We start from the raw sequence: 72089 nt of genomic DNA on the forward strand, positions 1-72089 counted from the left end.
CAGGGACTGAACCAAGCAAACCCACATCTCCTGTGTCTTCTCATTTCAGGCAGATTCTTTACCTGCTGAGCCATTGGGAAGTCCCCCATTCCCGCTAGAACCTTGCTTAATCGCAAAAGACTTTTAACGAACAATTACATTCAAAAGAACATTCTCTGAATATGTTCATATATCTACTCTTTTTTGGATTTATTTCCCATCAAGGTCATTGCAGAATGTTTAGTAGAGTTCCTTTGCTACACAGTAGGTCTTTACTCGTTATCTATTTTATATACATGTTAGTTGCTCAGTAGCGTCTGACTCTTTGTGGACCCCATGGATTATAGCCCTCCAGGCTCCTCTGACCATGGAATTCTCCAGGCAAGAATACTGGAGTGAAAGTGAGTAGCCATTCCCTTCTCCAAAGGACCTTCCTGACCCAGAAGTCGAGCCCCAGGCTCCCGCATTACCATCAGAGCCACCAGCGAAACCCACGGTAAGTATTTGTCAATCTCAGTCTCCCAGTTTATCTCTCCTTCCCATCCCACTTTCCCCCAGATAACAATAAAAAAGCATAGGTTCTTGATACACATTTGTTAAGTAGATGAGTGAAGTGGTGTAAAGCACTTTACGCAGGTAGTCCCGCACTAAGCTCCGTATTACTCGCTTCTTTGCTGTCGTCTGCCCTCCTAATTTGTTCTAACCGTCTACGATCAGACCACATCACTCAGCTGGGGGGGCGGGGGGGGGGGAAGCAACGTTTATTCATAAACCTCTTCAGTGTTAGACTGTTAACCCAATGAATATTTTTAAGTACAGGAAAGTCTTCCCTGGTGGCTCAGACAGTAGAATGTCTGCAATGAGACCCGGGTTTGGCCCGTGGGTCAGGAAGATCCCCTGGAGAAGGGAACTGGCTACCTACTCCAGTATTCTTGCCTAAACCTTTTTCCTTAAGTGTTAAAATATTTTAAAGATCATCATTTCATTTTGCCAGTAATACCTGCTGAGATAGAAACTTTTGAAATCAGGCACTATCTCCTTCACTTAGAGACTTGAAATTGCAATGATGACTGATTCGTACAGCACCCAAAGTGAATATATAATTGAAAAGTGAATATACAACTCTCAAAGTTCTTCCAACCTAAGGTTCAGCACTCCTTTGATATTCTTGAACCAGATTCACAATTTGACATTCTTCAAAGTCAAATACAGCCCTCAGTTGAGAAAATCAATACAAATATATACAACATTGGAATCAAGACCAGTACATGTGCTCAAAGAAGGCAGGAATGCTGCTGCTGCTGCTGCTAAGTCGCTTCAGTCGTGTCCGACTCTGTGTGACCCCATAGATGGCAGCCCACCAGGCTCCCCTGTCCCTGGGATTCTCCAGGCAAGAACACTGGAGTGGGTTGCCATCTCCTTCTCCAATGCATGAAAGTGAAAAGTGAAAGTGAAGGCACTCAGTCGTGTCCGACTCTTAGCTACCCCATGGACTGCAGCCCACCAGGCTCCTCCATCCATGGGATTTTCCAGGCAAGAGTACTGGAGTGGGGTGCCATTGCCTTCTCCAGAAGGCATGAATAAATACATATAAAATAAAGGTTAGCAAAAAGTGCTTCAACAACAACTTTATTGTCTTTTAGCATAGGATATGTATTATATATTCCTAGAAATACCTTCAAATGGGGAGTGGAGATTATAGACATTGTACAATTAAAACAGAGATGGTCAAAAAAAAAAAAAAATAGAGATGGTCATACTAAGTGAGTCAAGCCAAATAGGGAAAGACAAATATCATATGATGTCACATGTGTAGAATCTTAACAAAATACAAATGAACTTATTTACAAAACATAAATAGACTCACGGACATAGAGAACAAGCTTATAGTTACCAAAGAGGAGCAGGGGGAGGGAAAATTAGGAATTGGGGATTAAAATATACACGTTACTATATATAAAATACATAATCAACAAGGACCTACTGTAAAGCACAGGGACCAATACTCAGCATCTTGTAATAACCTATGACGTATACATATCGATGTATCAGTGTATGTATGTATAACCAAATCACATTGCTGTATACCTAAAATTCACATAACATTGTAAATCAACTATATTTCAATAGAAACTTTCAAAAATAGCTCTGCAACTTTAGAATTCTCTAGATATCTCGGGGCCATTCTAGATGTACTTCTTGCAATCTTAAGATTTCAGTGTTCTGTCTATAGAGGGAAAGCAAATAAACATTCATGGATGCCATCACACACCTCAGCAGGAACAATGAACTTCCCAGCTATCTCCCTCCTCCCCCTAAAAAGCAATTTAATGCACCACTGGAGGTTGCCTATTAATTGGACTAGAAATAAAGTAGCCTGTGAGGGTTGGCCGGGGAAAACAGTTCTGTGTATGTGTGTGTGTACACATATATAAGTGTTTATGTATATAATATTTCACCCACAAAGTAAACAAGCCGCACTCGTCATTTTCTAATTACGGGGCTGTTTCATAAACTGTAAATGCTAACATGGGAGAGGTAAATCATAGCAATTTAATTAATAAAACAGCTTAGACACTTAAACCCGCATGTGCACCCCTGGGGGGCACCACATCAATAACAGAAGCTTGCAGGCATATTTCAGAAATTTTATGCAATCATTGCAGATCTTGTAGTCAATAATTGTTACAAACTGCATTAACTCTTTTCTCGCTGTAGCCTAGGAGAGATTTCTCAGTCGTTCAGTGTTCTTTGCTCTATGGAGGGTCTCTTAGGGTCGCTAGGAGTGGAGGAGCCCAGGGTTTCTTTCCCTGAACCTACAGCGCTGAATGGGCTCAGAAAACCGTTTTTCCAGCCAAACAGCAAAATGTGAGAAAAGAGACTCCAGAGAAGGCAAGGCACACTCAGTCCATCAACTTTCCTTCCATTTTACAGGACTGAAGATTATACATGCCAGGAAATGGAATTTCAACCTTGAAATTTATATATTGGTAGATCTTCTTTCTCTTATAACCTTTTAAAATTAAGTCTACAAGACTCCCATATATTTTTGGTGGGAATGCAAAATGGTGAAATCACTTTGGAAAGCAGTTTAGCAACTTCTTAAACAGTTAATATCAATTCATCATCAACCAGCAGTTTCACTCCTAGGAATTTCTTATTTCCTAAGAGAAATGGAAACATGTCCACCGAAAAGCTTGATCATGAGTGTTCTCTGGGTTATTAGCATCTCACATGTTTTTATTTTCTCACATACACTGAATCTTCCCTTTCTCCCTCAGTCATCTCCAGACCCTTAGTCCCGTGGAATTCCACATCCATCAATCCATCCTTCCATCCATCCATCAATGTACTATCCATCCATCAGTCCATCTTGTCTGTCCATTCTGTCCTAACCTCATTTGGTTCCCTTTATACTGTGGCCCACAGAATTAGCCATGTTAGAGTATCTTTGCCAGTACCCTAAGATACCCATCCCATCCCATCATCTTTCTGCTATGCCCTGCACAATTGAGGCACTCAATAAATATTGTTGACTGACTTCCCATCTTGCCACTACCTGCTGCTGAAGAAAATAATGCAACTATCTTGATTGAATCCATTAAAACCTGCTGAAATTTAACATAAGCTAAGCTTGCTTCAAAATCTTCCAATTCAACTCCAGATGAGCTATACTAACTGTCCAACAACAGCGTGACACTTTCACATTCAATCCTTCCTGCCTTTTAAAGATACTAGGCTCCATTCCAGGCCAATTATTTGACCAGAATATCTTGAGGTCAGGACCAAGGAATCTGCATGTGTTAAATCTCCCTGGGGGATTTTTGTGTGCAGCCAGAGTCCAGAAGCTTCCCCCGCTTCCCATCTTCCCCACCTGAGTTATGAGAGGAGCAGGATAAGGTCCTCCCATGTTGCTGAGATGATGGGAGACATCTGGTATATGTTCCTTCAATTTCCCCTTTCAATCTCCTAGAATATCTTTTCAAAGCAAAAGTAAGCAAACTTTTTCTGTCAAGGGCCAGATAGCAAACATTTTAGGCTTTCAGCGCAAGAGGCAATGTCCTCAACTCATCAAGCAGCCATGGAGAAAGTGAAAGTCGTCCAATCATATCCGACTCTTTGAGACCCCATGGACTACACAGTCCATGGAATTCTCCAGGCCAGAATACTGGGTGGGTAACTGTTTCCTTCTCCAGGGGATCTTCCCAACCCAGGGATCGAACCCAGGTCTCCCACATGGCAGGCAGATTCTTTACCAGCTGAGCCACCAGGGAAGCCCAAGCAGCCATGATCACAGTTAAATATTTTATATCTAGGATTTCCCTGCTGGTCCAGTGGTTAACAGGAGGTATGGGTTCAATCCCTGGTCCGAGAAGATTCCACATGCTTTGCGGCAGCTAAGCCCATGTGTTACAACTCCTGAAGCCCACACCCCCTAGAGGCCGTGCGGCAAGAGAAGCCGCCACAATGAGAAGCCCGAGCATCACCATTGGAGAAGAGCCTTTGCTTGTTGCAATTAGAGAAAGCTCACATGCACAGCAACAGAGACCCATTACAGCCAAAATAAACAACATGTGTAAAATATATTTTATATCTAAAAATGAAAAAAACACACTGCTGGCTTGTGGGTCATACAAAGACAAATGGTGGCCATAGCTGGCCAGCCCGTTTTAGAGTCCCTGATGATCTCCTCATCGACAAATACAAGGGATGCGTTTTTAAATGTCTTCATAAACCTTGATCTTTGTGTAGCCCTTGATGCCATCGACCACCTCCCCTCTTCAAGGCTTGGCTTTCCTGTTGTCCTTTGTGGTCATTGTTGTTTAGTTGCTTAGATACAGCCGACTCTCTGCGACCCCGCTGCATTTAGCCTGCAAGGCTCCTCCGTCCGTGGGCCCAGGCTAGAATACTGGAGAGGGCAGCCATGCCCTTCTCAAGGGGATCTTCCCAGCCCAGGGGTTGGACCCTACTCGCCTGGGTCTCCTGCAGCGGCAGGTGGATTCCACTGAGCCACCAGGAAGTCCCTTATTTATCCTGCCTCCATCCTGTTTCTCTCTGGCCCTTGCACCAGCTCCTGTGTTATCCTGTGTGCTTCTGTGTGTCCCAAGTTGCTTTTGTGGCCGTATTGTGAGTCACCTGGAAAGGAACTTTTTTTAATCAAGTTGTGCACTAGCCCCTGGAGCTTGACACAGGCCCGCCAACTGCTGCTCATGTAGACAGTGCCCCTCAAACTGTGTTACAGCAGAGTAGGAAGAACAGCTCTGTCCCCCGCTGCAGCGGGCACTTGCCTGACCCAGGGTTCACCCTCCACCTAATTGAAACCCAGGGCCGTGGCTGTACAACCCTGATTGGTGAGCACAGCAATGGCATCTCATGTTTCCATAGCACCGCTTGCTGCCAGGGTTCATATTTTATCAAGGTCAGTCGGATGAACAGAACTTATTTCCTAAGGAGGGAAAACCGATGTCTAACACGTCCTGAGAGTATCTGTCAGCTGCCCAGTATATTCGAATCTATATGCACTTGCCATCTTGCCTGAAACAGTTAGGAGCCTGGCCAGCTGTGCCGGGGGAGGTACTCTTCCAGCTGGAACTGAGCCTAGGAAAGAACTCTGGCCTCATTTTGCACGTACTAAGCATTCTAATGAATCTGACTTGATTTCCATTTTAACAATACCGCACAAATGTACTACATGGCACTTTTCCAATAACCACTTCCACATCGTTCATTTTGACACCTCCCATTGTTAGGGAAAGCAGAGTGAATGAAGCAGCATTCCGTGGTAGGGTACCTGGGGGGGAGACCTGAACTTCATTTCATTTTCAAATTAGATCGCCCGGGCACGCCCTTTTGTGAGAGGGAGGTTTCTCCAGACTGAAACTCCATGACGCACCTTCCCCCATCCTCATAAACCCGGGTACTAGCTCTTCCTGCCCATCTGTCGTCCAGGACAGCTGTACAATAATTAACACTCGGTATCTGACTTACCCTGGGAAATCCCACGGACAGAGGAGCCTGGCAGGCAACAGTCTATGGAGTCGTAAAGAGTAGGACACAGCTTGGCACCCAAACAGCAACAACAGTCTGATCTCGACATTCTGGAAGCCAAGTGGAACATGCTTCTGCTAGCCCAGCAGCAGGCAGTCTCAGTAAAAGGGATGATTTCAGGATATTTAGCTTTCCTCTCCTAAACTAACCTGGTCAAGACACTTCTTGGTTCCACATCCTGATCAGAAGATGAAAAACTGATTCTGCTTCCCTATTGGCAACACCCACAGTATTTAAATATGGTCCCTAGAGGGTCTGATTTTTTTTGGTGGGGGGGGGGTGCTGTGCAGACGCTTTTAAGTTTTATGTTGTATCATTGTTCATTTTTTATTTTATTGTTTGTGCTTTAGGTGTCATGTCCAAAAAATTATTGCCAAGGACCATGTCAGGGAGATTTTTCTCATGTTTTCTTCTAAGAGTTTTATGGTTTCAGGTCTTACATTTAAATCCTGAATCCATTTTATGCTACTTTTTGTGAGTGGTGGAACAGAGGGGCCTCATGGCATTTTTTTTTTTACCGCACATGCTCTGGTCAACTTTGGAGATCTTGGCTCTGCTCCATTGCTCTATGTGCCTGCTCTTACACCAGCACCATGGCTTTAATCACTATCTCTTTGTAGTAGAGCTTAAAATCAAGGACTGTGATGCTTCCAGCTTTATCCTTCTTTCTTAAGTTGCATTGGTTATCCAGGGCCTTTTGGGATTACATATAGATTTTTAGGTTTCTTTTTTGTACTTTTGTAAAAAATATCATTGGAATCCTCATAGGGATTGCCTCGAATGTATAGATAGCTTTTGCTGGTGTTGACATCTTCGCAATAGAGGACTGTCTTCCGATTCTCCCTTAGGCTCATCTTTTCCTTCACAGAGCTGGACGATTAATGTCTATGCAATGACCCCTTGCTGGTGGCTGGAACTTTATCCCAGCATTAAAGGGACCAAGAGTAGGTCACCTGGTCAGTCCTCATGTAGTACATGAGTCTTCTCTACGTTATCATTAGTTAGTGGTTGTTCAACTTTTGCTTTTGGTACCTCCCGTAATGAGAAAGTTATTGCCATGTTGAACATGCAGAGGAGCTCTGTGCAGAAAGAATTCAGAGAGAGGCAAAGTGATACATAAGAAGTGATTTTCTAGGACTTCCCTGATGGCCCACTGGTTAAAACTCTGCCCTTCCACTGCAGGGGTGTCGGGTTTGACCCCTGGTTGGGGAACTAAGATCCTGCATGCCACATGGAACAGCATAAAAAAAAAAGTGGTTTAATAGAATAGGACGCTTGTGAGGCTTACAAGTGGGTGGGCAAGGGAATATCATGCTGAGAATTGAGTGGGCCACAGCTTTATGCTGCTGCTGCTGCTGCTGCTGCTGCTAAGTCGCTTCAGTCGTGTCCGACTCTGTGCGACCCCATAGATGGCAGCCCACCAGTCTCCGCCGTCCCTGTGATTCTCCAGGCAAGAACACTGGCCGTGGGTTGCCATTTCCTTCTCCAATGCATGAAAGTGAAAAGTGAAAGTGAAGTCACTGAGTGGTGTCCAACTCTCAGCAACCCCATGGACTGTAGCCCACCAGGCTCCTCCATCCATGGGATTTTCCAGGCAAGAGTACAGCTTTATAATCAAAGGAAAAGTAGGAAGGGGGAGACGACCATCTTCTTCCTCCTTCTTGAGCAGACGTTACAATTCCATGATCCGTTCCTCCTCCACGTTGGGAGGGGGAGTTTTCTTGGTCCCACACGGTCAAACTGAAACTGTCATGGAACAATGGAAATGAGCAAAAAGGAGGTAACATATACTAAAATAGGTCAATCATGTCAGGCTTCAGTATAACATCACCTTCTCCTTGTATTTTCTTTTTAGAGTGCATAGAGGAACATGTCCTAGGAATCATTAACTTACTGAGCTCACTGGGCAGGATGTGGGCATCAGTCCCTGATAGTTCGATTGTTTGGGGACAGCTCTCATGCTTCTGTTAAATGGTTTTGTTGCTAAGCAAGCCTGCCTGGTTCTGTGGTTAAGAAAACCTACTTTCTTAAGTAATCATTAACTTACAGGGGCCTCTCACACTTCCACCTTTACAACATCGTTAATCAACTGTACTCCAATATAAAACAAAAATTATTTTTAAAGTGTCCAGAATTATTCATTGCTTTTTAACTCAATCTTATAAGGTAGGAACACGCATGACCATGTGTAACTTTTTGATTTAGTTTTATAATTTCACTTTAAAAATGTATCTGAAATATGCACTAAGCTGTTCAATAAAGCTCATTTTTGATGATATTCAAGAGATTTTCCTTTGGTTCCCCAGTCGGCGTCAGTGCTCCTCAATGAGGAAGGAAAAATCAATTCAATTATCAAAGTGCGGTTAATTGCTTTCAAGATTAGGGTGATTTAAAGAGCAGCAAGGTATTTTTTCTGTGCTCAGCAGTTTTAGTAAAGGATATTCTCCCAAGCACACTAAGGAAGAGAAGTCTAAAATTCTGTCCGTTCACATATTACATTCTTCCCGACTTTGCCCCATGTTTGCCGTTAACAGAGCTAATGGCAGGCGTCCCGGCACTTCAGAACTACAGCACAGGGTAGTATCTCCAACCAACATCATCTCTTCATCTCTCAAGAGACTGATATTTTTAGGCCTTGGTGCTTGGCACTCAAGTTCTTTGAATAACCGAAACAGTTTCTTGAACACACAGAGAATAGAGAACGTCCTTTATGGATTCTCCCAGCTCATCTATACACAGATGGCTAACACTCTTTTAGATCATCTCTGTCTGTTACCAAGGCAGACCATTCAATATCACAGTAACCCAAGTCTATGCTCCGACCAACAATGCTAAAGAAGCTGAAGCTGGACGGTCTGTAAAGACCTACAGGACCTTTTAGAACTAACACCCAAAAAAGATGTCTTGATTCCCTGGTGGCTCAGATGATAAACTGTCTGCCCACAATGCGTAAGACCCGGGTTCAATCCCTGGGTCAGGAAGATTGCCTGGAGAAGGAAATGGCAATGCACTCCAGTACTCTGGCCTGGAAAATCCCATGGATGAAGGAGCCTGGTGGGCTACAGTCCACGGGGTCACAAAAGTCGGATACGACTGAGCCACTTCACTTCACTTTCATTATAGGGGACTGGAATGCAAAAGGAGGAAGTCAAGAAACACCTGGAGTAACAGGCAAATTTGGCCTTGGAGTACAGAATGAAGCAGGGCAGAGGCTAATAGAGTTTTGCCAAGAGAATGCACTGGTCATAGCAAACACCCTCTTCCAACAACACAAGAGAAGACTCTACACATGGACATCACCAGATGGCCAATACCAAAATCAGATTGATTATATTCTTTGCAGCCAAAGATGGAGAAGCTCTATATAGTCAGCAAAAACAAGACCAGGAGCTGACTGTAGCTCAGATCATGAACTTCTTATTGCCAAATTCAGACTTAAATTGAAGAAAGTAGGGAAAACCACCAGGCCATTCAGGTATGACCTAAATCAAATCCAGTGGAAGTGAGAAACAGATTTAAGGGACTAAATCTGATAGACAGAGTGCCAGATGAACTATGGATGGAGGTTCGTGACATTGTACTTGTACAGGAGACAGGGATCACAATCATCCCCAAGAAAAAGAAATGCAAAAAAGAAAAATGGCTGTCTAAGGAGGCCTTACAAATGACTATGAAAAGAAGAGAAGCCAAAGAAAAGGAGAAAAGGAAAGATACACCCATCTGAATGCAGAGTTCCAAAGAATAGCAAGGAGAGATAAGAAAGCCTTCCTCAGTGATCAGTGCAAAAAAAATAGAGGAAAACAACAGAATGGGAAAGACTAGTGATTTCTTCATGAAAATTAGAAATACCAAGGGAATATTTCATGCAAAGATGGGCACAATAAAGGACAGAAATGTTATGGACCTAACAGAAGCAGAAGATATTAAGAAGTGACAAGAACACACGGAAGAACTATACAAAAAAAATCTTCAGGACCCAATGGTGTGATCACTCACCTAGAGCCAGACATCCTGGAATGTGAAGTCAAGTGGGCCTTAGAAAGCATCACTACGAACAAAGCTAGTGGAGGTGATGGAATTCCAGTAGAGCTATTTCATATCCTGAAAGATTATGCTGTGAAAGTGCTGCACTCAATATGCCAGCAAGTTTGGAAAACTCATCAGTGGCCACAGGACTGGAAAAGGTCAGTTTTTATTCCAATCCCAAACAATTGCACTCACCTCACACACTAGTAAAATAATGCTCAAAATTCTCCAAGCCACCCTTCAGCAATATGTGAACCATAAACTTCCAGATGTTCAAGCTGGTTTTTGAAAAGGCAGAGGAACCAGAGATCAAATTGCCAACATCTGCTGGATCATCAAAAAAGCAAGAGTTCCAGAAAAACATCTATTTCTGCCTTATTGACTATGCCAAAGCCTTTGACTGTGTGGATCACAATAAACTGCGTAAAATTCTGAAAGAGATGGGAATACCAGACCACCTGACCTGCCTCTTAAGAAACCTATATGCAGGTCAGGCAGCAACAGTTAGAACTGGACATGGAACAACAGACTGGTTCCAAATAGGAAAAAGAATACCTTGAGGCTGTATATTGTCACCCTGCTTATTTAACTTATATGCAGAGTACATCATGAGAAACTCTGGGCAGGAGGAAGCACGAGCTGGAATCAAGATTGCCAGGAGAAATATCAATAACCTCAGATATGCAGACGACACCATCCTTATGGAAGAAAGCAAAGAAGAACTAAAGAGCCTCTTGATGAAAGTGAAAGAGGAGAGTGAAAAAGTTGGCTTAAAGCTCAACATTCAGAAAACGAAGATCACGGCATCTGGTCCCATCACTTCATGGCAAATAGATGGAGCAACAGTGGAAATAGTGGCTGACTTTATTTTGGGGGGCTCCAAAATCACTGCAGATGGTGATTGCAGCCATGAAATTAAAAGACATTTACTCCTTGGAAGGAAAGTTATGACCAACATAGACAGCTTATTAAAAAGAAGAGACATTGTTTTGTCAAAAAAAGGCTGTCTAGTTAAGGCTATGGTGTTTCCAGTAGTCATGTATGGATGTGAGAGTTGGACTATAAAGAAAGCTGAGTGCCAAAGAATTGATGCTTTTGAACTGTGGTGTTGGAGAAGACTCTTGAGAGTCCCTTGGACTGCAAGGAGATCCAACCAGTCCATCCTAAAGGATATCAGTCCTGGGTGTTCATTGGAAGGACTGATGTTGAAGCTGAAACTCCAGTACTTTGGCCACCTGATGCGAAGAGCCTATTCATTTGAAAAGACCCTGATGCTGGGAAAGATCGCGGGGAGGAGGAGAAGGGGACGACAGAGGATGAGATGGTTGGATGGCATCACCGACTCAATGGATATGAGTTTGGGTGAACTCCGGGAGTTGGTGATGGACAGGGAGGCCTGGTGTGCTGTGGTTCATGGGGTCACAAAGAGTCAGACACGACTGAGTGACTCACTGAAATGAAAACTCTTTTACCAGGGTCACTGGAGTTTAGTTTCATTTTGCAGCTTGAATCATGTTTGAAGAGCATTCTGGAAGCTATTAATACGAAGATGAGTAGATATGCATCTGATCTTGGGGACCTTATAGACTTTAGGAGGATCAAGACTGTAATACCAATTGCTTTATTTCCCAGGGGTGAAATGCAGCTGGGCCCAGGGAAGCTGCCCCGGTGAGGCTCCTGAGAGCTGCTGCCTGATCAGACGGGTGGAAGAAGATGGAAATAGCTAGGGGAAGGGAACCGATATCCTGGGTTGAAGTCATATGAACAGAGAGACATGGACACGCCTGTGAGACATGATTAAGACATGAACTACAAGTCAGAGAGGGACAGGGCATCAAGAGTCGATTCTACAGGCATTGAAGGACCACTAGAAGGTTCCAAATGGGGATATGCCACAGGATATGTATGCAGGACTTGTTCTCAATTTTTATGTCATTTTATGATGAAAAACATTATATATGCATCATAGAAAACTTGGAAATTACAAGAAATTATAGAAATCTTTTTCTATATAATCTTTATAATTTTTATAATAATGTATAAACTTGCCTTCCGGAGACAAGTACTAATATTGTGCTGCTTTCCCTAACACTCTTCCGTGTATATACAGATACATTCTGTGTGTGCATACTAAGTCACTCAGTCATGTCCGACTCTTTGCAACCCTATAGACGGTCCCCCAGAGGCTCCTCTGTCCATGGGGTTCTCCAGGCAAGAATACTGGAGTGGGTTGCCATGCCGTCCTCCAGGAGATCTTCCCGACCTAGAGATCGAACCCGAGTCTCCTGTGTCTCCTGCATTGGCAGGTGGGTTCTTTACCACTAGCGCCACCTGGGAAGCCCATATTCTATGTGTGCAGCTAAGTCAATTCAGTCATGTCTGACTCTATGCGACCCCACAGACAGCCGGCCACCAGGATCCCCCGTCCCTGGGATTGTCCAGGCAAGAACACTGGAGTGGGTTGCCATTTCCTTCTCCAGTGCGTGAAAGTGAAAAGTGAAGTGAGGTCGCTTAGTCGTGTCCAACCCTTAGTGATCCCATGGACTGCAGCCCACCAAGCTCCTCCATCCATGGGATTTTCCAGGCAAGAGTACTGGAGTGGGGTGCCATTGCCTTCTCCAATTCTATGTGTATGTATATGTAAATCAGTGATGTGAGACATATATATTCTTAACAGGTGATCTATGGAAGATAGCAGCCTTCTGGAGAAGATGTTTTGGCAAACCCACTGAATGGTCTAAAGTGCATCTTGTGCATTCCCCACTATGGACGAAGGAAGGGGAGATTTACTGAAATATATATTGGACTTACTGGAAAGGAGAAATAGGAAGAAACCACCAGGATATTTAACCAGTATTTATTGTTTGCTATGTGATGTAATTCCTCTCCCCTTCTCATTTACATTTCTTCAATATATTCTTTATTATTCATTCATTCATGCTTTTGTGCCAGTGAAGTTTTGGGAACATTGTTTTTTTTAAAAAAAAAAGAGCAAGGTACAATTAGACATCTGAAGAATATATCTGTATATAAGAAGAAATACATATTTATTTATCCCATTTGTAGAAGGAATACGCTTTGAGTAGGGAAGGAATGTATCTCTCATTTATGGATGGGGAATATTTTTCTAAAATTAATGGATCCATTAATTTCTAATTATTGTCAAATATGTAAGATGAGAAATTTAAAGTCATTTTGGTTCTCCTTCACCACCACTTCAGGAACCTCCAATTTCTGTTGATGTGATCTGGAATTTAGACCTACATAACTGTTTTTCCTAAATTTTAATTTTTTTTCCTTTTCTCTATAAAAAAAAATCAAGGCAAAAATCTTTGATATCTTTTGATTTATAATGCAACTAAGACCTACATAATTTTTAATAGAAAAGATTATCTATTTTGTATTTTAAGAATTATTTTTATATTGAAATTAAATTTCTAAGCTTAAAAGCATTATACCTAATCATGTTTTCTTAGTTTTGTCATTTATAACTGGTTTTCATGTATAAAATAGAAAATACATATGTACACATACATGTATTTAGCTTCCCATCTAGAATTCCTTATTTTGATTGTATCTCTATTGAATAGATGATCATATATGTCTTCAAGTAAACTTTTTCCAGAAAGAGTAAATGAATAATAACTAATATTTATTTAACATATACTATGTGCCAGATGCAGAGGCTTCCCAGGTGGCAAAGGAATTCTCCTGCCAAGCAGAAGATGCAAATTTGGTCCCTGAGTCAGGAAGATCACCTAGAGAAGGAAATAGAAGCCCACTCCAGTATTCTTGCCCGGGAAACCCCATGGACAGAGGAGCCTGGCGGGCTACAGTCCATGGGGTCTCAAAGAGGCAGACACGGCCGAGCAAACACACACTGAAACAAACACAACTATACTCCAATAAAAATTAACTTACAATAAAAAAGATTCAGGAAACCGAGACAGAGGGTGTTGTTTTTCAGTCTCTCAGTCGTATCCAACTCTTTGCGACCCCATGGACCGCAGCATGTCAGGCTTCCCTGTCCATCACCATCTCCTGGAGCTTGCTCAAACTCATATCCATTGAGTCAGTGATGCCATCCAACCATCTCATCCTCTGTGGCCTCCTTCTTCTCCTGCCCTCAATAGGGAGTTTAAAATAAACATATCCATGTGCACAGCTATTAACGAGTAAAAAAGTGAACCATGGACTTATTATTCCCCATGTACCTGAAGGACCCCAAAGATCAAAACTCCTGAATTCTGCATAAATTACAGCCTCCCAGATCTATCAGAGGAAATTGTGTCAGGAAACAGCTGAAAGCAACGTAACGTGATGTGCCACAATAGGGAGCCTCCCTAGTCCTTTCTAACAAGAGCTTCAGACTGAAATCACATCCATGTGATTAAGTCCAACATGATAACAGGTTTTTATGGACTTGTTTACACAGTACTACACAGGCGTGTGTTCCGAGACGCTATCTGACCTGTCCTCAGAAGACCTTCCTAGCCTTGGTAGATTCTAGCCATCTGTTCACCACTGTGTTTTAGCCAAAGCGCTGGGGAGTATCACCAGCTAAGGGTCCGATTTAAGAGGACAAACCAATGTCATACTGAAACTGCTTTTTGCTCTCTCATTTGGGTTATTTGGCCAGTTAAATATTATTTAACTAAGGAAAGAATGGCTTCCCTGATGGCTCAGATGGTAAAGAAACTGCCTGCAATGTGGGAGAACTGATCAGTTCCTGGGTTGGGAAGATCCCCTGGAGAAGGGAATGGCAACCCACTCCAGTATTCTTGCCTGCAGAATCCCATGGACAGAGGAGCTAAAGAGTTGAACACAACTGAGCAACTAACACACACACACACACAAGGAAAGATACCCTAAAGCTCAAAACCATTCCATACACATTATTAAGTAGAAGTGATCACGTGCAATTAACCTGATGAATACATTACTGTTTTCTCCTGCATTTGCCAATTAGATTTTTATGGGTTATTATCTGTGGCAAAAGGTTTTGAGGCAAAGCTTATTCAGCGATGGGCTTCCCAGGTGGCTCAGTGGTAAAGAATCTGCCTGCCAAGCAGGAGATGTAGGTTTGATCCCTGGCTCAGGAAGATCCCCTGGGGAAGGAAATGGCAACCCACTCCAGTATTCTTGCCTGGAAAAGTCCATGGACAGAAGGGCTTGGTGGGCTACAGTCCATGGGGTTGCAAAGAGTTGAACATAACCGAGTGACTAAACAACAATGATTCAGTGATAGGCAAATACTAATAAGAAAAACTTCCTGTATAGCTCATTCATTAATTCACTCATTCAACAAATGCTTGTTGTGGGCGCTGGGCTGGAGCTGAGGATGCAGTTGTGAGCAAAGCAGGCATAACTCCTATGCTTGCAGAGTTTACGGACCAACAGTGAAAAGAAAACACTCATAATCACACAGGTCATGCCTATAGATAAGGGCAAATTCTACAAAGAAAAAATTAAGTTCCTATTAGGAATATGCATGGAAAGTCTACTTTCCATTGAATAATCAAAGAAAGTGTTTCTCAGTAAATGGGAGATAATGATCGTGATGGTAGGGATGAAGATACGGATTCAAGATACATTACAGGAGATAGAATCCTCAGAACTTCAAACAAACTGAAGGAGAAAGGATGATGGTCAGCATCTGGCACAAGAAACTGGGTAAATGGTGGGGTCATTAGCTGAGCTGTGATCACTAGAGTAGCAATAAGTCCTGAAGGAACAATCCAGCATTACAGCTGTGAAATTTGAGATGCCATGTGACAGTCAAGTCAAGATGAATATCAAGTTAAGGATGGCTTGAGTCACACAAGCCGTAAGATATATAGGTCTGAGCATAAAAGACTCTGGAATGAAGAGATCAATTTGAGTGTCGTCATTCATCGTCATTAATGGAAGTTAGGGACAAGGGTGACATTGCAGAAGGACATGCAGAATGCAATGAGGCAGGGACTCAGGACTGAGCCCAGGGGGTTCCAGCTGGAGCCCTGAAGAAAGGAGGGAAAATTCAAGAAGGGATTTAGAGCGCCAAAGACACGTGTGGGCAGAAGACTGCGGAATACGCAAGATGAGGAAATGAGGGATACCGGAAAAGCTGCATATACAAAATGAAACTTTGGAGGAGAGGGGTGACACCCATCTTGAAACTAGCTGGATCCTACCCAGGAAAGGCTGGTGAGAGGTGCATTCTAAGACAATTATTTCTTTCCAGCCTTCCTGGATAGAAAACAATGCCACTAAACTATAAACATACAATAACCCATTTTTCAGAACGTGTCCATGGCATTATAAATCGTGGAAAACCAGAGGATGAGGTGATGCCTCTGGATGAGAATGGATCAGAACTGTCTCCTAATTCTTTTAATTACATGGTTATGGAAAACTTGGGAGGCAACTGGCAAAATTACAGAATTTTTGTAAAAAGCTCTCCCTACGTTGGGCTTGAACAATGCCCCTTTCTCACCTTTTTGGGGTGAATTATGTTTCTCTTAATGGTGCCATTGCTCTCAAAAGGCCATCGCTCCTAGAAAAAGGGGTGATGGCTTCCATTATTCATGGTGTGGGCATCACAGCAGAGATGAAACTGGAGATGGAGTGGAGAGATGGCTGGTTAGTTCTGGGAGATGAAAGAAGAGCAAGCAAGATGACCAACGTGGGCTTACTAGGAGCTTTTGTATTTTCAGCACAGACAGTCCTGCTCTTGTGTAATCTCTCACTCCTGGGCAAGCCAGGATGGCTGGTCACCTGCAGGAGGCAGAGACGGCCCTACGACTTCAATTCTGGGTAGCTCACAGAATTACTGTGTCTTTAATAAAAATAGGATGCCTTAGGAAGAACGAGGGCTGGAGAAGAAAGAGGACCATTAGGGTCCAGTGGGTGATGAATGTGAGTCTCCTGTGAGGTAGCAGCCTTGGGATTCGGGCTCATAATACAATCGATCAAAGCTAGAGATGCAGGTGGGGAGTCAGTCACCTGGACACGAGCCGCAAGTTCTGTGTCAGGTAAAAGTGCCCAGGGAGAGAGTTTAGGGAGAATGGTAACATGGAAAACAGCAGGTTCTTAAATGGCCCTGTTTAGGAGATGAGGGGAGGAAGGGATAGGAACCGGAGAGGGAGACCCAGGAGAGGGCAGTGGAGCAGGGGCTAGGGCAGGGGGAGAGGAGAAGAAAGACGGATTGCGCCGCGGCTTCGCTCAGTGTGCCCGAGTTAGACATAGAATTCAGGCAGCGCCAATGAGGTGGGGAAACTGGAGCCTGTGATACAGAGTGAAGCAAGCCAGAAAGAGAACACCCATACAGTATACTAGCGCACATATATGGGACTGGGAAAGATGGTAACGATGACCCCATACGCGAGAAAGCAACAGAGACAGCAACAGAGACAGCAAAAGAGACCCCATATGCGAGACAGCAAGAGATGCAAAGAACAGACTTTTGGACTCTGTGGGAGAAGGCGAGGGTGGGGTGATTTGAGAGAATAGCACTGAGACATGTATATTCTCGTATGTGAAACACATCGCCAGTCCAGGTTCGATGCATGAGACAGGGCGCTCAGGGCCGGTGCACTGGGATGACCCTGAGGGATGGGATGGGGAGGGAGGTGGGAGTGGGGTTCAGGATGGGGGACACATGTACACCCATGGCTGAATCATGTCCATGTACGGCAAAAGCCACCACAATATTGTAAACTAATTAGCCTCCAATTAAAATAAATGAATTAATTTAAAGAAATAGAATTCAAGGAGCAGACTACAAAATAATAAACAGCCTTTGTATTTAGTGACTACATTTTCATTTTTGTTTCTGGCTGTGCTGGGTCTTCCTTGCTGCAGGGCTATCCTCTAGCTGTGGTGAGGGAGGCTCCGGTCTAGTTGCGGTGCGGGCTTCTCGTTTCGGAGGCTTCCCTCGCGGAGCACAGGCTCTAGGGGGAGGGGGCTCAGTAGCTGTGGCCCCCAGGCTCTAGGGCACAGGCTGTATAGTTGTGGCGCACGGGCTTAAGTTGCTCCAAGGCGTGTGGGATCTCCCCAAATCAGGGATGGAAATCACGTCTCCTGCATTGACGGGCGAATTCTTTACCGCTGAGCCACCAGGGAAGTCCCAACTAAGGTGTTAGCAATGGCTCTGGCAGGGAAATCTTACTGACTTACTGTAACAGGGAAGAACAAACCTGACTCCATGTTGGATCTCTTTCCTTTACTTTAACTTTCTTTTCCTGTTGCTTCCATTTCAAGTGCATCACTGAAGGATATAGCTTCAGTTATCCACAGTGGCCTGTCACAGGGGACCCTGCCTCCCCTGCCTAGAATACCTTTGTTCAGGTGGCAGGAAGCATTGTGACTCAGCTCACCTGTGAATGGTTGCAAGAAAGAAGAAATTAGCATATCCCCTCCAAAGTCTGACTGAAACCAGGAAATATTTGTAACAACTTCTGGCCTTTTGGGGGTTTTCCTGGTGGCTCAGGTGGTAAAGAATCTGTCTGCAGTGCAGGAGACCCTGATTCATCCTCTGGGTCCAGAAGATGCCCTGGAGAAGGGAATGGTTACCCACTCCAGTATTCTTGCCATGTGAATCCCATGGACAGAAGAGCCTGGCAGGCTATAGTCCATGGAGTCACAAAGAGTCTGACAGGACTGAGTGAAAAATATGACCTGTTTCGTTTACCACCTCATCTCCCTGCTCTGTTCTATAAAAGAAACTGGCATCCAGACCCCAAGAAGATGGTTCTTGGGGAGACTGGTTCACCATCTTCTCAGTCAGCTGGCTTTCCACATAAAGTTGTTTATCCTTGCCCCTAAATTCTCTCTCGATTTATTGACCTGTCCGGGAGTGAGCAGTAGGAGATTGAACTTGGTGGCATTACTCTATTGTTTAGTCAATAAGTCATGTCTGACTCTTTGCAACCCCAAGGACTTGTAGCCTGCCAGGCTTCTCTGTCCATGGGATTTCCCAGGTAAGAATACTGGAGCAGGTTGCCATTTCCTCCTCCAGGGGATCTTCCTGACCCAGGGATCGAACCCATGTCTCCTGCATTTCAGGCAAGTTCTTTACCGCTAAGCCACTAGGGAAGCCCTCACGTTACTCTGGGCTGAAGCTATATGTCGGGAGATGCCAGCGTACAGGAGCGGGAGAGAGAAGGAAGCTTGAAGACAGATTCTCACGGAGCTTGGTGATGAAGAAAAACAGGACGATAAGCTAGGAATTTACTATGTTAACATTGCGTTAATTTTCAAACACTAGCACACAACTTATTACAAGCCACACTGTGAGGAAAAGCACATTTTAAAAATGCACACTGTGAGAGCTGTGAGCTGAGTTCTGTTTGGGGCAAAATGAGGATCATAGTCCAGGCGGCAGCACCTGAAATAGCTCTGAGAAGCTGCTGCAAAGAGGCAGCAGGGAAGGTCAGGATATACATGATTTTGACTTGAAGGGGCGAATACACGCAAACATGCACATATTTTTCTGCAAAAGGTTTCTGCTGGTCACAAGGAGCAGTTGTCGGCATGAAGGATGTTAGCTCTTTTCTAGATCTGAGGAGATGCAAGAATCGGGCTCATAAAATCGGCTCCTAAAGACACCTAACTATCTGAAGGCCTGTTCTGCCGATTCTCCCCCGAGCTCAGAAAGCCTCGTTGCTGAACCCCTTTCAGGGCGTGTTGAAACTCAGCAGTTGCAGCAGCACGAGAGTTAATCCTTGCCAGATAGATGGCAAGCGCCCCTGGCAAGCGCCCCTGGCAAGCGCCAGGTTGTAGCTGACAAACCGTCAGGAGGCTTTGATGAGTCACCAGCCGCCCCCCCGCCCCAAGCCCTTCAGTCTGTAAAACCACATGGCCCACCTCAGACGATTTCTGCAGTTTCCTCCAGCCCCGCTGGACTTCTTTTCCAGAGTTCAAGGCTATGGATCACATAACCACTCTTCCTTTTTTTTCTTTTTTTGGAACTCCAGATGGCTTTTTCCAGTTACCTAAAGCAGCATTGTCCAACAGAACTTAACTACAATGATGGGAATGTTCGATCTCAGTGCTGCCCAAAACAGTAACCGCTACCCACACGTGGCTACTGAGCATTTGAAATGTGTCTGTTATGACTGCTGAAATGAGTTTTAAATTAACATACGGAGTCACCTATGACTAGAGGCCACTGTACCGAATGGTGCAGCTCTCAAGGATTGTAATAAAATTCTCAAAACTCTCAAACTCTAATTATTTTAGAACCATATCCCATGTGCTGTATTTTGTTGGTAGTTTGTTGCTATTGTTTTTCAGTTGCTAAGTCGTGTCCAGCTCTTTGCAACCCCATGGAATGCAGCACACCAGGCTTCCCTACCCTTCACTGTCTCCCAGAGTCTGCTCAAATTCACGTCTTTGAGTCAGTGATGCCGTCCAACCATCTCATTCTCTGCAGTCCTCCTTTCCTTTTCCCATCAGTCTTTCCCAGCATCAGGGTCTTTTCCAATGAATCAACTCCTGGCATCAGATGGCCAAAGTATTGGAGCTTCAGCTTCAGCATCAGTCCTTCCAATGAATATTCAGGGTGGATTTCCTTTAGGATGGACTGGTTTGATCTCCTTGCTGTCCAAGGGACTCTCAAGAGTCTTCTCCAGCACCACAGTTCAGAAACATCAATTCTTTGGCACTCAACCTTCCTCATGATCCAACTCTCACATTTGTACATGACTACTGGAAAAACCATAGCTTTGACTATGCAGACCTTTGTTGGGACTATGACCCGAAATAGACCAGCCCTGGAGTGCATTCACACCAAAAGGTTTTACCAAATGAATATAGGATGAAAGAAAGTAGTGTTGGCTGCTGCTGCCCCTGTCCTGGAAGAGAATGAAAAGGTGAGTCTCACTTTTCTAGTCCTGCCAAGAGTAGCTCTAAATGTGTTAGAAGACCCTGATAGGGTGGGAGAGGGGCTTAGAAAGATGCCATTAAGAGACCACTACATACAATATCTCATAAGAGGACTCCACAAGGAAATTAACAGAGTAGATGAGAAAAGATAACAGAGCAGATGAGACCAAGTCCCCACGAGCAGCACACAGACAGTGGAAGAAGTAAACGAGGGAAACGGGGAAAGAGTGTCAAGGCACCAAGAGGATTCAATGTTTGCCTCAATACAATCTATCTGAAGAAAATTTTCAGCATGAGGCTGACTAGTTTTTCAATGTGTGGACTTTCTGCCCCGACTACAGCTTGTGCTAAACACTTTACCATGAACACGGATACAGTACATGTACTTGAAAATGTCTTCTGTCTTTTGAATAGTAAACTAAAGGCTCTTCCTAAATTAAGCCAACATGTTCATTCTTACATAAAGATCAATTTGTACAGTTTTCAAGTAGACGTTAAAATTCAGAGATACATTTAATCCCTGTTCTAATTGCACATCTTTTAGATTCATACATCCCCTGAAGTTACTTTATTTTATTTTATATTGGAGTCTCTTTGATTAACAATGGTGTGTTAGTTACAGGTGTACAGCAAAGTGATTCAGTTCAGTTCAGTTCAGTTGCTCAGTCATGTCCGACTCTTTGTGACCCCATGAATCGCAGCACGCCAGGCCTCCCTGTCCATCACCAACTCCCGGAGTCCACCCAAACCCATATCCATCGAGTTGGTGATGCCATCCAACCATCTCATCCTCTGTCGTCCCCTTCTCCTCCTCCCCACAATCTTTCCCAGCATCAGGGTCTTTTCAAATAAGTCAGGTCTTCACATCAGGTGGCCAAAGTATTGGAGTTTCAGCTTCAACATCAGTCCTTCCAGTGAACACCCAGGACTGATCTCCTTCAGAATGGACTGGTTGGATCTCCTTGCAGTCCAAGGGACTCTCAAGAGTCTTCTCCAACACCACAGTTTTAAAGCATCAATTCTCCGGCGCTCAGCTTTCTTCACAGTCCAACTCTCACATCCATACATGACCGCTGGAAAAACCAGAGCCTTGACTAGACAGACCTTTGTTGACAAAGTGATTCACTTGTATCCGTATAAGTATTCATTCTGTTTCAAATCCTTTTCCCATTTAGGTTATTGCAGAATGTTGAGCAGAGTTCCTTGTGATACACAGTAGGACCTTGTTGGTTATCTATTTTATATACAGTAGTGTGTATATGTGTACATGTCCCCCCCAAACTCCCAGTGTATCCCTCCCACCCTCATCCCTTCCCCTGGTAACCATAAGTTTATTCTCTAAGTCTGCGAGTATTTCTGCTTGTAAATAAATTCATTTGTATCATTTTTTTCGCTTCCACACATAAGCAACATCATATGATACTCGTCTGTCTCTAACTTGGCCTGACATTAGTTTCGGCGCTTTGAGAAAGTTGTTTCACATCCTGAGCCCCATGTACTTGCCATCTAGCCACTCGGTCATGTCCAGCTCTTTTCTGACCCTTCGGACTGGAGTCCACCAGGTTCCCCTGTCCGTGAGATTTCCCAGGCAAGAGTAGGTTGCCATTTCCTTCTCCAGGAGATCTTTCCGATCCAGGGATCAAACCTGTTTCCCCTGCATGGCAGGTGGATTCTTTACCTCTGAGCCACCAGAGGCCCACGTAGACCTTTAGTGAGACTAAAAGTATCTGAGAGAGATGTGAATCCACTGTGTAATCTTATAGTTAAAATGCTTCTATGCAGCATTTGCAGTTGAAGGATATGCCATACATGATAAGCATTTAAAATACAGATTGGGTGGAAGATACGTTAGATTGAAAACCTTAATTTCAATATTCATACAAAAACCAGATTTGGTGAAAACCTTAGCAATCCTAGAGATAAACCATCAGTCAGGGAAGAGAGACATCTACTGGTGGATAAAATTTTTAAATTAAAATATTATGTATAGATAGGTATGTCTATAAATACAGATGTAAAATGCTGTAAATATACCCAAATACTACATATGAAATATTAGCATACAATATTGATAGTATATTTATGCTTGTATATATACTCACATCCATATACCCACACCCTAATCACATAAAACAAGTACTCGACCAAAAGCATTTTGTAGATATTAAAAAAAGATACACTTCAAATCTGCTTTCTTCACGCAGAGAGCATGACCTGAAATATTAGAACACAAAGGAAAGATACAGGCAAGCACAGTGACTAATGTGAAAGAAAAAAAAAAACAACTCAGACACTTCTGTGGATTGGTGAGGTAATTGTGCAGCTTGTTTCTCCATAAAATTGTCGATATTATTTCAATTTGGTAGATTTTTATTTTTATTATGCTTTCTTTTATTCCAAAAGAGTAACTACACTTGATTATTATTTTTTATTTCTATTTTTGGTCATTGATAAATTTCATTGTGGTCTCAATCTATTTAAAGATTATCCTGAATTTTGATTTATTTAGTTTGAAACTAACAATGTTCCGCATATTTTTTTTCTGGGGCTGTGTTAAAGGACATCACAGGGCCCATGTAGACCAGCATCATTATCCCCTGCCAGACGATCAGAGAAGCAGAAGATGGAATCTCCTCTCGATATACCAGCCCCATACCTTAATGCTCTTTCTCTTTTCTAAAATGAGAAGAAAAAAAAATCCTTTCCCCAATCAGTGCTAATCTCTCCAAAGGTCTTTTAATTTCAAAAGTCATAAGTGTTAATTAGCTATTATTAAGTGCCCTCTGTATAAATTAACATGATTGATGAAAAAATTAAGGCTAATGAAAAATGTAGCAATGCATGTATTTTTAAGTGACTATATTAAAAGATGGTGGTCCCTCTGGACGGACACTAAGGCCCTCTATTCTGTATGCTGACTTGATTATTATCTCTTGCTATCTTTCCTCCCACTACCTTTTTTTGGGCATTAGGGGAAAAATTGCTGAATCGTTAACTTTAATTCAGTCATTTCACAGTTTTATTGTTTAAACTTAAGACACCAAATGGCATACCTTATTTAATGAAGTCCCAAGAGGTAAAAAATGTCCCGAGTTTTCACCCTTCCACGTGGGAGTGGGATGTCCTCTCTGCTTGAACAGAGTTACTCCATCTCTCCGGCCTGATTAAGAGGTGCCAGGTGAGCAGTCCTGCTGGGCGCCCGTGCGGAGCGGCTGGAGCTGGGCTTCCGGGCCCCTGTGTCACCAGTCTCCCTCCGTTCATTTCCTTAGCTCACTCTTTGGAGTATTTGGGACATAGTTCAAAATTAACAAAAGCTTTCCACAAAAATTAAAAAGGAACTTACAAACCTATATCGTCAATTGAGAGTTAAATAATGTAAATTCTACACTGAAGATTACTAGAGCTTTTTTTAAAGCTAAAAATATGTAGAATTGTCACAATAAAAGCCGTTCAATAATTGAATATTTGGAGACTCTGAAGCCCACACTGGGGTTTAATTCAAAGCCAATATGGGGAAGAATATTCAAGATAAAAGTGCTCAAGTCATAAAATTACTGCAAAACACAGAGATACACAACTGGTCATTTAAAACCATAAACAGATTTTTTCCAATTAGGCAAGAAATGAATTTTCATTTTCTTCTGTGGGTAACTGGAAAGCTAGTCATGGTGTGCACTCATGATTTTAAAAAATACACTTTCATCCAGAATAAATCTTACCCTGAAAAAATAGAAATTCCCATATTTTTGTCCTTAATAAAAATAGAAAGGGGACTGCTTCATCTTCATTTCATAAAAGATCACAGTCTTTTGCAAACTTGCCAATCTTTGTAAAGGCATGAAAATAAATTTTAGATTTGGACTTCTAAATTTCCTGAAATGTTTCTAAAATCTGAAATGTCTTCAGGATGATGGAACGTGATATACCATCTATGTAGGTCATAAGCGAGTTAGCTTGCTGTCTGCCTGTGTTAATGGTTTGGGCAGGCATGTTTTCCTCTTTTTTTTCCCTCAATCTCTCTCCCTGCCTCCCATATCAATCTCTCTTATGAATATTTAAGAATCTCGTGATGGTAAAGCCTTGCGGTGCTCCATACCACCTCCCATCTGATCTGCAGAGCACTGTTTACTCCGACAAGGCAAGGTTCAGAGTATGGTGACCCGCATCGTCTCAGCCTGCCCCCTGTGTTCACACGCTCTCCTGAAGTTCTGTGCTTTCTGTAAACGGTCATTTCTTGTTCACAGTGCCTGCGCGTGCATCAGGGGGACGGCAGCCCTCGCTGTTGGCGGGGCTGCGTTAATTAGCTCCCTGTCTTTTTCAGTGGGAGAATGTTCTACATCTGAGAAGAGCAGTGCATTTATGAGATGTATTAACATATCGCTTGTAGGGACAAAAGGCAGTGAGAAAACTGAGTCGAGTGGACAGAGATGAGTTGAAAATCACATTTACAATAATTTTTTTATTGGAGTACAGTTGCTTTACAATATTGCGTCCGTTTCTGCTGTACAAGGAGGTGGATCAGCTGTATGTATACACATCTCCGCTCCCTCCTGAACCTCCCTCCTGAATCTCATCCTCTGGCTCATTACAGAGCCAGTCACACCTGAGAAGGCACGGGACTGGCAGTGATAGAAGGTTTGGGTGGTTGATGCCAGCCTCTTCTGCCTCATCAGAAAGAAAGAGGGGCCCCTATTTGAATGAGGAAGCTGTACACAAACTTTCAGTTTAATGAGGAGACTTGGAAAAACAAAGTAATTTAAAGCACTCCTTCTGGTTGTATTTGATTTGTAATGTCTGTGGATGTACAGTTAGGTGTGATTATGAAAGCAAAGCATGGTTGATGTAGAAATGTCTTCTTCCCGCACAAGTCTCTTTTGCGAGTGGAAGCTCCAAAGATCTTTTACGGAAAGATTTAGTTAGGGGAGAGATTTAGTTAGGGGATCCTTTTTTAAAAAAACCAGATTGGCAATAGAGTGACTCAGCGTTCAAATCCAAAACAAGCTTCTTGGTACTCTAAAGTCTTTTCATTGAAATTCCCCCACAGGAGGTCATAATTAAGTGATCAGTGATGTGACTCGAATGCTACCATGAAAAAGGGAAAGAAACTCTTCCAAGGCAGGAATATATACTTATGCTAAATTTCAATTAAGTATAATTAAACAGGAAACCTAAGAAAAAGACTCAGATGTTTTCCAAATATTACTTTCTGTTAAATTATAGTGGAGAAAGAACAGGTCATGGAAATCCCAGTTAAACAAAGGCAAGTATCTATCTCTTAGCATTGTTGGCTAGGACCCAGGTGCAAGGCAGAAATGAGACTTTCTTTTTTTTTAATATGTACTTATTTACTGGCTGCTCCAGGTCTTAGTTGAGGCATGTGGGATCTTCAGTCTTCATTGCAACATGGAGGATCTTTTCCAACTGTGGAAAATTCTGAAAGAGATGGGAATACCAGACCACCTGACCTGCCTCTTGAGAAACCTGTATGCAGGTCAGGAAGCAACAGTTAGAACTGGACATGGAACAACAGACTGGTTCCAAATAGGAAAAGGAGAACATCAAGGCTGTATATTGTCACCCTGCTTATTTAGCTTACATGCAGAGTACATCATGAGAAACGCTGGACTGGAAGAAACGCAAGCTGGAATCAAGATTGCTGGGAGAAATATCAATAACCTCAGATATGCAGATGACACCATCCTTATGGCAGAAAGTGAAGAGGAACTAGAAAGCCTCTTGATGAAAGTGAAAGAGGAGAGTGAAAAAGTTGGCTTAAAGCTCAATATTCAGAAAAAGAAGATCATGGCATCCGGTCCCATCACTTCATGGGAAATAGATGGGGAAACATTGGAAACAGTGTCAGACTTTATTTTGGGGGGCTCCAAAATCACTGCAGATGGTGATTGCAGCCATGAAATTAAAAGCCGCTTACTCCTTGGAAGAAAAGTTAAGACCAGCCTAGATAGCATATTCAAAAGCAGAGACATTACTTTGCAGACTAAGGTCCGTCTAGTCAAGGCTATGGTTTTTCCAGTGGTCATGTATGGATATGAGAGTTGGACTGTGAAGAAGGCTAAACACTGAAGAATCGATGCTTTTGAACTGTGGTGTTGGAGAAGACTCTTGAGAGTCCCTTGGACTGCAAGGAGATCCAACCAGTCCATTCTAAAGATCAACCCTGGGATTTCTTTGGAAGGAATGATGCTAAAGCTGAAGCTCTAGTACTTTGGCCACCTCATGCAAAGAGTTGACTCATTGGAAAAGACTCTGACGCTGGGAGGGATTGAGGGCAGGAGCAGAAGGGGACGACCGAGGATGAGATGGCTGGATGGCATCACTGACTTGATGGACATGAGTCTGAGTGAACTCTGGGAGTTGGTGATGGACAGGGAGGCCTGGCGTGCTGCGATTTATGGGGTCACAAAGAGTCGGACACGACTGAGCGACTGAACTGAACTGAACTGATCCAGGGATCTAACTTGGGCCCCCTGCATTGGGAGCTCAGAGTCTTAGCCACTGGACCACCAGGGAAGTCCCATGGTGCTTTCTTTTTGTAACCAATGCAACATAATTAACATTTATACAATTTTCACACAATAGTAGGATACAAATTCTATTCAAGTTCCCATATACTATAAACCAGGAGACACTAGAACATATCCAGGGACATATAACAAGATGCAAAAATTTCACGGTCTAAAGGTACTGAAATCATACAGAGTCTGTTCTCTTATCACTATGGGATTGTGTTAGAAATCAATACCAAAGATATTTGAAAATAACTCTTATATTTTCAAATGCAGTGTGACATTTACCAAGAGAGCTCTTTGATTTAGCCACTGAAAGCCTCAATAAAGTTAAAAGACCGAAGAAACACAGAGGGTGATTGCAGAGAAGAAAGGATTTAAATGAGAAATTAAAATCAAAGATACTTTTTAAACCCCATGTATTTGGAAATTGAATGTCCACTTTTAAATGATGGGTGTATCTAAGAAGTCATAACAAGGAAAATTAGAAAATATTTGTAACAGAATAAAAACGAAAAGGGAATTTACCATGATGCTTTCTTTTAAACTTCACGTTGTTAACCATGCTGTACTTAAACAATAGGGTATTTAGATCTAGTAAGTTTGTTAAGGGAGTTTGTTAACATCTGGGAAAATAAACTCCATGTTTTGTTTTGTCTTTATACACACACACACACACACACACACACACACACACACGCACACACACACACAGCCCTTCTCTCTGGTCAGCCCAAGTTATCCATCTGCTGGGGTGAGGTATGTGTTGGATGGGACTGGGATTGACGTAGAAAGTTGCTGCCTCGATTAGGAAGCAGATTTATGTAAAAATAATCTCCAGACTGGAGCTTCCAGGGTGGCCCTAGTGGTGAAGAACCTGCTTGCTAATGCAGGAGACATAACAGATGTGAATTCATCCCCGGGTCGGGAAGATCCCCTGGAGGAGGGCACGGCAGCCCACTCCAGTGTTCTTGCCTGAGGAATCCCATGGACAGAGGAGCCTGAGGGGCTACAGTCCATAGAGTTGCAAAGAGTCGGACACAGAACTGAAGCGATTTAGCACAGTACAATCCCGAAACTGTTTCTACAGTTTATTTTTGGGCCATTATAGATCAAGGTACAACCTCCACAAAAGAAAGAATTGGATATAATGAGTAGCTTACAATTATTTTTATTTTTAAGAATACATTCATAATTGAAAACTTGAAATAAAAAAAGGTAAGATAAACTGTATGGATCTAAGGAAATGGTGATAATCATGAATAACATAAGGAGTAATATTTAGATGATGAAATTTAATAATTTATAATAACGTCTCTAGTAACAATTTTACCATACACAACTTCACTGCAATGTTTGAACATTTGTAAAATTCGTGGATTCATTCCAAATCAAATATCGCTTTAAGATTTTTATTGACATTCTGGTTGCTACTCCCTCAGCAGAGCAAGAATTCTCTAAATTGAAACAAAGGGAAAATATATTGAAATTATAATGATTCAGGAAAGGTTGTCTCATTTGGCATTGCTATAAATGGAAGCAAGTTATGAAAATCTTGATCATGACATTATTAAGGATTCTGCCGAAATGAAATAAAAAATAAATTTAAGAAATGAATGTGCGTAACATGTTAAATTAGGTATTTCTTTTTTATTAGTCATCCATGTATCACCAATCCATCAAGAGAACACTCAGACACGTGTACAGTAATAAATAAATTCGTCTCCAATATTTTGCCAATGTTCTGACATACGAAAGCTTTAAATATTTCCTAATTTTGTTATTATGAAGGTATACTTGTCAAGGTAAGGGAATAGAGCATACGTAAAAGTGTGTTAACTTGATTTATATTTATATTCTTGTGTCACGGGAGTCTTCTTCCAGCCCTGGCAAATGTTTGAGTCCAGCTGGCCAGGCTCTGATCAAGTTTGAGAAACATTAGGCCCTGCAGTTATCAGCCCCCTGAGTCCCTGGTGGGTACTGCAGAGTGGCAAGATGGGAGCGCATCAAACAGAGGTCAGCGGGTGCCAGCCGGGAGGCCCCAGGGCTCAGCACGAGGCTGGGCAGTCCTTCCCACCAGACTCAAGAGGCCGTGAAGCCCCCTCCCCAAACCTCACACGCTATGCGCCACCTTGGAGAAGAGCAGAGTGGAATCTGAAAGACTGCCAGTTGAGCCCTGCTGCTGCTAAGTTGCTTCAGTCGTGTCCGACTCTGTGCGATCGGACAGCTCACCAGGCTCCTCCATCCCTGGGATTCTCCAGGCAAGAACACTGGAGTGGGTTGCCATTTCCTTCTCCAATGCATGAAACTGAAAAGTGAAAGTGAAGGCACTGAGTCGTGTCCAACTCTCAGCCACCCCATGGACTGCAGCCCACCAGGCTCCTCCATCCATGGGATTTTCCAGGCAAGAGTACTGGAGTGGGGTGCCATTGCCTTCTCCAGACAGTTGAGCCCAAACTGAACTAAACCTTTAAAAAAAAAAAAAGTTAGACACATAGGCATAGAGAACAGACTTGTGCTTGACAGTAGGGAGGGGGCGTATAGGAGGGAAGGATTGGGAGGTTGGGATTAGCAGGTGCAAGCTGTTGTGTGCAGAATGGATAAACAGCAAAGTCCTACTGGCTGGCACCAGGAACTATGTTCAGTATCCTGTGATAAACCACAAATGGAGAAGAATATAGAAAAGAATATATGTCTGTATGACTAAACACTGCTGTATACCAGAAATGAACACACACCCTGAATCAGCAATGCTTCAATAAAAGAAAATTAAATTGTTAGAATGATTAAATGAGGCTAAGGGACAAATTAAACTGTATTGAACGTGTACCTTACTATTGTCATCTTACCAAGTACAGGTAAGAAAATTTGCATGGATGGTTGCAAAATAAAAGAAAGAAAATATTTTGTACCTCCAAACAGTGGGAGTAAATAAGCCCTTCTACAGGTATAAAGAAGGGCAAGTGACAGGTGGCAGGTGAAAACCAGTAGCTGCAGCTACTCAAGCAGGCCCCCTGTGATGGGAAGGGGGTAAAATCGCAGATACTGGCTTTAGCCTTATCTCTTAGGACTTCATTAGATAGCTCCCCTCGCTTTCAAGCACCCAGACACCTGTGCCTTTGACCAGACATCTAAACGCTGATCTCTAACTTGATGGGTGGTCATTGGCACTTGATTAGGAGACAATAATCCTCTAATTTCCCCCATCTTAGTTTGGCATCTCTGCTCTTGTGCATTCCACTTCCACAGGAACAAAGCATTGGCCAAAGCAGCTAATTCACTGAACTTTCCATGTGCGTGGTACTGTTACTATTAATACCATGGGTATATTTTCCTCTCTTGGGTGATGTGTGTGATCCTAAATTTGGATGACCCTAGGGTAGCCTGCCAAACAATGGCAACCCACTCCAGTACTCTTGCTTGGAAAATCCCATGGACGGAGAAGCCTTGTAGGCTGCAGTCCATGGGGTCACTAAGAGTCCGGCATGACTGAGCGACTTCACTTTCACTCTTCACTTTCATGCATTGGAGAAGGAAATGGCAACCCACTCCAGTATTCTTGCCTGGAGAATCCCAGGAACAGAGGAGCCTAGTGGGCTGCTGTCTATGGGGTTGCACAGATTTGGACACGACTGAAGCGACTTGGCAGCAGCAGCAACAGGGTAGCCTGCCAAGCAGTCTAAGGTGCTGGATTTAGACTCCAGTCTCTCTGGAGGTGTGCGTTCGAATCCCACCTCTGCCAAAGTTTTGGGCTTCCTTGGTAGCTCAGTGGTAAAGAATTCTCTGCCAATACAGGAGACATGTGTTTGATCCCTGAGTCAGGAAGATGCCCTGGAGAAGAAAATGGAAACCCACTCTAGCGTTCTTGCCTGGGAAACCTCATGAACAGAGGAGCCTGGAGGGCTACATTCCATGGGGTTGGAGAGTGGGACAAGACTTAGCGCTAAACAATAACAAAAGTTCTGCAACGCTTGAGCATCCCTCCTAAATTTTCACCCAGCGTATGTGTGTGCTCAGTGACTCAGCTGTGTCTGACTCTTTGCAAACCCATGCACTGTAACCCTCCAGGCTCCTCTGTCCATTGGATTCTCCAGGCAAGCAGACTGGGTTGACATTTCTTCCTCCAGGGGATCTTCCTGACCCAGGGATGGAACCCACGTCTCCCAAATCTCTCAAATTAGTAGGCAGATTCTCTACCCCTGCGACACCTGGGAAGCCCACCCAACATAGGGGACTTCCATTAATAAATCTGTCAGCTGTGCAGGATAAACTGGAAGTGGATTAATTCGACTAAAGAAATAAATCCTATGAAAAGTCTTGCATCTGATTGTTTTGGATTAAAATAGGCTACATTAACAGCAGCACGATAGGAATTCTTAAAGACCAAAATCGTTTAAGTCCAACAGTAGGAAATGAGATAGCACTGGATAAGGAGGGTGGCAGGAGAACTCTCTGAATCACAGATATTAGGGCTTCCAGGCGGCACTAGGGGTAAATATCCAGCCTGCCAATGCAAGAGACGTAAGAGACACAGGTTCTATTCCTGGGTGGGGAAGATCCCCTGGAGGAGGGCACAGCAACCTACTCCAGGATTCTTGCCTGGAGAATCCCTTAGACAGAGGAGCCTAGTGGGCTACAGTCCATGGGGTCACAAAAGGTCAGACACGACTGAAGCAAATTAGCAGGCAGCACACATGCGCAGATGCTGTGTCCCATTCTCTCCCAACATTTTTTTAAAAATCTATGTTGCAGGACAAATGTCTGTACAGTGTAATCTCCAACAGAACTTTGAGTCTAATTTGTCCATCCAGAGGGCTCCCTATATAATAAGAAAATGTGTTGGCAAGATATTAAGTCCATCTTTTTCTCTTCTTTATTCCCTTTGCAGCCTGGATATGTTTAGAAACCTGGTTGGAGTAATAAGCAAACAACTAAAAGCAGTCATCTTCAATTTTAGCACCAAAAATTTAAACCCTGAACTTTAAACACACAAGAAATCAAAGTGAATAAAAACAGACTATGTAGTCGGGCTGATTAATAAACAGTTAGTACATAAGGAGGTAGGAATTGCATGAATTAAACCCCCAAGAAATTCACAAGTGTATTCTTTTCATTATAAAATGGGCCCTTAACAACATATGTTATCATTAACATGGCTTCTTCTTATAAAAACAGTAGCCAAATCAGTTTTGGTATTTGCTTTTTAAAAAACTTGAAATGACAATGCTAAATGATGGGGTGGGAAGAGCTTGCAACTTTGATGGAGTAATAATGTTTATCTGGTTTTCTTCCAGACTTTTTTAGAAAGACGAGTTCTAACAAACTATAACTATATAGAAGAGTGGAATTTGAAGAAGAAAATTTGGGAGAATAAGAAATCTGGGGACTCCATTGTTCTAATGGTACATATTAAAATCCTGAAATGTGGAGAATCATAAGAGATCCTAATTAAGTCTGCAGATTACAATTTCTCTGGAATGGGCAAACAATTGATGTGATTTTATAAAGAGTTTTAAAAAAAAAAAAAAGACAAGCTCTGAGTAAATGAAAAACAGGACTGCATCTGGAAAATGGAACAATGGAAGGACCAAAATAGGAAAGTGCCATCAAGAAAATCGATTAAAGCTGACAGAGAGATGTCAGTGGCAAAAAAGAAGATTGCGCCCATAACGAAGAGAATAACTATGTGGAAATAGAAAGAGAAGGGGAAAATGACATTCCATTAATGTTTATAAAACATGCTGTATTTTTATAATGAAAGTATTATTCTCATTTTGCTTAGTTCAATTCAGTTCAGTCACTCAGTCGTGCCCGACTCTTTGCGACCCCATGAGCCACAGGACGCCAGGCCTCCCTGTCCATCACCAGCTCCGGGAGTTTACCGAAACTCATGTCCATTGAGTTGGTGATGCCATCCAACCATCTCATCCTCTGTCATCCCCTTCTCCTCCTGCTCCCAATCCCTCCCAGCATCAGGGTCTTTTCCAATGAGTCAACTCTTCACATGAGGTGGCCAAAGTATTGGAGTTTCAGCTTCAGCATCAGTCCTTCCAATGAACACCCAGGACTGATCTCCTTTAGAATGGACTGGTTGGATCTCCTTGCAGTCCAAGGGACTCTCAAGAGTCTTCTCCAACACCACAGTTCAAAAGCATCAATTCTTCGGTGCTCAGCTTTCTTCACAGTCCAACTCTCACATCCATACATAACCACTGGAAAAACCATAGCCTTGAGTAGATGGACGTTTGTCAGCAAAGCAGTGTCTCTGCTTTTTAATATGCTATCTAGATTGGTCATAACTTTCCTTCCAAGGAGCAAGCTTAAGCCTTTACTAATTTTAATAGATTTTTTTCAAAAAATACTATTATTCATTGGAACCTAAAAGTTAATACAGACATGCTGAATACTGCTTTCTTAAGCGAGACATCAGCTGCACTCATCAGTATTACAAAGACAAGGAATTTTATAGATAAATTATTACCACCTCCACTGGTGCAGTTACTCATGACTTAGATCAGGATTTATAATCAGTATGATGTGTATCACTGCTAAACCTCCCATCCACCCAGGGTTAGCTTGCTTAGTCCACCTCCTCCACGGCCCCAAACTGTGAACAGGCTGCATGAGTACAGAGACTGTATCACCCATTGTTCTGATGTCTAGAGTGGTATATACTTGGTTGGGTGATTAACACACCTACTTGCTGTTTGTATCATGCAAGGTCAGCAGGTTAGCATGCTTCCAGGAGACTCACAGATAAGCTTTTCTCTGTCAGTTACATCCCTGAGTGAAGGAGCTTATGAGATTTTTTGCTAAGAGCGAGCAGGGTTTTAGAAGAAGAAGACAACCTGGGGACAAGAGACAGTCACCCGAGGGGACCAGAGAAAAGACTTTGAAAGTGGCCAAAACAACAACAAAACCTCTTTGGATTTTGTGGGGATCAAAAAAGAGTTCCATGCCAACCCAAAGCTTGCTCTCTATGGGACCACAGCTTGCCAGAGCACAAATGGAAGCCAGCTCTTCCTCAAACTGTGGCCTCCTGACTGGGGCTAGATAGATCTCAAGACCACTTTTAAGAATGAGCTTTGCAGCTGATAGAATAGCATTGACGTATATATACCACCTTGTATAAAACAGATAGTAGGGGAACCTGAAGTAACATAGGGAACTTGCTTCAATGTTCTGTGATGACCTAGGAGTTGGGATGGTGGGTGGAGGGGGCGGGGGAGAGCTCCAAGAGGGAGCAGACGTGTGTATACTTATAGCTGATTGATGCTTCTGAATTGTGGTGCTGGAGAAGACCCTGAGGGTCCCGTGGACAGCAAGGAGATCAAACCAATCAATCATACAGGAAATCAACCCTGAATATTTATTGGAAGGATTGATACTGAAACTAAAGTTCCAGTACTTTAGCCACCTGATGCAAAGAGCTGACTCATTGGAAGAGACCCTGATGCTGGGCAAGCCTGAGGGCAGGAGGCGAAGACGACAACAGAGAATGGATGGTTGGATGGCATCACTGACTCAATGGACATGAGTCTGAGGAAATGCCAGGAGACAGTGAAGGACAGGGAAGCCTGGCATGCTGCAGCTCAGGGGGTCACAAAGAGTTGGACATGACTTAGTGAGTAAGAAACAACAAAAAAGATCCCACATCCTACATCCAACACAAAAACTTCTCAGTAGGACTCATTCAACAATTGGAATGATATTGATTATATAGTTGTAAGCCGCACATTTCTCCTCACTGCTTGACACTCAGGTTGACGTTTTGTTTAGATGCCCAAAGTCTCTGAGATAGAGCGAGGGACAGGCCCCCAGTGTTGAATGCTATTTTACCTTAATGAAGCAGGTTTTACTGAGTTAATTTCTAGTCCTGAAATGATTAGCTAATATCGAAACCAGGGTAATCTGGGGCCATTTGGCCCATACCTCATCCTTTTTCTTGTGTTAATGAAGATAATCCATTTAAAGCCTGTACACATGGCTTTTAACTATGTATATTAGTAATGAGTCAATGCCTTTAGAAATATGCCCACCACCCTTTGGTGCAAGATCACTTCAACTGTGATATCTGGACCTAACAAGATACATTCATTTATTCAACTATGATTTGTAGCTGGTACTGTAAGAAGCATCCTCAACTCTCTATGTCTCACTTGTGTGGATTCCAATAAATCCAACAAGTTTCCAACTACAGCTTTGGCTGGGGAATTGGTAGGTTGCTACTTATTCGCAAAGTTGAGGTGAGAGAAATTCTGAAAATCCCCCCAACTCCTTTAAAAATGCTAAGTTCCCCTTAGAGCAGTGCCAGCAGCATACGCGAAGTAATTCCAATGCTGCTCTGCTCCAGATCTGAGAGCCCTTCCAAGACTCCCAAGGTTATACTGCCCTCCTCCAAAACAGCGCATTTTCCAGACACCCTCCTCTTCATTTCTGCACGTGTGGCACTCAGTCGCATCCGATTCTTTGTAACCCCACAGGCTGCAGCCCACCAGGCTCCCCTGTCCGTGAGATTCTCCAGGCACGAACACTGGAGTGGGTTGCCATTTCCTCTTCCAGGGGATCTTCCCAACCCAGGGATCGAACCTGCATGACAGGCGGATTCTTTACCACTGAGCCACCAGGGCTTCCCCTCATTACATCTAGTGTTCAAGAAAAGTTGGACTTGTAACTCATTGCAAGCGTGGGTGCTCAGCCACTTCGGTCGAGTCTGTCTCTTTGCAACTGCATGGACTGTAGCCCACCAGGGATCTGCGGGTTTCTCCAAGCAAGGATACTGGAATGGGTTGCTATGCCCTCCTCCAGAGGATCGTCCCATCCCAGGGATTAATCCTGTGTCTCTTATATCTCCTGCACTGGTAAGTGGGTTCTTTACCATTAGCACAACCTGGGAAGCCAAGTAACTCTCATTAGTATGTAAAAATTCTACGACTAACCCGGTCTGTTGTTTAGTTGCCAACATTTCTCAGTATTTTGATGAATTCTTCCCTTTCACTTAATTTACACACGCCATCAACAGCCACAAATGTAAGAAAGAAAAGCAAAGAACACTGACCTCTTGATAGAGGACAAACCAAGAATAAATCAAGAGGTCCCTGTCGATAGAAATTTAAAGCCCCAAATTTGATTTTCTCTTTAATCTGTTGCTACAAAGCATCAGCCTTCTTCAGAAACAGTGAATCTGACAGTCTCGTGTTGACTGTCACTTTTCGCATTACAGACACCTCTCATGTCTGTTCGGAAGCAAAAATAAATTTCCCTTTTTAAGCTTTTGATGATAAAAAATCTCATCTGAAGCCTCATAAATGATCCTTTATTATCTGTATTAATAATGAATAAATGTCTTTTGAATACCCCTGATCTTTTGCAGTAATAGCACCAGATGTATTATAGATAACCTTTTGAGTTAACAGCACAAACTCTGAAACAATATTAAACACTAAAGTACTGATCTTGCTGGAGTCACGGAGGTCAGAATTATAAACATTTCTTTCAGGCTATGTGTCCATTAAATGACATGAACATCTATTAGTATTTGGTTTTGAGTGTGTGCAGAAGAGTCAGACAGAAAGGAGGGAGGGAGCACTCTAGAAACTGAGCTCATAAATTTTTATTTTCTGTAGCCTTTAACTTTTCACACATTCCATGTTTCTTCTGCAACTTTTCTCTAGTGTGAACTAAAGGACTCAACGAGGACAGAATTTAAAGCAGCTCTCTGTCTTTCTGCTCCGTTTCTACGCCTCCTTTCTGAAATAAAATGAATCTCTTATTACCGAACCTCCAGCTGGAAACTCCGGTTGGAAAGCTTCTGGTGCGTATTACCAACAATGAAAGGCTCGTTCACGAGAAACTTATCAGTAGCTATTTCTTCTTCAAGTTTTTTACTTCACATTAGCGATTGCTCTTCCGTTGCCCAGTGCTGCCTTCAGCCCATCACAGGTTTACGCAGGTAAAGGTGTGGCAGAGGCTCCGGGGCACTGAGTGAGTGGCCAGGTCACACAGCCACTCAGGGCAGAGGCACAGCTGGAACCCAGCTTCCTGCCTCGGTTCTTCCTCCTCGACCTTATTCCCAAGTGCAGCCCCTTCCACGCGCCTCAATTCTCGGCCTTGGAGGCGGCCTCCTGGTGAGTGAGACACCCTGGGAGCCAGGCCTGGCCGCCAGATGGCCGCATATCTGGCTCTGCACACCAGTGCACCAGCACTAGACCCAAGGCCACAGGCCCCCAGCAAGACCATGGGACCCCCCTCCACCCGCCAGGGGACAAACACAAGCCCCTGGACAACAATAACTCTGCAGCCTCCTATACCAGGACCTAGACCCAGCCTCCTAGACCCAGGCTGCCTACCAGCAGGCTGGCATGAGCTTCAGTAACCCTAGATACCAGCCCTGACCACCTGCTCTGAGACACCCCTCCCCAGAGCCCTGTACCCAGACACCCAGGCACCCAGGCGCCCAGCTCTATAACCACTGACATGGCACTACCCCCGAGACCCTCTGAACCCCACCTGCCAGCAGGCTGATTCCACTCTAAGGCATCTTGTACTCCTCAGCCAGCTGCCCTGGGACCCAGCCCCGCTCCCCAGTAGACTAATACCAGCTTCAGGACACCTCAGCTCCTCCTCGGCCAGCTGTGTCAGGAAACACCTACAGGGAGAGAAATAAGAGCTGTCCCGGCCTGCGCTCCAGGGGCTCCTGTTTAGTTGGAGAGACAGAAACAGATCAGCCTCTCACTGTGGAAGCTGGCTGGACAAATCTTCTCTCTCAGACTTGTCATGCATGGGGGATGGCTAATAGATACTCTCTCGGTAAAGTTGGCTCTTCAGAGAGTTGTTGTTTAGTTGCTGATGTTTAAGACCCTGATGCTGGGAAAGATTGAAGGCGAGAAGAGAAGGGGACGACAGAGGATGAGATGGTTGGATGGCATCACCAACTCAACGGACATGAGTTTGAATAAGCTCCAGGAGTTGGTGATGGACAGGGAGGCCTGGTGTGCTGCAGTCCATGGGGTTTCGAAGAGTCAGACACAACTGAGCAACTGAACTGAACTAAACTGTGTCTGATTCTGCAACCCCATGGACTGTAGCCCACCAGGCTTCTCCGTCCATGGGATTTCCCAAGCAAGAACACCAGACTGGGTTGCCATTTCTGTCTTCACTTCAAAGAGTAACACAGAACAAAAGAAATGGAAGTCCCAGGGTACCAGTGGAGGCATCCCATGGCAAGCCGAAATTCCTGCTACAAGCCCATTTCCATGGCTTCAACTTCCTGACCCTCTGGAGTCACCTTGCACTTTCCATCGTCAACCTTATTCTTCCAGCTTCCCTGTTAATTGTTGTGACTTTCTGAAATCCTGCCCATACATGGCCTTTGCTTAAATCCCCCAAGATCAACTTCTGCTTTGTGTTGCAGACAAAATAGAGAGATGGGGTTCCAAGTTCCTAGAAGGTGGGAGAAAACAGCTTCCAAAGCACCTGCAAAGAAGCTGGATTTAAAGAAAGGATAGACTGGGACTTCCCTGGTGGTCCAGTGGCTAAGACTCCACACCCTCAATGCAGGGGCCCAGGTTCCATCCCTGGGCCGGGAACTAGATCCTCCATGCCCACAATGAAGATCCAAGATCCTGCGTGCTGCAACTAAGACCAGGCACAGCCAAATAAATATTGAAAAAGAAATAAAGGGTAGGCTTTCTATTTTAACCAGCAAGAAGAGGGGTGCAATCAATGAGATGTAGGCAGACTCACATGCTGGGGAGTGGGTCATTGTGGAAATACACCTCTGCTGAAATGGCAAGATTTCTGTCTCACAACAGTACATGGAAGATAGGCTTGCCAGCCTCCAACATGTAAGAGGAAAGACCACCCACAGAGTGTGTGGAAACACCCATAGCTGCTCTCGAGGGCTGTAGGAATGAAGTTCCAAATGAAATATAATCTAAATTGCTCTCCTAACTACAGAGTCTTTTCCAGGTAGTAAGTGAGGCAAACGTGCAGGCCTCAAGAGTATTGTTTTGTAAAATAGGGCATTTATGACTTCAGTAATTGGAAGTTATTGAAGGTTTGTGAAAAAAGTAAAGGCTTTTAAGTGGTTGGGGATGGGGATGTGCACATTTAATGCATTTTAACAAATAAACCTAAGCCTTTGCTGGCAAAAAATATTTTTTAAAATTGTCAGACATTACAGAGCTATCATTTTTCCAACTGCCATTTAAGAGCACAGGGGTCAGACTGTGAGATCCTGAGATGGAGGGCTTCACCTTTCCAGGTCCTAAAAGGACCATTTGGAGCATTTTTGCATTCCATGGGCATTCTTTGGTAAGACTTGCAGTAAGAGTACAACAGACAAGTAGGGTGACCCCCTCATCCCAGTTTGCCCCCAAACTGTCCCCTTTTAAAAACTGAAAGTCCCAACTGCTACTCCTGCTAATTCACTTCAGTTGTGTCCGACTCTAAGGCAAATGCCCAGGGCCAGACAATGCCCTTTAAAGTCAGAGAGATTTGAGGAAATTGTACTGTAGACAGGCCCAGGACTCCAAGACAGACAGATGACTTTAAACGATACTGAAAGAAATTGACTGATAATTTACAAAACTTCTATAGATAATTTGTGGACAATGTGATAAGTGGAACAAATACCCAAAGACAGACACCAACAAAAGTGTTATTTTTCTGTTCCAAGAAATAATCCATGTCAGAAACCATACGGGTTGGTAATTCTAATGTTATCCAATTCCATTTAACTAAATTCAATGAGTAATTTTAGGGGCACATAATTTGTGCAAAACGCTAACAGATTTCTGGTCTCTGAAGTTAATGATCACATATGAAAATAAACGTTATTAGAAACAAGCATGAGCTCCAGGATGGATGAAAGTGGAAGAAGTTTGCTAAAGGAAATAAGCTGATCAGAACAGTGTTACTGACCTGGGTTCTTGGATTCATTGATCAATGGAAATTTACAAGAGGCCAGAGGAGAAATTCAAAGGAGGTTTTCTTGGGACGAATTTGTGGGTTGGGCCAGAGGCGTGGCTTAGGTCTGCCCACTCTTTTGGAGGTGCTGTGTGCAGGGATCATGCCCAGTGCCCTGCTTTTGCAGAAATGGAAGTCGCGTTTTGAGCTTTCTGTGTCTTGCTGTGCATAAGATGTCCCAATCACACGTGCAGGCCATTGTTTTTGGTCCCTTAGAGTTTCTTTGTACTCTGTTGCTGGAGAACACATTTGTCCAGGTGCAAGCACGGCCACAGAAGGTCCCAAGTCCCAGCTGGTTTCAAAAGGACAAATACTGCGTTAATCTTATGTGCGGCTCCTAGGGTAGCCACACTCATAAAGACAGGAAGTGGAGTGGTGCTTCCTAGTGACTAGGCGGAGGCAGGAGAGGGAATATGGAAGTGAAACAGATAGACAGCCAGATATTCTTCCAGCAAAGATGAGCTTCTTTGGAGAAATGTCTATTTAGTTCTTTGGCCCATTTTTTGATAGGGTCGTTTATTTTTCTGGAGTTGAGCTGCAGAAGTTGCTTGTATATTTTTGAGATGAGTTGTTTGTCAGTTGCTTCATTTGCTATTATTTTCTCCCCATTCAGAAGGCTGTCTTTTCACCTTGCTTATATTTTCCTTTGTTGTGCAGAAGCTTTTAATTTTAATTAGATCCCATTTGTTTATTTTTGCTTTTATTTCCAGCATTCTGGGAGGTGGATCATAGAGGATCCTGCTGTGATTTATGTCTGAGAGTGTTTTGCCTATGTTCTCCTCTAGGAGTTTTATAGTTTCTGATCTTACATTTAGATCTTTAATCCATTTTGAGTTTATTTTTGTGTGCGGTGTTAGAAAGTGATCTAGTTTCATTCTTTTACAAGTGGTTGACCAGTTTTCCCAGCACCACTTGTTAAAGAGATTGTCTTTACTCCATTGTATATTCTTGCCTCCTTTGTCAAAGATAAGGTGTCCATATGTGTGTGGATTTATCTCTGGGCTTTCTATTTTGTTCCATTGATCTATATGTCTGTCTTTGTGCCAGTACCATACTGTCTTGATGACTGTGGCTTTGTAGTAGAGCCTGAAGTCAGGCAAGTTGATTCCTCCTGTTCCATTCTTCTTTCTCAAGATTGCTTTGGCTATTCGAGGTTTTTTGTATTTCCATACAAATCTTGAAATTATTTGTTCTAGTTCTGTGAAAAATGTGACTGGTAGCTTGATAGGGATTGCATTGAATTTGTAAATTGCTTTGGGTAGTATACTCATTTTCACTATATTGATTCTTCCAATCCATGAACATGGTATATTTCTCCATCTATTACGGATGGCTAACAAACACATGAAAAGATGCTCAACATCACTCATTATTAGAGAAATGCAAATCAAAACCACAATGAGGTACCACTTCACACCAGTCAGAATGGCTGCGATCCAAAAATCTGCAAGCAATAAATGCTGGAGAAGGTGTGGAGAAAAGGGAACCCTCCTACACTGTTGGTGGGAATGCAAACTAGTACAGCCACTATGGAGAACAGTGTGGAGATTCCTTAAAAAATTGCAAATAGAACTACCTTATGACCCAGCAATCCCACTTCTGGGCATACACACCGAGGAAACCAGAATTGAAAGAGACACATGTACCCCAGTGTTCATCGCAGCACTGTTTATAATAGCCAGGACATGGAAACAACCTAGATGTCCATCAGCAGATGAATGGATAAGAAAGCTGTGGTACATATACACAATGGAGTGTTACTCAGCTGTTAAAAAGAATTCATTTGAATCAGTTCTGATGAGATGGATGAAACTGGAGCCGATTATACAGAGTGAAGTAAGCCAGAAAGAAAAACACCAATACAGTATACTAACACATATATATGGAATTTAGGAAGATGGCAATGACGACCCTGTATGCAAGACAGGGAAAGAGACACAGATGTGTATAACGGACTTTTGGACTCAGAGGGAGAGGGAGAGGGTGGGATGATTTGGGAGAATGACATTCTAACATGTATACTATCATGTGAATTGAATCGCCAGTCTATGTCTGATGCAGGATGCAGCATGCTTGGGGCTGGTGCATGGGGATGACCCAGAAAGATGTTATGGGGAGGGAGGTGGGAGGGGGGTTCATGTTTGGGAATGCATGTAAGAATTAAAGAATTTAAAATTTAAAAAATAAAAAACTAAAAAAAAAAAAAAAAAGATGAGCTTCTTTGGGATCGGGAGAGAATGACAGTTTGGGGTCTGTAAGCGTGTTGAGTCGTGTGTGTAAGTCCCCACGTGCTTTTATAGAAGGAAGAGGAAGTTGGGAGCACAGACATGTGCATAAACATGCATGAGTGTGCGCGTATGTGTGTGGACCATTTTCAAAGTGTTTATTGAATTCGTTACGTGATGGCTTCTGCTTATGTTTTGGGTTTTGGGCCATGAGGCAAGGCGCGGGGGATCCTAGCTCCCCAACTGGAGATCGAACCTGCACCCTCTGCATTAGAAGGCGAAGTCTTAACCACTGGACCACCAGGGAAGTCCCAGGTCCATGGCATTTCACTGGTAGAATCCTTGCCAGGAAAGAAGAGGAGCCTTTCCTCTGTTGCACTCTGCTTCCATCACAGGGCATGAGAGTGCCCCCATGCCCGCCGGACTCTGTTCCAGTGAGCTTTCTATTTATTCCTTTTTATAGGAGCTAGCGTTTAACGGGTGCAGAGTTTCAGAGCTGGAGAAGACGCACAAGCTCTGCCACAACATGGTGAGTCCACTTGATGCCTCAACTGCATGTTTAAACACGGCTAAAATGGTGAACTTTGAGTTATGCATGTAACAATTAAACAAATATGAGTTCACTAGGATAAAGTCATGCCAGATAACCTTATTTTCTTTGTGACTGAGTTGCTGGACTGGAGATCAGAGAGAATTTCATAGATATTTATCGTGACTGCGGCAAAGCACCCGACACTCAATTGCTCCTTGTAGATGAGGACAGAAGACGCTGACAGCACCGCTTGGCAAAGTCGAAGCGCCTTAAACAAGGACACGAAGGTCTCTGCTTAGTCAGTCTGCTGTTCCTCAGCCCTGGCTACACTTCAGAATCACTGGGTGACTTTGCTTTTTTAATGCCCAGATCCCAGCTCATACCTTACTCTAAACCTCTGGGGGAGGGGTTCAGGCCACACAATTTTGGGGACGTGTCCAGATAATTTCCATGATTAACAGAAGTCAGTTGCAAAGGAGGTTATTTGTGGCGTGCTTCAGTATTCTACCTTGGAAGGCAGCGCACACAATTTTAAATGGACAGGGTTTAAATTTAGTAAAGAACGAGGGTGCTTTTGTTTGGTTGTATTTGGTGTGTCAGGTCTTAGCTGTGGCATGAAGGGTACTTCATTGAGGCGCGCAGACTCTAGTTGCTGTCTGCGTGGGATCTTAGTTACCTGACCAAAGACTGACCCCGCATCCCCCGTGTTGCAAAGCGGATTCTGAACCACTTGACCATCAGGGAAGTCCCTGGGCCTGGGGTTTGAATTCCAGCTTCTCCGTTTATCCTGCAAGAGCCCTGAAACCGTGGCCAGATCCCACGACATTTCTCAGCTTGAGCTTCCTTGTACAGACATAGGATTAACTCTACTAACCTTGCAGTTAAGTGTGAAAAGGACAAATCAATGTAGTCTGTAGTCATCAGAGAGAGATTCTAGGAAGCAGGGCTGGCAAAGGGCCTTGATGAAATGTACACAAGTAGGAGCAAATTTGGAAAGGTGAGTTTCAGGTGGGAGGCCCAGGTTTAGCACAGCATGGGGGCAGTTGGGAGTCTGTCCCGTTGGGGTGATGCTATGTGGAGTAAGCCCTCTACCCAGCACACCTTCTGGGCAGTTTATGGAACACTGTGAACAGCTGTGTGGAGCATTTAAGTAAAGGTAGCTTTGGCTGCCCTGCCTAAAATATTCTTCACCAGCAAAAGATAGGACCTAGAAAATCAACTTGAAGACATTTATAGTTATTTCAGGAGGAGGCAATGGCACCCCACTCCAGTACTCTTGCCTGGAAAATCCCATGGGCGGAGGAGCCTGGTAGGCTGCAGTCCAGGGGATCGCTAAGAGTTGGACATGACTGAGAAAGTGACTTCACTTTCACTTTTCACTTTCATGCATTGGAGAAGGAAATGGCAACCAACTCCAGTGTAATCTGTTTTTGCTGCTGCTACTGCTAAGTCACTTCAGTCGTGTCCGACTCTGTGCAGCCCCGTGGACTGCAGCCTACCAGGCTCCTCCGCCCTGGGATTCTCCAGGCAAGAACACTGGAGTTGGTTGCCATTTCCTTCTCCAATGCATGAAAGTGAAAAGTGAAAGTGAAGTCGCTCAGTCGTATCTGACCCTTTGCAACCTTTCTGGTTGCAGCAGCAGCAGCAGAGCTATTTCACGTCAACAATTTTATTAGTGCCTCCTCAGTACCAATTCCCACTTTGCTGGAAACTGTAGGAAATAAACAGTAAAATCTAGGAATACTCTGATCCATATCAATGAACATTTTCTGGACTAATATATGGGGGGAATGAATCCAGGAATAATAAAATATTTGGGCAAGAGAAGAAAAAATAGTCCCCCCAAAAAAAAGCACATTGCAGTGAAAATTTCAAGAAGAAAGAGATAGTTTTTATTTTTGATTATCAGTTAGATCTCAGTTAATGATGTGGACAGTATACTCTTGTATTAGTTACAATGAAATAATATCTCTCAATGAAATAAAATACAGAAAACCTAGATATACTTTCTGGGGAAAAAATGGTAAATACCACGGTATGAATAATAGGGGTATTGTCAGTAAAATGCCTCATCAACTGGTCTTTACTCAAATGAGAAAAAAATAGAAAAACAAGAGAAGCGAGTGAGCAGGGGTGCGGGGTGAGATTGATTGATTCATTCAATGTAAATAAATTTCACTGAAACTAATAAAATCTATAAAGTCATTTCAGCATGAGAAGGGAAGTAGAGATACATTTAGATACAAAATCATGACTCATATTACGCTGTCCCTTCTAAAGACCCCAAGTAAGCCAAAATGTTTCCAGAATTACATTTTCCGCATCACCTGAGCTGATACACCAGAGTAATATGAAATATTATAAATTTGACTTTCAAAGGGGGTGTTTCCAACTGCATTTGCCAGTGTGGAAAATTAAGCCAATCCTTCTGAATTGATTAAGTACAGAAGACAAACCTGGGGGATGAAGACCTATTTTCTGCCTCTCCAGGCTACTCTTCGGGGAATGCATTTTTGAGGTTCTCTTGGGAAGTGTTGATGTAGGGCTATCATTTAAAAAAATTAAACACCACGCTTAGTTACATATGACAGTAGCCAGACTGGAATCCAGCTGTAATTGGGGCGGCAGTGCAGCTTCTGTGTGGCTATTCAAAGGGGAGAGTCTGTGGCTGTTTGCTTGGTTTTGTATTTGTGTTACTGAACGCCAGTTCATGTTCCCCACGCAGAATGAGTCCAAGCAATACCGAAACATCAGAATTTGGAGCAGGAAAATGTTCATTTCAGGAGCATGCAAAGAGAAGGGGTGGTCTGTGAGCCCTAGAAAGCCTCAAATTCCCTAGGATTTCAGCAAAGCAGGCTTAAAGGCCAGGTGAGGGTTGGTTGTTGCAAATTTCTTGGTGCTCTTTGTTCTTGCAGCTGTCCTCCTAGATCAGGTCAGGGTTTTCCTGTAAGCCTCCAACAGGACAAATGTTTTCCTGTGTTCTGCAACTTTCTAGCTCTGTATGAATGGAAAAGTGCCATACACTTAAAGGTCAGAGCCTTGACAACGAGACGCCCTGTCTGTCTGAGGCCACAGGCAACGTTCTTAACTTGAAGCGAAAGCAATAGAATACAAAGGTTAAAGGAGCAGATCTTACATGGAGTTAGAGAAGTTAAAGCGTCTGCCTCCAATGCAGGAAACGTGGGTTCGATCCTTGGGTGGGGAAGATCCCCTGGAGAAGGAAATGGCAACCCACTCCAGTATTCTTGCCTGGAGAATCCCATGGATGGAGGAGCCTGGTGGGCTACAGTCCACGGGGTCACAAAGAGTCAGACACGACTGAGCGACTTCGCTCACTATGACACGTGTTAGCTGGAGTGAGGACTCTGTGAGCGATGAGTGTGCCGCACAGGGCACGTGGGTGTGTGATACACCTTTGTGCTGAAGGGAAGGAAGAGGAGCCGATTTGGAAGAAAGTGATGGAAAGCATCTCCACTTGGCTTAGATTTTCATCAAGGTCCTCAAGATAGTCCCCCCTTTGGCTGTCTAGATGAAAGGAATCTGGAGTATTGTTTTCATCCACCGACATTGCAAACAAATGCCGGCATATTTATGGAACCTAGAAAAATGGTATTGATGAACCTGCTCGAAGAGAAGGGATGGAGATGCAGATGTAGAGAGCGGACCTGTGACGCAGAAAGGGAGGGAGAGGGGGGGACAGATGGAGACAGTGGCCTCAAGATAGATACACTATCGCATGTGAACTAGACAGCTGGTGAGACGTTGCTGTGTAACACAGGGAGCCCCGTCTGGCCCTGTGATGACCTAGAGGGCTGGCGTGGGGGAAGGGAAGGGAGGTTCAAGAGGGAAGGGATATATGTATCATATGGCTGATTCGAGTTGTTGTACAGCGGAAACCAACACAACATTGTACAAAAAGTTTTTTCACGCCTGCAAACAGTGTTTCAAGGAATAAAAGAAATAAGTGGATGCCCTAGTGAGAGATAAAATGATGGATTCTTTCCCAAGAAGCAAGACTGTTCGATGCGTTTTCACAGGAGCAGAGAGTAAGTAAACCCTGGTACCTTTTTGTTGATTCCAACCTGACTACCAAACATATCTGAACCCTCAGAAAGTGTCCTGATAAATGGGAAATGGAAAGACTTACCAAGGGCCCTTTCTTCTTTCCCCCACCCAACACTCTTTGCTAGATCTTCTATCAACGGACAGACATTCTTTGAATCACCTTCAAAGAGGCTCTGGGCAAGAGGAACCCTAGGGAGAGCAGGGGGTGGTGCCATAACTGTCCTTAGACAAAGGCAGAGAAAGGCGGCCAGAAAGGACGGAGCGCAGGGCCTTGTGTGAGACCCGGGGCCCGCCATCCCCAGATGGTACCAGAGCATCAGGGTCTCTTCCTGCAAGAAAAATTGGATTAGTCACTGTCTCGTCTCCTAATGGACACACTCTGTGATCTTTAGAGCTTCATTTACTGGGTTAATAGTGCTTTGCCTGAGTTCCTTTGCTACAGAAAAAAGGAAAAAAAAAAAAATCTGTAAGAAGAAATATTCTGGGTGCCGTCCGCAACCACTGACACGAGTAATATCGTATTCATCACAGACAGACCCCGTATCTCATTACCACTGAAGAGTTGCCCCGGAGGCATCTGGGCTGGGGCAGGCCAGGCCTCTCATGTGGAACCGTTCAGGTATATTGTGAAATGATTTAATGCGATAATAATGTCCACTTTGCGAGATAGATTATGTTTTTCATAGTGGCTGATGGTTAATGAATGATACATTAGCAAACATCACTAAAACATTCTTGGGAAATGCAGATGAAGACTTGGAGTTCTTTCTTCCTGCTGCTTCTCCACTTTCTCCCCCAGCGGTCCTACCATGACCCCCTCCCCCTTTCTGAAGCATAAAGATGGAAAGCAGAACTTCCAAGAATCAGAAAACTTAATTTATTTAAAAAGGAAAAAAGAAAAACCCAGCTGTGTCCCAGCCTCTCAGCCTCCCCTTCCCAGAAGGAAGTATGCATCCTAAAAACGTTCCAACAGGAGCTGAAATATCTCTTCTGAAATCAAATGAGAATCAATGAAAGTGCGAACCTGAACAAATACATTATGTGTTGACCCAGTTTATTAGATGAAGCCGTTTACCCTGATTTGATTTATCTGGCAATACACAGCTCGGCTGTGAAATGAGATAAGCAGAGACCATTCACCTTATTTACTAGGTGATCGCAGCTCTGGCCAGCGAGGCCCTGTTAAAGGGTCTGGCGGCATTTCCATTACAAATTCCTGTTTTTCAGCAGCCGCATAGACTCTCTCCCAGCTCCAGGATGACCTGGCTCAGGGAGCAGAGACCCTGGAGACGTCCATCTTTCCAGTTGATTGTTCCCCATCCTTGTTGCTGACTATCCAGGAGGAAGATGAATGTCCCGCACCTAGGAGGCTGAATCTCACCTGCCAAAGGGGTCGGGCGTGGTTCCCTGTACATTTTATTTTGACTCCTCTCATGGACCTTTCCTGGATAGATTTGGTCCAAAATGTGCTGTCTCCATTTCCATTCTTCTGGGGATGGGAAGCCCTCCACGGTTCTCAGAATTCCTCTCCAACATTGGCAGGTCTCCATCCAGAAGGCCACCAGGGCTGAGATAATAGGAGACAGACCCGCTGTGGATTAAGAGGAAGACCTGCCCAGAGGTTACTCTGAGTTTTTCAGTAAATATCTACAACCCACATGCCCTGATTCAAGGAAGACTCAGAGAGACAGAAAGCGCCGGGGGTGGGAGGTTGCTATTATTAAAGTGTTGTTTACAGAGGAAATGGAAGAGCATCCTTAGATCTTTTGGTCTCATTGCTGCTTCAGCCCCGCAGAGCATGCAGCCCTGTGAAACCACACACACGGGGAAGAATGTGCGATGGGAGCCTCCTTAACACGTCTCCAGACTTGGGGCCCAATCACGCACAGCAGAACCATCCCCAGACATGGGGGCACAATCCCCTTGGGGGCAGACGGTCTCAGGGAGCTGGTGCTTAGCACAAGAGCAGTCCCCTGCTTCCCGAGTGGGATCCTCGCTGGACTCAGGCCTGCGTGGGGGCAGAGAGAAAGCTGAAGGTGAAACCCCAGGGTCTGGGTAATGCGGTCCTGAGCATTGCCCGAGTTCTCTTGGAAGGCCCCTAAAATAAGAGGAGGGAATGAGATAGACACACAGCCCCAGGGACAGAGGAAAAGGAGAGGCTGCCTCAGCAGATGAGATGTTTATGGGAGAAACCCCTTTGCGCCAACAGCTCTGTCTCCTCAATATATTCTCCTCTGCCTCTTTCTTCAGCTCTCAGATCCTCATACCTTCCCCATGGAACCCGCAGTCAAACGCCCTGTCAACTCCCATGTAGCCACGAACTGCTCTTCCGAAGCCAACATCACAGGGCTTTGACCTTCCCTTCAAGTCTCTCTCCTTCACTAGCTTATAAGCACCTGGGTGACTCCATTTTCCTCCCAATTCCCAGGTGGTTCAGTGGTAAAGAATCCGCCTGCCAATGCAGGAGACGCAGGTTTGATCCCTGCGTTGGGAAGATCCCCTGGAGGAGGAAATGACGACTCACTCTGGGATTCCTTCCTGGAGAATTCCATGGACAGAGGAGCTGGTGGACTACAGTCTGTAGGGCTACAAAGGGTCAGATAAGACTAAGCATCTGAGCACACACACGGAAGTTTATGCTTCTCCAGCCTTGAGGATCACATGTGACAGTCTTTACTTAGAATGAAAAGAGAAGCTATTTCCTTGAATCTATGGTTAAGACACACTCTTTAACACTATTGGTGGGAATGTAAATTTTTACAGCCACTAAGGAAAACAGGATGGAATTTCTTTTAAAAATTAAGGCTAGAACTACCATATGACTGACAGAGAGAGTAATAGTCACTCTGTCATGTCTGACTCTGCAACCCCATGGACTATAGCCTGCCAGGCTCTTCCGTCTGTGGAATTTTCCAGACAAGAACACTAGAGTGAATTGCTATTCCCTTCTCCAGGAAATCTTCCCAACCCAGGGATCGAACCCAGGTCCTCTGCATTGCAGGCAGACTCTTTACCATCTGAACCACTAGGGAAGCCCTAACCTACCAGAACTACCATACAATCCAGCAATCCCATTTCTGAGTATATATTGAAAGGAGATGAAATTACTGTACTGAAGAGACATCTGCACTGTTGTTGCTGCTACTACTGCTGCTAAATCACTTCAGTCGTGTCCGACTCTGTGCGACCCCATAGACGGCAGCCCACCCAGCTCCCCGTCCCTGGGATTCTCCAGGCAAGAACACTGGAGTGGGTTGCCATTTCCTTCTCCAATGCATGAAAGTGAAAAATGAAGTTGCTCAGTCATGTCCGACTCATCACAACCCCATGGACTGCAGCCTACCAGGCTCCTCTGCCCATGGGATTTTCCAGGCAAGAGTACTGGAGTGGGGGTGCCATTGCCTTCTCCTTACTGAGTATTATTCAGTGCTATTCACAGCCCCACCCATCAACAGAAAATTGGATTAAAGCTTTACTGATCACGGCCCCACCCATCAGAGCAAGACCCAGTTTCCTCCTCTGTCAGTCTCTCCCATTAGGAAGCTTCCATAAGCCGCTTCTTCCCTTGTGGCTTAGACGGTAAAGTGTCTGTCTAAAATGCGGGAGACCTGGGTTCGATCCCTGGGTCGGGAAGATCCCCTGGAGAAGGAAATGGCAATCCACTCCAGTACTATTGCCTGGAAAATCCCATGGACAGAGGAGCCTGGTAGGCTACAGTCCATGGGGTCACAAACAGTCGGACACGACTGAGTGACTTCACTCACCTTATAAGCCTCTTACCCTTACCCATCGGAGGGCAGACAGACCAAAACCACAATCACAGACAACTAGCCGATCTGATCATTCAGACCACAGCCTTGTCTAACTCAGTGAAACTAAGCCATGCCATGTGGGGCCACCCAAGACAGACGGGTCATGGTGGAGAGGTCTGACAGGATGTGGTCCCCTGGAGAAGAGAATGGCAAACCACTTCAGTATTCTTGCCTTGAGAACCCCATGAACAGTATGAAAAGGCAAAAAGATAGGACACTGAAAGAGGAATTCCCCAGGTCAGTAAGCACCCAACATGCTACTGGAGAAGAGTGGAGAAATAACTCCAGAAAGATTGAAGGGATGGAGCCAAAGCAAAACAATACCCAGCTGTGGATGTGACTGGTGATAGAAGCAAGGTCCAATGCTATAAAGAGCAATATTGCATAGGAACCTGAATGTTAGGTCCATGAATCAAGGCAAATTGGAAGTGGTCAAACAGGAGATGGCAAGAGTGAACGTCAATATTCTAGGAATCAGCAAACTAAAATGGACTGGAATGGGTGAATTTAACTCAGATGACCATTATATTTACTACTATGGGCAGGAATCCCTTAGAAGAAATGGAGCAGCCTTCAGTCAACAAAAGAGTTTGAAATGCAGTACTTGGAATGCAACCTCAAAAAGGACAGAATGAACTCTGTTCATTTCCAAGGTAAACCATTCAATATCATAGGAATGCAAGTCTATGCCTCAACCAGTAATGCTGAAGAAGCTGAAGTTGAATGGTTCTATGAAGACCTACAAGACCTTCTAGAACTAACACCCAAAAAAGATGTCCTTTTCGTGATAGGGGACTGGAATGCAAAAGTAGGAAGTCAAGAGCTACCTGGAGTAACAGGCAAATTTGGCCTTGGAGTACAGAATGAAACAGGGCAAAGGCTGAGTTTGGCCAAGAGAACGCACTGGTCATAACAAACACCCTCTTCCAACGACACAAAAGAAGACTCTACACATGGACATCACCAGATGGTCAATACCAAAATCTGATTATATTCTTTGCAGCCAAAGATGGAGAAGCCCTATACAGTCAGCAAAAACAAGACCGGGAGCTGACTGTGGCTCAGATCATGAACTCCTTACTGCCAAATTCAGACTTAAATTGAAAAAAGTAGGGAAAACCACTAGACCATTCAGGTATGACCTAAATCAAATCCCTTATGATTATACAGTGGAAGTGACAAATGGATTCAAGGGATTAGATCTGACAGACAGAGTACCTGAAGAACTATGGATGGAGGTTAGTGACATGGTACAGGAGGCAGGGATCAAGATCATCCCCAAGAAAAAGAAATGCAAAAAGGCAAAATGATTGTCTGCAGAGGCCTTACAAATTACTGAGAAAAGAAGAGAAGTGAAAGGCAAAGGTGAAAAGGAAAGATATACCCATTTGAATGCACAGTTCCAAAGAATAGCAAGGAGAGATAAGAAAGCATTCCACGGTGATCAATGCAAAGAAATAGAGGAAAACAATAGAATGGGAAAGACTAGAGATCTCTTCATGAAAATTAGAGATACCAAGGGAACATTTCATGTAAAGATGGGCTCAATAAAGGACAGAAATGGTATGGACCTAACAGAAGCAGAAGATACTAAGAAGAGGTGGCAAGAATACACAGAAGAACTGTACACAAAACAGCTTCATGACCCAGATAACCATGATGGTGTGATCACTCACCTAGAGCCAGACATCCTGGAATGCAAAGTCAAGTGGGCCTTACTTAGGAAGCATCACTATGGACAAAGCTACTGGGGGTGATGGAATTCCAGTTGAGCTATTTCAAATCCTGAAAGATGATGCTGTGAAAGTGCTGCACTCAATATGCCAGCAAATTTGGAAAACTCAGCAGTGGCTACAGAACTGGAAAAGGTCAGTTTTCATTCCAATCTCAAAGAAAGCCAATGCCAAAGAATGCTCAAACTACCGCACAATTGTACTCATCTTACACGCTAGTATAGTAACGCTCAAAATTCTTCAAGCCAGGCTTCAACAGTACGTGAACCATGAACTTCCAGATGTTCAAGCTGGATTTAGAAAAGGCAGAGGAACCAGAGATCAAACTGCCAACATCCCTAACATCCATTGGATCATCAAAAAAGCAAGAGAGTTCCAGAAAAACATCTACTTCAGCTTTATTGACGATGCCAAAGCCTTTGACTGTGTGGATCACAACAAACTGTGGAAAATTTTTCAAGAGATGGGAATACCAGACCACCTGACCTGCCTCCTGAGAAATCTGTATGCATGTCAGGAAGAAATAATTAGAACTGGACATAGAACAACAGACTGGTCACAAACAGGGAAAGGAGTACATAAAGGCTGTATATTGTTACCCTGCTTATTTCATTTAGATGCAGATGACTGGATGAAGCACAAGCTGGAATCAAGATTGCTGGGAGGAATATCAATAACCTCAGATATGCAGAAGACACCACACTTATGGAAGAAAGCAAAGAACTAAAGAGCCTCTTGAAGAAAATGAAAGAGGAGAGTCAAAAAGTTGGCTTAAAACTCAACACTCAGAAAACTAAGATCATGGCATCTGGTCGCATCACTTCATGGCAAATAAATGGGGAAACAGTGGAAACAGTGACAGACTTTATTTGAGGGGGCTCCAAAATCACTGCAGATGGTGACTGCAGCCTTTAAAAGAAATTAAAAGACACTTGCACCTTGGAAGAAAAGTTATGACCAACCTAGACAGCATATTAAAAAGCACAGACATTACTTTGTCAACCAAGTTCCATCTAGTCAAAGTTATGGTTTTTCCAATAGCTGTGTATGGATGTGAAAGTTGGACTATAAAGAAAGCAGAGTGCTGAAGAACTGAAGATTTGAACTGTGGTGTTGGAGAAGACTCTTGAGAGTCCCTTGAACCGCAAGGAGATCCAACCAGTCCATCCTAAAGGAGATCAGTCTGAAGCTGAAACTCCGATACTTCCTGATGTGAAGAACTGACTCCTTGGAAAAGACCCTGATGCTGGGAAAGATTGAAGGCAGAAAGAGAAGGGGATGACAGAGGATGAGATGGTTGGATGGCATCACCAACTTGATAGACACAAGTTTGAGTAGGCTCTGGGAGTTCGAGATGGACAGGGAGGCCTGGCGTGCTGCAGTCGATGGGGTTGCAAAGAGTCAGACACTCTGAGTGATTGAACTGAACTGATTCATTGTAGCCAAATGTCCATCCAGAGATAATGAATAAAAAAGGTTTTGTATACATACGATGGAATACTAGTCAGTCTTTAAAGAGAAGGAGATCCCACCATCATGACACCATGGATGATCCTGGAGGGCATTATGCTAAATAAGACAATCTGCACAGAGAAAGACAAACACTATTTGATCTTATTTATATATGGAATCTTAAGGAAAAAAAAAAAGAAAAGTCAAACTCAGAGAAGCAGTGAGTAGAGTGGTGGTCAGTAAGGGCTGGGGGCAGATGGGTGAGAAGTGCGAGATGTTGGTGAAAGGGTAGAAGCATTTAATTATAAGATGAATAAGATGAATAATCTACTCCATGCTTACTGTGATGGTTACTTTTATGAGTCAGCTTGACTGGGCTAAAAAAGACCCAGATAGCTGGTAAACATTATTTCTGGGTGTGCCTGTGGGGTGTTCCTGGAAGAGATGAGTATTTGGTTCAGTGGGCTGAGTGAAGAGATCTGCCCTACCTACTTGGGCATCACCCAGTTCGTTGGAACAAAAAGATAAAGGAAGTGCAAACTCTCTCTCTTTTCAAGCTGAGACATCCATCATCTCCTGCCCTTATTGTTCCCGGCTCTTGGACCTTTCAGCTCCAGGACTTACACCATTGGCTCCCACATTGTACACTTTCAATATACGCAACTTCTATTTGTCAATAAAATCATATATTAATAAAGCTGGGGGGAATAAAGAAATGCCCCTTATATACTCAGTATTGTTCCTTACTAGCAAGTCATCAACAGCACTCCATCATAGCTCAAGAAACACAAATAAGCAGCAATACATAGTTAATGATTTCTTGACTGGTAGTAGCTTGGGAATTTGTATTCAAATCTGTTTTAAAGGTAAACCCCACAGCATTCCGGAGGTGTAGTTAGTATATCCAGTGACTGTACCTGACAATAAGTCCCAGTGAGAATAAGTCATCTGGGGACAGATGATTTCTTTAGGGCTTTAAGGGATTCAGAGGTTAATATCCCTCAGTGTTCAGATTTCAGTGGTCCACAGATGGTTTTCCCGTTTTCCAACAGCACAGCCAAGTATGTCTGACTGCCTTATCTGGGGCAGAAGGTAGTGCTGAATTTCACTGTTCTTCTACTTGAATCCTCAGTTTTGAGACTTTGATCTTTTAAACCACACCACTGCTTTCAGCTCAGACCTGAACTTGTTTTGAAGTTTCTATGTGAATAGAGCTGGCTGTTGGCCACAAAGTTACTCAAATGTCTAAGATGATGCTAGAAGACCTAGCTGTCAAGAGCAGATGCTCTATCAGGTCAGATTGTATCAAGGCCACAGAGACAGGCTTCACTCAAGATCTCTTCTGTATTGCTTCATCGTACAGGGAAGGAACTGTGGGGAAACCTCTGGGCATAGAAACAGTATGTATACGTTTCTGTCATGACAATACTCACGTCTACTCTTGATGAAACCTGGGCACAAAATGCTTTTAGGCATCTTCTCAATTGAAGGCTTGACCACAGGAATATCTGATTAAATTAGAACAGAAATGAAGGATAACTCTTGTCTCCTAGGAGACCCTTGGATTCCAACAGTGTACTTACCCACTTTCACCCAATAATATTTCGTTATTCAAATTTCTTTGAGTATCATCTTTTAAAAAATACATTCTTCTAACATGAAGCCAAGCTGTGTTTCCATTTGGGGATTTTCCCCCCCTTCAATTTTTGACAGATACAAATGGTCCAAGTTTACTTTCCCCATCTGCTCTGCATTCAGGAATCTGCTATAGGACTTAGAAGCGTGGAAAACTCAATTTGCACTGTTTACACCCACTGCTCACCAGTCTGTAACACAAATTCAAGTGGAACCTACTGTTGTGTTGCTGAAAGGACTCAGGAGCTCTAATGACTTAATAGTTACACAAAATTCTGACTGGGCTGGTATTTCACTGTAGTTTTTCTTTACAGTATAGCACCTCTCTCTTCTTCAGCTTGAAATTACCTCTGCTGACCACCAAAATGGTGGTTCTGGTGCACGAAGGAATAGGATAAGTCCCTCAGATTAAGATTATTTCTTTCCTAAAATCCAAACGTTTTGGCTTATTCCGAGGAAACATGAAATATTTTGGAACATTAAGAACACAGGTTTCAAAGGCAGATCCATCTGGATTTCAGACCCAGCTCTCACCTTGAACAACCTAACTCACCCTTCTGATATTACTAGAATGTTACCTACTTCCTAAATTTGAGGTAGCAAATTCAATGAAATAATTACCATCATTGCCCAAATATAAGACATGAAGAAACATAAGATATACCCTAACTTTACTAGAAAAAGATTTTAGGGAAAAGTCGTTTTGTGATACTTGTCATGAAATTGATTTTAATGTGTTTTTGGAAACGTTACATGCTAATGTTAATTTGTTTCTGTGTTAATTGCTCAGTCGTGTCCAACTCTTTATGACCCCAAAGATTGTAGCCCACCAGGCTCCTCTGTCCATGGGATTCTCCAGGCAAGAATACTGGAGTGCGTTGCCATCCCTTCTCCAGGGGATCTTCCCAACCCAGGGATCAAACCTGAGTCTCCTGCATTTTAGGCAGATTCTTTACCATCTGAGCCACCAGGGAAGCGCAGTACATGATATAAATTTAGTATATGATATAAATTTGTTTATATCATATACTAAAATCCAGTTAGAAATCGACTCATTCTTTTTTTCTGATCCCCATGTTTTTCTCTCTCTTCTAGGCATGGCATATGGCTCAGATGCCAAAGTTCTAACCACTAATGGCTTTCCCTGTCTTCCTTCATAGTAGAAACTCTGGCTTTACCTAGGCACCTGTTCACCCAGATGAAAGGTTCACTCCCTTACAGTTTGTCTGCCAGGGGAGAAAGTGGCAGTGTGGGCAGCAGCTTCTGTGCTCAGTCATGTCTGACTCTTTCGCAGCCCCAAGGACTGTAGCCTGCCCGTCTCCCTTCCATGGGGTTTCCCAGGCCATTTCCTTCTCCAGGGGATCTTCCTGACCCAGGGATCGAACCCATGTCTCCTGCATCTCCTGCATTGCCAGGTGGATTCTTCACCACTGAGCCACCTGGGAAGCCCAACAGCTTCTAGAAAGACCCTTAAAAGACAGTTGACTTGTCTTCTTGGCTCCTTTTGTCCCCCTCTCTTAATTCTCCTAGCAGACAACAACACAGCTACATTGGCTGGCGTTCAGGAAGCCTTCCTAGACGAGGGGCCATCAGACCAAGGACCGTGGACCGGTGAGAGCCAGTGAGCTGAATCCATGACAGTTATGGGGCTACCGCACATAGCAGGGTGTCCTGCCCACACCAGGCACGCCCCCCGCCTTGGATCTGGGCAGGCTCTGTGCTGAGCCTTGCACCCCTCTGGGAACCTCCTCCTGAGTCCCTGAGCTGCCATGGAAGGAGCCCTGGGACCAGCCCCTCCCTGGAGAGGCCACAGAGGGCACGCAGCCCATTTGTGTCTGTTCAGTCCAGTCTTCCAACCATGCCTGGTGTATGAGTTCCCTCCAGCTGCTGTACCAAACCAGGTACTTCTTATCAAGCTGGAGGTCAGAAGCCCAAAACTGGACAAAAAGGAGGGTGTTGCCAACACCTCACTCCCCCCAGAGGCGCTAAAGGCAAATCTGGTTCCAGAGCTGTATCCCCCCAAATCCTTGATGCCCGGTCCCTTTCCTCCAGCTGCAAATCCAGCCATGTGGGACTCCGCTTCCTTTCTCCCAGAGCCTCATTCTAGAGTGAGACTTCCCCACCTCTTGTGAGGACACTTCTGCTTACATTTAGGGCCTTACTTAGGTAATCCTGGCTAATCTCCCCATCTGATGGTTCTCTGTTTAATTACACCTGCAAATGCCTTTGGCCATGTGAGGTGATATTCACGGCTCTCAAGGATTAGGACCTGGATATCTTGGGGGCCGTGATTCAGCCGACTGCTCCCATCAATGCCTCTGTCCTGGAGCCTCAGACCAGCCCACCTGGCGGCTGAACACAGCACCAGGTGACTACAGTTGATGCCCAGTGGGACCGAGAGCCCTCCCCGGAACCCCACCAGAATTCCTGGCCCCCGTGAACTCTAATAACATGGTGGTTGTTTTCCACAACTGACATTCCAGGGTAATTTGTTACATAGCAACAGGGAACCAGGAAAGAATGGACACATGGGTTTGGCTTGGTGTAGTCCACTCTGTGCCCGCAAGCTCATCTTGTGACAGATACACGTCTCTGAGATAGCTGCTGGGTCGAGAGGGCTTTGAAGATTACTCCAGTCACCCCACCATCACTGTTTGGGCGGAGGGAAGGAAAGGAAAAGGATGCTCCTATTCTGTGAATGGAATTGGTTCTGAGTGGATGAAAACCCCTCTGGAGCATCTTTCTCTGTTTCCGCTCCAGACCCTTTTCAAAATCTTCTTCACTTCTCCAGCTTTCCCCCAAAGTCTGAAGTAGTGACATCCTTTGAGAAGTAAGTAGGGATCACGGTCCGCAGAGAAACACTTCAGTTTCCCTTCTCTCCACTTTCACCTCTTGTCTTCACGAGCAGTGGCTCAGGTACCACGTACCTGTCTGAGAGGCCCTGCCTTACCGCTGTTCTCCAGTGGGTAGGTCCCTGTTCTTCTGACCTGGAGAAGTGTGCGAGGGTGTTTTTAATATTCTAGAAGATGAGTTGTCCTAATAGCTTTTGCCCTTACTCTGTCTCAGTGGAAACCAGGACATGCTTTCCAATTTTCTTGTTTGGAAGATGGAAATCCTGGATGCTGTCTCTTCAATGTGCCGTGTTCATAAATACTCCTCCACAGTTGAAAGCAGTCTAGAGTCTGTTTAAAATTACAAAGGATTTTATAGGGGACTTACCGGATTTGTTTACTCGAGTGACTCAGGACATTTTGTTCCTTGTAAGCCCTTCATTTCTTCAGGAACACAGATCAGGCATTTACTGAGAGAGACACTCATGTCCCCAGGGATGTGAGTGAAGAGGGGACTTCGAAACGGAAACAAGATGTCACACAGCCTAACCCAGGCCACCCTAGGAATCCTGCCTGTCCTGGGGTTCCAGGGAAGCCTCCTCTCCCCACTTCAGATTTGCATCTGACAGAGTTTAAGGTAATGTCCTGGCAACGTATTTGCATTTGATTGGGTAATTTTTGAAAACTCTCAGGAAAATGAATAGTATTTGCTAGTGAACCTGGTAGGGGCTGGGGTATGGAGAGGACAGGCAGAAAAAAACTCCTGCTTGCTGAATAAATGAGGAAATAATAAATGCAGGCCCCCATTCTCAGCAGGCCGGTCTTATTCGTTTCTGACCATGTATTTTCAGTCTTAAATCCATCTTGTGACTTTCAAGGTGAAAGATTGGGATCACACCCCCAAAGTCATTTTGAGTAAGTTTTCACCATCTTTCTCCCCTTCTCAAAGCAGTATTTTGTTGAGGTCATAAGGTTATTGAGAGTAAAAGATGATTCCCTTTTTACTCACTTTAAGCATAATTCAGTTCTGTTTAATGCAAATATTTTGAGGATGGCATAATTTCCCATCACAGAGCTAAGCCCTAGATCTGTGGGATGGTGTGAACGAGGATGATCATCCATCCTGGTTTTCCTGGGCCTGAGGGTATCCAGGATACAGGACTTGGAGCTGTAAACCCAGGGGAGTGCTGGAGCAACCCAGGTGAACGGGTCACCCTTCCGCCATTCCAGAGTTGTGCTCAAAACGTGGAAAGTTCCAGTAAATGTGGAATCAGAGCTGGGAGGCATGCTGTCAAAGAGGAAGGGAAAGGTGCTCGAGTTTAATGGTGAGGGGCATTTTCCTCAAACAGACACTGAAGCAATAGTAGAAGAATCAGCTCAAGTTAGCTTAAAAAGCAAGAGGAGACCACTGGGGCCCAGTGGGTAGGACTCAGCGCTTCCAAAGCAAGGGGTACAGCTTCAATCCCTGGTTACAAAACTAAGATGCCACATGCCAAAAAGAAGCAAGAGGAAAAACGTTCTAACACATGTGCAGTCTCGAGGCTGGATAAAGCGTGGTGCAGGCGAGGAAACAGGGGCCATCTGCTGTGAGCCAAGTCAAGAAAAGGAAGGAGAGCTTTCTTCTTGGAGGAGACGCTCCAGAGACACGTTATGAAAGGCTCTGCACGTGATGTTACAGATTATAGGTCCTACCCTACGAGCCATGGGATGTCAGGAGGCTTTAAGAAAAACCATACAGTGTTCATACCATCAGGTTTCACTAAAGGCCTCTGCTGCAAACCATTCATTCTTTCTGAGGACACCAATCCCACCCAATATAGACCTGACCCAAAGCCCCTCTCAGTCGCAGAGAAATAAACTGCCCTGGGCACTGACAAAGTCGGATGTGTAGAGAAGGAGGCCAAGAGTAAGTAACTAGTGGTGGATAAGTGTAATCTGCCCATACAGACTTCCACAGCTGCTGGAAAACACCTTAGACTCCACCCAACTCCCCCCAGCCCTGTAAGGATGCCAGGAATCTCACCCAGAGGCAGCTCATTGCAACCCAGCCTCATCTACTCTGCACTTTAGAAGCCTCTCCGGTGGATGTGTTTCTCAAGCCTTCATTCTCTCCAAGACTGCTAACTTACCGGAAGCCTGGCTCTTCCTGGGTCGCTGTTTCTCCCAGGATGCTAGCATGCTCAGTCACTTCAGGCGTGTCCAACGCTTCGCGACCCCGTGGACTGTGGCCCACCAGGCTCCTCTGCCCGTGGGATTTTCCAGGCAAGAATACTGCGGTGAGTTGCCATCACCTTCTCCGGGGGATCTTCCCAATCTAGGGACTGAACCCAGATCTCCTGTACTGCAGGTAGATTCCGTACCACTGAGCCACCAGCAAAGCCCTGGGGATGGGTCCAGCACTTGTGTGTGTGTGTGTGTGGGGGGGGGGGGGGTTAGTTATGTTTATTTATTTATTTATTTATTTATTTTTATTGGAGGCTAATTACTTTACAATACTGTAGTGGTTTTTGCCATACATTGACATGAGTCAGCCACGGGTGTACATGTCCCCCATCCTGAACCCCCCTCCCGCCTCCCTCCCCATCCCATCCCCCAGGGTCATCCCAATGCACCGCCCCTGAGCACCCCGTCTCATGCATCGAACCTGGACTGGCGATCCATTTCACACATGATAATATACATGTTTCAATGGCATTCTCCCAAATCATCCAACCCTCACCCTCTCCCACAGAGTCCAAAAGACTGTTCTATACCTCTATGTCTCTTTTGCTGTCTCGCATACAGAGTTATCGTTACCATCTTTCTAAATTCCATATATATGCATTAGTATACTATATTGGTGTTTTCCTTTCTGGCTTACTTCACTCTATATAATAGGCTCCAGTTTCATCCACTTCATTAGAACTCATTCAAATGTATTCTTTTTCATGGCTGAGTAATATTCCATTGTGTAAATGTACCACAGCTTTCTTATCCATCCATCTGCTGATAGACATCTCGGTCACTTCCATGTCCTGGCTATTATAAATAGTGCTGTGATGAACATTGGGGAGCAATTGTGTTTTAACAGGCCCTCCTGCTGATTCTGACACTCCACTCAATGGTTTGAAGCCATCATCCTATGCAAAAGTCGGGCAACTGGCTCAGGAGATTGAGGGGGGCAGAGTTTTCCCTCCTCAGCCCATGGGCCAGGAAAAGTGGGAACTATTCCAAATCCAGAATCCCTTTGCCGAAACCCTGCATTTTAACCTGCTCCCACTAACAGTCAAAATTCCCTCCACCCCTTGACCTCTCACTCTACCTGCCTTTCTCTTTTCCGGTTTCAAGTTAACGTTGCTTCATTTTCTTGCCTTTGTTTCCAGATGACTGAGCTTTAGTGCAGAGAGTCAGACAACCTTCGCTGACTCAGAAGCCGCCCTGAGGACTCAGGGAGACCCTGCCTCTCCCCTTCCTTCCTGCATCCCCTGCTTCCTTCCTTCCATCCCTGTTTCCTGTCTTCGTTCCTCTTTTCTTTCCCTGTCTTCCTTCTTCCCTCCTTCCTTCCCTCCATCCCTTCCTTTTCCACTCCTTTGGTCCCTTACTGAAGTCCTCCCAGCAGCTCTATTCATCCTCAAGCACCCAAACCTCTCCCATAACCAGGAGAGCTCCAGCGGCTTGCTTCTCCCAGCCAGGTCCTTGGACCATCTCCCCCAGAATCACGTGGGAAGTTTGCTGAAGACACAGACTCCTCAGCATAAGCCCAAAGCAGTGTAAGCCCAACTCCTCTTCAAAACCATCCTTTCAATGTTTGAAGGAAGCCGTCTTGCCCTCGCCAGGGCTTATCTTCACTGAGGCAGATAGCCCAACATTGTTTCGTGCATTTTCTTACACACTAGTCATCTCATAATGTGCGTAATCCTCACGTGCTCACCCACAGCTTCTGGGTTTTCATTCTCCCTCTTTGCAGGGCTGGCCCTCACTCCAAAGTTCATATTCCCATTGTCCCTCTGGCTTTCCCTGAAACAAGTGTTATCCTGGGTAAGGGCCTTTTTTTTTTTTTCCTTGATTCCATCACTTCTAGGAAATGTACCAGTGTCTCAGTTAAGCTGTGATTAAGCTGTGATGCGGCCAATCAATGTAATTGCTTGGAGAACTTCAGAAAAATGCATACCTTCAGGGGCCTCACCAACTGACTCAGAGTTTTCAGGGGATGGGACCCAGGAGGCTGGGCTTTTCTCATATTCTCTCAGCGAATCCGTCAGTCACCCACTGCACCTGTGACCTAGACCTTCTGGAACATGTTTGACTTTAAACTCTGAAAACTGCCTGTGTCTCAAATAATTAATTGTCCATTTAAGGATGACAAAGTGCTAACTGGGAGGTTCTGTCTACATTGCTTGATATACAACCAGAAACAGAAAATAACATTTTTAAAAAAACAAAAGATGTTTACTTCTTACAGTTCTGAAAGTTAGCAGGTTCAAGGTCAAGGGGCTGATATCTGGTGAGGACTCTTCCTGGCTTGCAGATGCCACCTTGCTGTGTGTTCACCAGGCCTCTCCACTTTTGAAAACAGTGTTTTCAGTTTCATTTCTCCAGATCATCGAATCTGGGACCCTGTAACATTTTTGATGCATGATTTCAAATAGAAATATTAGGCAAACATGAATTTATTTATCCATCTTATCTCATTTAAATGGCACAGAATATTATCTAAAATAACATTGGAACCTTAAAAAAGAAAAAACTTTGGCTTGAAATTATTTTTAGAAATCTATCCATGGGATTTTCTCTGGGAAAATTTTTTAGCCTCTCAAGATTGACACTTTATTGCAAATCGTGACATTTATTTGCTGAATTATTGTGCTTGCAGAGTTCTTGTAGGATATTGAATAACTCAACTCCTTTACAAATTGGAAGACTTGAACTCTCCTTTCCCTCATTAAACCTGTTCTGCTTCATGAAAAGCTTATAAAGCTCATAACGGGTAATTTGGACCAAAATTCAAAACCACAAAACAGGCAAAGGTAATCCTTGCCAGTCTCATCCCTGTGTACAGAACCCTGATTTCCCCTGGACCCCCGTCTAGAAGCGTCACACAAGCTCTCTTCTCCTGTTCCATGTCTAATGTTCCCAAGGTGATCAGGGCTCAGCCTCTGTGTCTTTGCCTTATTACTTCCAGATTCAGAGACCCAGGAGGTGGCATGGAAATTATTTTCTTCAAGTCTATCCATAGCATAGACCCCTTTCTACCTGCTCATCCCCAGGAAATACAACTGTAAATCCATAAATAATACAAAAAAACAAGCAGAAGAGAACTCTGAAAGGGGAATGATATACAAGCCACCTGGTTTGGAGCCCCAGGACCAGAGGGACAACATAAGGATGGGGTGTCTCAAGTCCCCCCACCAGCAGGGGAAGGTGACCCAGGCCCAGCGTTTCTCTCCCCAAGCGAGTAAGAGAAGGCAGGTCTGTTGGCTCATCCCGCCCCTGGGATGACCAGAAGGCCCATCTGACAGCAGCAGGCAAACAGCGCCATTTGGATCTGGAGCCCCAGGAGAAATGCTCTTTTTTTTTTTTTTTTTTAATGTAGACCATTTTAAAAGTCTTCATTGAATTTGTTACAATATTATTCTTATTTTTTGTTTTGGGTTTTGGACCCCAGGCATGTGGGAATCTTAGCTCCCTGAGCAGGGATTGAACCTGCGCCCCCTGCATTGACAGGTGAAGTCTTAACCCCTGGGCCACCATGGAAGTGCCAAGATGTTCTTCTTGAGAACAGGTCAAGAGACTCCTCTTTCCTTCCCCAGCTGAGAAATTCTAGAGCTTCCAGCCACGTGGAAGCCCCCTCCCCACCCCAGGGGAGATTCACCTCAACAAACTTCTATGAGGATATGGAGGTGGCCAGTCTATGGCTTGACTGAAGAGAAGTCAACTTCAGAGACTCTTGGGAGTTGAGTGCCTGCCCCTGAGAGTCATACCAGCCTTAGCAACTCTGTCTGGGGCCATGCAATAAAATATAGCCATCTCAAACCCTCTGTAGCACTGTGTTTTTTTTCCTTTCTTATTTTCCAGAGAGTTACCAGCATTCCCTCTCCTAACGCCCCAACCATGACCTTGCACTGTATTAGAAGATATTTTATTGTTATCTGCACCCTCTGAATCATTTCTCCAAAAACAGGTGCCAATTCAGCAGAAGCCTGACACCATGGTTGTACCGTGTTTGCCAGTGTTGCCAGGTGGTTAGAAAATTTTATACCACCATGCACAAAAGAAACTGCTTGCTATAGCTCTTCTTTGATCTCTCTTTTTCCAAATTTATTCCCACATTTTAAAAACTTTGAGCTAAAGAATTTATGACTGATTGCTGAAAATGTTGACCAAGTATTACTTTGACAAGAGCAGTTGTTTATGCAAGTTACTTCAAGGATGTCAGTGCTCTTGGAAGGAGCCTTGACCTTGTCCCAAATCGTCTCCTAGGTTTCTGGAAAGCCTTGTCATGGATCCACGTCTGCCTCCTCAAAACCACAAACTCAGAGTTCATGATTGATCCAACCCATATTTATGTTCATTAATCAGTTTTAGGAACAACGGGTAAGTTTAAAAAGTGCTGCAGAGCCATCTCAAGGACTTCAAATTGAGTTGATCAAATTCTTTCAGGTTCTCATTTCTCACTTTACAAATTACTGTTGCCTGTCCCCAAAAAAGAGGGGGAGGGAGAGCTCCAAAAGATAACCTCCCTTTCCAGGACCACACAGTGTCAGATAGAGGAAGGCTTGGAAATAGCTTTTTCCAGGCTTGATCAGGCTTGTTTTGTCTGGCAAATGAATTATGTAAACCTTATCCACCAGAAACTGTTTCAAGTCAATTAATTGTTGTAATTACTTAAGATTTCTTTTTAATGAATATGGCTCTCCAGGGATTCGATGATATCCTGTCATCTGTAGGGCCTGATAAATGAAATGTGATTTGTGGCTGACTGCAAACGGAACCCTTGTTCTTGAGCCATGCCTGCCTCCCCGTGTGCTCATTAAACGGAAGACATGCCCTTGATGGAGGCAGGGGCAATCGTCAGAAACCATTCCCAGTTAGCTCACAGGTGACGGGCTGAATGGCTGCTTGCACCCTTTTCCCTCCATCCTCCTGGAAGCGAGTCAACCAAGCCATAACCTCAGCAAAGCCACACGTTAGCAGCAGCCGCAGCAGCCTCACCCTTTCATCTCCCGTCTCCATTAGGTTCAAAAAAGTAGGCTTACAAACAACTCTTTGGGGATGATTCTAGAAGCTCATGTAGAAAGTACAGGAATTATTTCCTAGTCGCACTCTCTCTCCACCAGTATTCTGCTGCTTTTTTTTTTTTTTTAATTTATACTCCCATGTGCAAATATTATCAGACAGTCAAGAAAAAGAAATGTGTACAAACAGTAACAGAAGAAAGTTATTTTACCAAAGAAGCATAATTCAGTTGGATGGGGCACAAAAAGTTATACTTATTCATTTTCAGAACCACACTGTGAATTGATGAAATGAGATAGATTTTATTATAGCAAGATTTTGCAAAAGATTTTCTAACTCAAGGACAGGCATGATCTATTCTAGACGGCTGACTTTATGAAACATCAGTGGCTCTTCTCATCTTGCAGCTTTCGTCTCTACAAGCATTGATAAAGTAGGGTGACCTCATATGGACACCCCATTTACCAGTGATGAGTAAACCACACACAGTTACAGATGAGAGAGTCTAAAATGGCACAACCGAGTACTGGAACCCAGTCCCAGTAGAGTCGCCATCTACGCTAGCAAGCCAACCTCTGCAAACGCGTGTACACCCGTGGTGGATTCAAGTCAATGTATGGCAAAACCAATACAGTACTGTAAAGTAAAATAAAGTAAAAATAAAAATTAATAAAAAAAGAAAGAAAAGAAAAATTAATTAATTAATTAATTAAAAATTTTAAATATCTGTTGCTTTCAGTGGCTTTATTTTTGCCCTTCAAATCATTTTGTCTACCCAAGAAAACTGTATTTTTCTGGGACACTTCTACTTGGTAACCTCTATAATCATAAAGCAGTTTCTAGCCAAAATTGTCAGAGAAGATTAAAATAAATTAACTTTAGTGAACCTATAAAACTCTTTAAAACAAAGGTGCTATCTTCATTGTCATAACCCAAACATTTGATTTATAATTGAAAGCCATCATAGAGAAAATACTGCAAGAAAAGTATACATTTGTTTTTAAATCTATCACTTTTGCTGAAATTTAAAATTTCACTGAAGTGTGTGAAGCTAGTATCAACGCATATCTGTAATAAAATACATGAACCAGAATTCTGCAAAATAATCAGCTACTCTGGAAACAGTGTCAGACTTTATTTTTTGGGGCTCCAAAATCACTGCAGATGGTGATTGCAGCCATGAAATTAAAAGACGCTTACTCCTTGGAGGGATTATGACCAACCTAGATAGCATATTCAAAAGCAGAGACATCTAGTCAAGGTCCATCTAGTCAAGGATGGACTTTTTCCAGTGGTCATGTATGGATGTGAGAGTTGGACTGTGAAGAAAGCTGAGTGCCAAAGAATTGATGCTTTTGAACTGTGGTGTTGGAGAAGACTCTTGAGAGTCCCTTGGACTGCAAGGAGATCCAACCAGTCCTTTCTGAAGGAGCTCTGTCCTGGGTGTTCTTTGGAAGGAATGATGCTAAAGCTGAAACTCCAGTACTTTGGCCACCTCATGTGAAGAGTTGACTCATTGGAAAAGACTCTGATGCTGGGAGGGATTGGGGGCAGGAAGAGAAGGGGACGACCAAGGATGAGATGGCTGGATGGCATCACCGACTCGATGGACGTGAGTCTGAGTGAACTCTGAGAGTTGGTGATGGACAGGGAGGCCTGGTGTGCTGCGATTCATGGGGTCACAAAGAGTCAGACATGACTGAGCGACTGAACTGAACTCGTAAACACTCAAGCCATGTTTGTTGATTCAGAGCGAGTTGGAGTTTCACGGTCTTTATTTCAGCTGTTACTATTTCCTTACAAACTCATGAGTTCCAAGTCCAATTAAAATAGGAAAAGTTGTAAAACAGACAAACATCGGTTTATGGCTACAAGCCTTTCACTGTGGAGTATCTTTCACATCTTAAATTTTTCACTCTAGGAAAACCCAGGATTATCAAAGATCAAAGATCTTATTAAAGAATGCAGTTGGTCGATATTCGTTGAAGCTGATAAAGAGTTAGGAGGCAGGGACCTGCTAGATGCTTTAGTGACAATAATGACATAGTCCCTGACCTCAAGGATGCATTGAGCCTTTGTTTCGATAAAGATTGTTCAACAAGGACAGATAGTGTTCCATCTTCCATTTACTGCCTCTATAAGATGAGCCCCATATTCGCAGTCATCTCTTCAAACCCAGATTCAATAATTGTTCATTGAGGACTATACCATACACCAATAGTGGTACCCGCATTGGCTTCATTAAATAGTGGTGTGACTTTTGGCAAGTCATAGAAATTTTTCTATCTCTGTTTCCTTATCTGCAAAGTGCAAATAATAACCATGATGGTGGTGGTGCGTGCTAAGTCACTTCAGTCGTGTTCAACTCTTGGCGACCCTATGGACTGTAGCCCACCAGGCCCCTCTGCCCATAGGCTTCTCCAGGCAAGAGTACTGGAGTGGGTTGCCATGCCCTCCTCCTAAGATGTGTGTGAAGCATTAAGTGATTTAACATATCTTAAGCACCTGGCGCCTCAGGGAACTCTGCTCAATGTTATGAGACAGCCTGGGTAGGAGGCGGGTTTGGGAGAGAATGGATACCTGGATACGTAGAGTTGAATCTCTTCCTTGTTCACCTGAAATTATCATAACATTGTTAATCAGCTATAGGTCAACACAAAACAAACAGTTTAAAAAAAAAAGAAATCAAACTTTTAAAAAATGAGCACCATGCGTCTGGTGCAGAGCAAAGGACCAGTAAGTTTCTTGTTGCAGCTTGTTGCTGTCGCCTTTTGCATCTGAATTATGACTGATAGGGAAATAGAGGCACAGAGAAACTAGGCCAAGTGCCCAATATCACACACCTGGAAACAGAACTAAGATCCAGGACAGCTTTCTTTCCCCAAACTGACTATCATTCCTTAAGTAAACAGCCATATGCAATTCCATAGCCAGTGAGGAGAAGGTCATGCCGACTTCCCAGCTCTCCTTCCCCTCAGCACCAGCATCAGTAACCATCAGCATCATGTGCTACACTCTGAGGTGATGCCTATGCCAGGAATATAGCATTGAACACAACTTGAGTTATGTTCTCAGGTGGCACTACCGGTAAAGAACGTGCCTGCTAATGCAGAAGACATGAGACACAGGTGAGTCCCTGGGTCAGGAAGAAACCCTGGAGTAGGGCACGGCAACCCTCTAGAGGGGGTCTTTTACTCCAACTTCGTTAGGATGGTACAGAAGCAGCACAGAACAAATTCTAATCCTTAATAAACCCCTGTGAAATATGTATTGTTGGCTTACTTTTAAGATAAAATCAATACTCAGATTGATTACATCACTTACTTAAGGTCACATAGAAAGGGGTTGAATTAGGACCTTTCTGTTTTCCAAATTCTGTGACCTAAAAACATTTAGAAGGCATGGTTCAACTATATTCCAGCAGGCATGGTTTCAACTGCACTTTCTCTTCTGAATTCCCGTTCGATGGACAATTAGGTATCAAGTAGATCAAGTTCTTCTCATTTCACTTATTTTCTGTTTTATTCCTGGGAATTCTTTCCCATTCATTTCCCTGGTCTCAGAACTAGATCCAGAAGCTGCAACTAAGACTTGACACAGCCAAACAGATAAAAATAAATTAATTTTTTAAAAAAAGACAGAAAGAAATGAGAGGAGTAGGAGGAGGGAGGGGGAGGAAGAGAAGGACAGGAGGAGGGAAAACTGACAGAGACTATGCTGCTGCCGCTGCTGCTGAGTCGCTTCAGTCGTGCCCAACTCTGTGCGACCCCATAGATGGCAGCCCACCAGGCTCCCCCGTCCCTGGGATTCTCCAGGCAAGAACACTGGAGTGGGTTGCCATTTCCTTCTCCAATGCATGCAAGTGAAAAGTGCAAGTGAAGTCGCTCAGCCGTGTCCGACTCTTAGCCACCCCACGGACTGCAGCCCACCAGGCTCCTCCGTCCATGTATTGGACTCTTTCCAGGCAAGAGTGCTGGAGTGGGGTGCCATTGCCTTCTCCAGACAGAGACTATACAGACCCTCAAAACCTGAAACACTTCCCAGCCCACTTCAGAGAATGTTCACCCATGTCTGCTCTGGAGGACTAATGCTCACAAGATAGAAGGGCTCTTGGGCTCTCAATCACAGGAGCCAAGCAGCTCTGCTACCCCCTTTTTTTTTTTTTTTCTGGCCACATTGCTGGCATGTGAGCTCTTAGTCCCCCCGCCATGGATCAAATCAAGCCCCCTGCAGGGGAAGCGCAGAGTCCTGACCGCTGGCATGTGTGGCAGTCTGTTCAGTCGTGTCCGACTCTTTGCGACTCCATGGACTGTAGTCCGCCAGGCTCCTCTCTCCGTGGGGTTCTCCTGGCAAGAATACTGGAGTGGTTGCCATGCTCTCCTCCAGGGGATCTTCCCAACCTAGGGATGAAACCTGCATCTCTTATGTTTCCAGCATTGGCAGGCGGGTTCTTTACCGCTAGTGCCACTTGGGAAGCCCCCTAACCACTGGACCACCACAGAATTCCTAGCTCTGCTAGATTGACCAATAAGCTCTGGACGGTTGTAAGAGGTGAAAAGAAATTTCTATCTTATTTAATCTATGATAGTTGAGGTCTCTGTTACAAAAGCCATCTACCTAATTAATCCATTAACTAACCTTTTTAGTGTTGAAAGTTTTTCAGTGGATCTCTTGCAATTTCCAGAAAGACAACCAAGCCGTCTACAAACAATAGTGTTTTGTTCTTTTCTTTCCCTCGACAACAAACAGATTTCCTCTATGATACTTTTTTGTCTTATTTTTAACAGCTAGAACTTTCAGGACAACACAAATGGATAGTGGCAATAGCGTACACCCATCGTTGGAAGGAATGATGCTGGAGCTGAAGCTCCAGTACTTTGGTCACCTGATGCAAAGAGCTGACTCATTGGAAAAGACCCTGATGCTGGGAAACATTGGGGGCAGGAGGAGAAGGGGACGATGGAGGATGAGATGGCTGGATGGCATCATCAACTCGATGGACATGGGTTTGGGTGGACTCTGGCAGTTGGTGATGGACAGGGAGGCCTGGCATGCTGCGGTTCATGAGGTCACAAAGAGTCAGACACAACTAAGCGACTGAACTGAACTGAACTGAAAGTATTTCTTTTAATTGTACATATTTCTCATTATCTTAAGCATATTCAGAAGAAAACCTGTTCAGTGGTTTTTTTCTCCTTTTTATCTTTGTTTACATTTTGGAATCAAATTTACACTATTTTTATAAAAGAAATTAAAAACTTCCTCACCTATGTTTAGAAACGGCTTGTGTAGCATATAAATGAGCAAGGATTTGAAATTCTGAAAAAAGTTGTTTAAAATAATCCAGCCCTAGAGTATTTTTAAAGCAATTCTTGGAAAATATTTTTAATTTCTTTCATGATTTTATTCAGCTATCTACTTCATGAGTTAATGGTGACCACTCATATTCTCCCTAAAAATTATCTTGCCATGGTTTTCAAGTTCTTACCATAAGCATGTGTAGCTTCGTCTTTAAATGATTATTTTTTCTCAATAGCTGATGTAATAACCCCTTTCTTACATTACTGGTCCTCATTGTTGTTTTGTTGTTACTGTTCACCAGATATTCCACGTTTGTCAGATTTTATTTTTTCCAAAAGACAGATTCTTGGATTTATAACTAGTTTTATTTTGAATTTACTTTCTAATAAATTTTTATTTTGCATGTGTATTTATTGGTGTAATTTTCTTATCTCTGTGTTTCCAAGATATGGTTGTTAGATATTTTCTTACTTTTTTAATGAATGGCTTAATTCTTATATTTCTTCTTTTTTAATAATGAAAATGTATCGTGCTACACATTTATTCCAAGTGTGTTACTCACATCTGGTAAGTTTTGAGACATCCTGGTCTTCTTTATATTACTTTAAGGCAATGCGTATTGTAGTTTGGGTTTTCCTGAAAGCAAACCCTCAACAAGTATTTGGTATGGGAAGTTATCTGAGGGACTTCCCTGGTGGTCCAGGGGTTAGGGCCTTGCCTTCCAATGCAGGGGCTGTGGGATCAGTCTGTCGGGGAGCTGAGACCCCACATGCCTCAAGGCCCAAAACACAAAACAGAAAACGGAAGCAATATTATAACAAATTCAATAAAGCCTCTAAAAATGGTCCACATTAAAAAAAAAAAGTTATCTAA

The sequence above is a fragment of the Ovis aries genome, chromosome 20 (genome assembly GCF_016772045.2).
Source record: "Ovis aries strain OAR_USU_Benz2616 breed Rambouillet chromosome 20, ARS-UI_Ramb_v3.0, whole genome shotgun sequence".
Taxonomy (NCBI): domain Eukaryota; kingdom Metazoa; phylum Chordata; class Mammalia; order Artiodactyla; family Bovidae; genus Ovis; species Ovis aries.